General features: G+C 35.5%; 1 long non-coding RNA gene across 1 annotated transcript; it reads right to left on the reverse strand.

The window, feature by feature from the left end:
- Nucleotides 1-26,846: 26,846 nt before the first annotated feature.
- Nucleotides 26,847-60,578, reverse strand: LOC117979943 (uncharacterized). Its single transcript, XR_010111946.1, has 5 exons — nucleotides 60,442-60,578; nucleotides 60,072-60,318; nucleotides 57,405-57,563; nucleotides 51,645-51,788; nucleotides 26,847-30,471 (listed from the first exon to the last, which is right to left on the reverse strand). It is a non-coding gene; the product is annotated as an uncharacterized LOC117979943 (long non-coding RNA).
- Between the last annotated feature and the right edge of the window lie 4,974 nt (nucleotides 60,579-65,552).

A 65,552-nucleotide genomic window follows, 5' to 3' on the forward strand; every position in this document is an offset into this window, starting at 1 on the left:
GATTGCTTTGGCTATTTGAGCACTTTTTTTTTGGTTACATATGAATTTTAAAATAGTTTTTTTTCTAAATCTGTGAAAAAATGATATTGGTAGTTTTATAGGAATAGCATTGAATGTGTACATTGCTTTGGGCAGTATGGCCAATTTAACAATATTAATCCTTCCTATCCACGAGCATGGAATGTTGTCTTGATTTTTTTGTGTGATCTCTGATTTCTTTGAGTAGCATTTTGTAATTCTCATTGTAGAGATCTTTCACCTCTCTGGTTAGTTGTATCCCTAGGTATTTTGGTTATTTCTTTTCTCCTGTTAGCTTTGCAGTTGGTTTACTCTTGTTTTTCTAGTTCCTGTAGGTGTGATGTTAGATTACTAATTTGAGATCTAAGTTCTTGATGCAGTGCTACAAACTTTCCTCTTAACACTGCTGTAGCAGTGTCCCAGAGATTCTGGTATATTATATCTTTGTTTTCATTTGTTACAAATTTTTGTTCTTTCTGCCTTAATTTCATTTTTCACCCAAATGTCTTTCAGTAGCAGGTTGTTTAATTTCCATGTAATTGTATAGTTTTGAGCAATTTTCTTAACATTGATTTCTTTTTTTTATTGTGCTGTGGTCCAAGAATTTGGTTGGTATGATTTAAGTTATTTTAATTTGTTGAGGATTGCTTTATGGCTGAGCATATGGTTCATCTTAGAGTATGTGCTATGTGAAGATGAGAATAATGTATATTCTGTTGTTATTAGGTGGAATATTCTCTAGATGTCTGTTTGATGCATTTTGTCAACTGCTGAGATTAGCTCCTATCTTTGTTAGTTTCATGTCTTTGTGATCTGTCAAACACTTTCAGTGGGGTGTTGCAGTCCTCCACTATTATTGTGTGGCTGCCTAACTCTCTTTGTAGTTCTCTAAGAAGTTGTTTTGTAAATCTGGGTGCTTCCATGTTGGGTGCTTATATATTTAGGATAGTTAAGTCTTGTTATTGAATTGAATTCTTTACCATTATGTAATGCCCTTTTTTGTCCTTTTGGTCATTGTTGATTTACAGTGATTGGTCAGAAATAAGCAAAGCAATACCTGCTGTTTTGTTTTCTTTCTGCTTGACAGATCTTTCTCCATCCCTTTACTTTAAGTCTCTGCTTGTCATTGCATGTGAGATGGGTCTCTTGAAGACAGCAAACAATTAGGTCTTGCCACTGTGCCTTTTAAGTATGGTGTGAAGTCCATTTACATTCTCAGTCAGTATTGATATGTGAGATTTGATCCTGTCATTGTGTTGTTAGCTATTTGTTATGTATACTTAATTGCATAGTTGCTTTATAGTTTAATACATAGTTAAGTACATAAATGCACTTACTTTATTTATTTCTGCATTTATTTTGAGATGGAGTCTTGCTCTGTCTCCAGGCTGGAGTGTAGTGGCGTGATCTTGGCTCACTGCAACTTTTGCCTCCCCGGTTCAAGAGATTCTCCTGCCTCAGCCTCCCAAGTAGCTGGGACTACAGGCGGATGCCACCATGCCCAGCTAATTTTTTAATTCTTTTTAGTAGACACAGGGTTTCAGCATGTTGGCCAGGATGGTCTCCATCTCTTGACCTCATGATCTACCCACCTTGGCCTCCCAAAGTGCTGGGTTTACAGGTGTGAGCCACCACATCTGGCAAATTCACTAAATTTAAATGTGTTTTGTGGTAGCAGGTATTGTTCTTTTGTTTTCATATTTAGTACTCCCTTAAGGATCTCTTTCTAGGCACATCTGGTGGTAACAAATTCCTTTAGTATTTACCTGTCTGAGAAGGATTTTATTTCTCCTTTGCTTATGAAGGTTAGCCTGGCTGGATATAAAATTCTTAATTGGAATTTCTTTTTGTTAAGGTTGCCAAAAATAGATCCCCAATCTCTTCTGGCTTGTAAGGTTTCAGCTGAAAGTTCTGCTGTTAGCCTGATGGTCTTTCTTTTGTACATAACCTGCTCCTTCTCTCTAGCTGCCTTTAGGATGTTTTCTTTTGTGTTGACCTTGGAGAATCTGATAACTATGTGTTTTGGGGATGGTCTTCTTATATAGCTTTTCACAGGGGTTCTCTGAATTTCCTGAATTTGCATATCAATCTATCTAGCAAGATTAGGGAAACTTTTGTGAACAATATCCCCAAATATGTTTTCCAAGTTGCTTGCTTTCTCTCTTATATTTTCAGGAATTCTAAAGGGTAGTAGATTTAGTCTCTTGACACAATCCCGTATTTCTTGGAGGTTTGCCCATTTTTAAATTTTTTTTCTCCTTTTTTGTCTTTCTGTATGATTTGAAGAAGGAGTCTTCATGCTCTGAAATTCTTCAGTTTGGTCTATTCTGTTATCAATGCTTCCAATGGCATTATGAAATTCCTGTAGTAAATTTTTCATCTTTAGAAGTTCATTTTGGTGCTTTCTTTAAATGGCTATTTTGTCTTTCAATTTTGGATCAATATACTGCTTTCCTTAGATTGGGTTTCAACCTTCTGTATCTGATTGGGCTTCCTTGCCATCCAGATTATGCATTCTATGTCTTTCATTTCAGCCATTTCTATCTGGTTAGGATCTATTGCTGGGGAACCATTACAGTTGTTTTGAGATAAGAAGACACTCTGGCTTTTGAGGTAAGAAGACACTCTGGCTTTTAGAATTACCAGATACTTCTACTAGTTTTTCTCCTCTGTGTATGCTGATGTTCCTGTTATCTTTGAACTTTCTGTCTTCTGGATGGAGCTTTTTGCTTTTATTTTCTTCAATACCCTTGAGGGTTTGATTGTGGCATAAGTTGAGTTCAGTCAGTTGACATTTTTTTTCTAGATGCTTTCAGGGCCAAGCTCAACTCATCAGTCCTGGGTTATGTGCTGTACCCTAGGGTCCTGGGATGAGGCCCACAGTTTTGTTCTCTTGTCCTTTGAGGTCAAGCACCTGCTGCAGTGGAGAGGCCAAGGTATTGCCAGTATACTAGCAACAACACTCTGACAGGGGCTGCCAGCAAAAGCACTGCAGTGAGGAGGCTGGGGGTCCATAACACTTTGTGCACCAGTGGGGCAGTGGGTGTTTGCAGGCACACTTGCAGGGTGGCAGGGATTTACACACACATGCATGGTGGCGGGGGGGGTGGAGGAAGGTGGCAGGTAGGTGAAAGCTGTGGCCAGATGCAGGTAGGCCGAGGTTTGATATGGTTTGGCTGTGTCCCCACCCACATCTTATTTTGAATTCCAACATATTTTTGGAATGGCTGTTTTTACCCAATGCCTGTACCCCATTGTATCTAGGATGTAACTAACTTGCTTTTGATTTTACAGGCTTATAGGTGGAAGGGACTTGCCTTGTCTCAGATGAGATGTTGGACTGTGGACTTTTGAGTTAATGCTAAAATTAGTTAAGACTTTGGGGACAGTTGGGAAGGCATGATTGGTTCAGAAATGTGAGGACATGAGACTTGGGAGGGGCCAGGGGTGAAATAATATGGTTTGGCTCTGTCCCCATCCAAATCTCACCTTGAATCCCCACACGTTGTGGGAGGGACCCCATGGGATATAATTGAATCATGGGGGTAGTCTTTCCCATGCTGTTCCTGATAGTAAATAAGTCTCATGAGATTTGTCAGTATAATAAAGGGGAGTTTCCCTATCCAATCTCTCTTTTTGCCTAATACCATCCATGTAAGACTTGACTTACTCCTCATTGCTTTCCACCATGATTGTGAGGCTTCCCCAGCAAAGTGGAACTGTAAGTCTATTAAACCCGTTTTCCTGTATAAATTACCCAGGATCAAGTATGTCTTTATCAACAGTGTGAAAACAGACTAATACAAGTTTCATCTGAAAAAAGCACCCAATATTAAGGCAGGGTCTGCTAGAGAAAGAGATATAGTGGTGGCTCCTGGATAGCATTGTAGTAGGGCACCTGAGGCTGCCTTGCAAGAGGGTGCAACTAGGCAGAAACCCTGCCAGTAGACAGTGGGGTGTTCAGATTATACTAGCCCATTTCCTGAGGCCTCCCCAGCAATGTGGAACTAAGAGTCAATTAAACCTCTTTCCTTTATAAATTACTCAGTCTCAGGTATTTTATTAATAGCAGCGTGAGAACAGACAAATACGGGAGGACAATTTATAGTGTTACAGATCTAAAATCTATAACCTACATTTGTACTTCAGGGAAATGGAGAAAGAACAGCAATATGCAGCTAAAGTAATAAGAAGAAAATAAATAATAAAATATAGCACAAAAATCAATGAAATTTAAAACACAAAAACAATAGAGAAAAATTGAAACAACAGTACACTTTTTGAAATTATCAACAAAATTAAAAACATTCTAGTAAAGCTAACCAAGAAAAAAACAAAATTACTAATATCAAAAATGAAAGAAGAATCATCACTATATATCTCAGTGACATTAAAAAATAATAAGAAAATACTATGAACAACTTTGCGCCCATAAATTAGGTAACTTAAATAGAATGGACCAATTTCTTAGAAGAAACACTCTACTAAATTCACATAGGAGTAATAGATAACTTGAATATTTCTATATATAATAAAAATATAGAATCAATCATTCATTATCAGCATTCCCCTCCAGAGTGGTATACTTGTTGCAATTAATGACCTACATTAACAATATCACCCAAAGTTCATGGTATTACATTAGGTGTTGTACATTGGTGTTGTACATTCTTTGAGTTTTGACAAATATATAATGATATGTATTATAATATCATACAGTATAGTTTCACTGCCATAAAAATCTTGTATGCTTTGATGATTCATCTTTCCCTCCCCTTATCCCCTAGCAACTACTGATCCTTTTACCATATCTATGGTTTTTGCCTTTCCCAGAATGCCATATGGTTAGAATCAAATAGTATGTGACTTCTTTTACTTAGTAATACACAAGGGGTCTTCAAACAATTCATGGAAAGTGTGTATTATAAAAAAAAACTCTGCATGGATATCATTTTTTGGACCAAAATAAACTTGTACTAACTTGTAATAACATTGCTGAGCAGGACCTAATTTGAGGAAATACAAAGGATAAAACATCAGTTTGAAAAGAGCCCCTGTCAGAGCAACATAAATTTTGCTAATATTGAAGTAATAACAAACATCAAATTTGTGGTGAAGCCTGGGTGGAAGAGTGATAAAATCATTGGTGGTTTATGAAAAGTTTATTGAGACAATGCCCCAAATAAATCAGCAGTTTACAGATCAGTAACTTATTCTAAGAAGTGATGGAGCAACGTTGAAGTGGAAGATTGCAAACGTAGACTATTCACATCAATTTTCAAGGAAAAAATTAATCTTGTTCATGTTCTATTTGAAGAAAACTAACAATTTACAGCTCAAACAATAGCCAAAACCATAGGCATCTCCATCTGTTAAGCTTACAAAATTCTGACTGAAAAATTAAAGGTGAGGAAATTTTCTACTTGATCGCTGGCAAAACCATTGCACTGAAATCAGCTGCAGACAGGAGCAGAGCATTCAATGGAAATTTCAGACAAGTCAGATCAAGCTCCTGAAACATTTCTTCAGGACCTCAAAGAATAGCAATGAGAGATAAAACATGGCTTTACCAGTGTGATCTTGAAGACAAATCACAAGCAAAGCAATGGCTAACAACAGGTGGAAGTGGTCCAGACAAAGCAAAAATCGATTGGTCAAGAGCAAAGGTCATAGCAATAGTTTTTTGGGATGCTCAAAACATTTGGTTGTTGATTTCTGCAAGGTCCAAGAACAATAATATCTGCTTATTATGAGGGAGGGGCTTTGAGACAGACAAAGCTTTAACAGAACAACGCCTGGAAAACCTTCACCAGAGTCCTTTACCACAACAATGCTCCTCCTCATTCCTCTCATCAAACAAGAGCAATTTTGCAAGAGTTTTGATGGGAAATCTTTACGCATCCACTTTATGGTCCTGATTTGTCTCCTTCTGACTTTGTTTTGTTTCATAATCTGAAAATTTTCTAAAAGGCACCCTTTTATTTCCAGTTAATAATGCAAAAGAGACTACATTGACATGGTTAAATTCCCATGACCCTCAGTTCTTTAGGGATGAACTAAATGGCTGGTATCATTGCTTACAAAAGTATCTTGACCTTGATGAAGCTTACGTTGAGAAATAAATCTTACATTTTTATTTTTATCTTTTAATTCCATTTACTCCATGAACTTTTCGAAATCTCCTTTTACATTTTTTCTCCATTTCTTTTCATGGCCGAATAGCTAATTTCTTTTTAGTTTTAAGTAATATTCTTTTACATGAATGCATCACGCTTTATTTATTCATTCACCCACATGAGAACCTCTTGGCTGCTTTCAAGTTTCAGCAATTATTAATAAAGCTGCTATAAATACCTGTGTGCAGGTTTTTGTGTAGACATAAGCTTTCACCTCCTTCTGGTGAATACCAAGGGGCACTATTGCTGGATCACATGTTAAGAGTGTATTTTGCTTTGTAAGAAACAGCCAAACTGTCTTCCAAGGTGGCTGTACCATTTTACATTTCTACCAGCAATGAGTGAGAGTTCCAGTTGTTCTACATTCTTGCCAGCATTTGAATTTTGCCCATTATAATCAGTGTGTAGTGGCATTACATTGTTATTTTTATCTGTAATTCCCTGATGACATACGATGTGTAACATCTTTTCAGAGCTGATGAGTTTCTAAATATGGCATCTGATCCATGAAGTAAAATGGATGGACTTAATTAAAATTGAAAACTTCCACCATGCAAAACACACTGTTTAGAATAAAAATACAAACTGGGAGAAGATATTTCACAACACATATCTGAAAAAGATTTGCATCCACAATATGCAAAGAAATTATAAAAATCAAAAATAAGAAAAAAACTAAATTTTAAAATAAGCAAAATATCTGACTAGATACCTCACTAACAAGGATATACAAATGACAAATAAGCATACAGAAATGTTCAACATGATTCGTTGTTAGGAAATTGTAAATTAAAACAAGAATATGATACCGCTACACAACTATTAGAAAGGCTAAACCTTAAAAATTGACCATACTAACTGCCAATGAAGATATGAAGCTATAGGAACTCTCATTTATTGCTGCTGGGAATAAAAACTAGTAAAGCTACTTTGAAAGACAATTTGGTAGTTTCTTACAAAGCTACATATAGTCTTACCCTAAAATCCAGGAATCATACTCCATAGTATTTACCAAACTGATTTGAAAACTTATGCCCACACAAAACCTGCACACAAATGTTTACAGCAGTTTTATGCATAATTTCCCAAACATGGAAGTAACCAAAATGTCCTTCAATATGATAAGCAAAATCGATAAACAAACCTGTCTTACCTCCATATTCAGCAACTTTAAAAAATGAGCTATCAAGCCATGGCAAAACAGAGATGAATCTTAAGTACACATTGTTAAGTGAAATAAACCAGTCCGGAAAAGCCACAAAATGCATGATTCCAATTATGTGACATTCTGGAAAGGGCAATCTGTAGAGATGATAAATAGGTCAGTGGTTGCCAGGAGTTCAAGTTGGTGGGGCGTGGGGAGGTTGAATGTGTGAAGCACAGGAAGTGTTTGCACTGTACTCTAACTGGTAGAGTAGTTTTTCAGAGAGAATGGGTTAACAATTGAAATGACAATACATTTATACTGAAATTGAGCCAAGTATATAAATTGTGGATGTTAGGAGCCAGATTTCTCACTGTTGGGGGTAAGAGTTTACAGATAAGCAAGGATAGGAAGCTAGAATGTTCATGCGGTAATGGAATGTAGTGGAAGACATCAGTGGGGACTCATGTTGAGCTTAATATCATTACTTTTAATGACAAAACTCACATTTACTTTTGCACCAACCTATTAGATATAGGTCGTTGCATATAGAAATGTCTGTAGGTAGGTGGATATATTAGGCTGATATGCATGCATATATTCGTTTTTTCTGTCGGCTGAGAAGCCCTAGAAGCAACCACATCTTAGTAGCAATGAGCACACCTAATGACCAGAATAAAAGGAATCATAGCTTCTTGGAAACGGCTGATTGTAGGACTGTGGCAGGAAGATGTACAAGATGAACCAACAGCAACCGTAGTGCCAAAAACATAGAAAATGGTAATAATAATAATAATAAAACTACAATGCTGGTGGTATTTCAAAAGGATATGGCAGCCAATGAAAGATCTTTTAATGGCTGTAACTGGAATAATTTGAAGAACAAAAAGAAAATACCATTGGGTTATAACTCAAAATATTTTGAAAATACAAATATTTGTAATGATTGAATACACATTTGTATAAATAATTAAATGAGGAAAGAATCAACACATATCCTACATAGAATTCCAGGTAACTTATGCAGGTATTCCTCCCTCAAAAAAGGAGGATCCAGCTCCCACTTCTTGTCCAAACTGTGCACAGTGACTTCTTCCCAAAGAGCATGGCATAGAAAGGGAGGAAAAAAAACTTCCAGTGATAAATCTAAGACAGTACCCCAAGCTAGGTGATCGAGGTTAATATCAACAGTGATTACTTAAATTGGTAATATGTACTCTTGATATGAAGTCATGATGAGGGAAATTTGCCTTTTTGGTATTCCTTCTAAAACACAGTGACCCAGTCTAATTATGAGAAAAAAATAAAACAAATTTGAATTTGTTCATTCCACAAAATATCTGGAACATTCCACAAAATATCTGGTTAGCATTCCTCAAAACTGCCAAGGTCATAAAAGATAAGGGAAGTCTAAGAAACTCTCTCAACTGAGACAGCCTGAGAAGACATGACTGCTAAGAGTCATGTGGTATCCTGGATGGGATCTTGGAACAGAAAACGGGCATTGAGTAGATGAATAAAATATGGACTTTAGTTAATAAAAATGTATCAGTATTATCTCATTAATTATAACAGATGCACCATACTAATGTAACATGTAATTGATACTAAAGGGGAAATTGGAAATACAGTATATGAGAACTCTCTGTACTCTCTTGGCAATAATTCTGTTAATGTAATGCTGTTGTAAAGTTAAAAAGCTAATTTTCAGATTTATATACAGTCATATATGCACATATGTGTATACGTGTGTGTGTGTGTGTGTGTGTAGGTATGTGTGTGTATAATGTTCCCATGAGGTCCAGCCTCATGTCTTGCCAATTTCTCTTGGCACACAGCACACCGAACTTCTTCCAACAAAAACTTGTTAGCAAACTTCTAACGGCTCCTCCATTATCACATGTTCTGTTTTGCCTCTGTACTGCCTCTACTAAACCTTTCCTCCCACCTTCTTCTCTATGACTAATGCATCCTCATTCTTTTTGTCTTCTACCAGGAAATTCCAGAAGTCTACTCTAAACCCAGCTAAATAACGAGGCTTTCCTAAGTATTCTGACAGTATCCCACACTTTTGTCAAATAAAAAACTTCTTTAATATTTATACCCACAGTAGAGTGGGAGTTCCCTAAAAGGAGAAATGAGGTGGGACCCAAAGCAGTTTCTAGAAACACACCACTCCCATCTCACCATCCACATCTCCTTGCCATACTTCACTTCACCATTTCACACACACACACTCACACACTCACACACACATACCCCCTATCTGTAAAGCTTTTTTCACCTTTCCACTTTGTTAACTTGTTTATTGTTCAACCCTCAGCCAAGGGGTCACATTCTCCAAAAAGGTCTTCTTGAATTTATGGAGATTTTAAGTGATTCTTTAGCATCCTACTTCCTTGAACACGAAGTTATATTTGTGTTCATCTCTCCCACTAGTCTAAAAATGTCATTCATTTTTGTACCCCTATACTTTCAAAAAGGTCTGATACATAATAGAATGTCAAGAGATACTTAATGAACTGGCTTGAACTGAACTAGGCAGCAATTTTTCTCTGGAAGAAGCATACTAAAATTGGTGGTTCTATTTTTTTCCTAAAGGGAATGAATCCATTTGGAAACTGAGAGTCAAATTTCAAACAAAGTACCAGCAAATGCCTCGGGCAAACTAACTTTATTATTAATAGGACTCATAATCTACAACTAACTGTTCTTACTGCTGCTTTTAAAAGCCAAGTATTACTATTCTAAAACTAAAAATGAGAGATAGTTTCGATGAGTAATATTTTCGAGGTAATTCACGGAAATAATGTTGATATTCTTCTCCCTTGAAAATCTTAACATCTCTAAAACACAAAGTTATGTACAAAATAAAATAAATGCTAATTTGTAACATATTTTGTTATTTTGATTGTGGAAATGCATGGATATTTATTAATATTATTATTGTTATTATTATTATTATCTTACCTTTGTCTTCAAATATTGTAGAATGCCCTGGTCTATTTGTTCTTAGGACATTCCTTTACTCTCTTTTTTATTTGTTTCCAGAAAAAAAATGTGCCTTGTTCCAACATACTAAATAAAAATTTAAGATCCTACTAACTTCAGGCTTATGTAATGTTAATGCATTTCTATTTTATTTTCCAATATACTTTGGATTAAATATTAATTTTGGAAAAAAGTTACCAATGTAGCATAAAAATGTAGCTTTTTAAAAATAAAAGCATCAACAAAGACTAAAGAAAGCAGGATATTGTGCCAAAAAGAGACTTTAACAACTGTGTCGTGGTCACAGAAGCCTGCTGTTTAAAAATTTTTAGTTTGAAAACATTACTGGCAGGACCAGGAGTATGCAAAACATATTCTCTCATTAACAGAGCTGCTCCTTGGAGCATAAATGCCAAATGTTTCAAATTAAGGACAAAGAATACTTTAAGCCTTAGAATAATGTGATGTAGAACTGAAAGTATATAAAATTGTCTCCAACTAATATTTTCCTAAGCAAAAATATTTATGAAAATAAAAAACCAAATACTTGTTTTATACATAAGCATGATATACCTTGAGATCTTTTTTTCAGTATTTGCTTTTGAATAACTAATTTTTTCTAGAGAAGGAGAAAAAATTATCTTTTAAGTTAGTAGAGTGACCTTAGAATAATTTTCTCTCGAATCACTTATGCCCTCATTGGACATTAACTAAGTACCTGATGTGAACCAGGGATCGGGCTAGGTGATGCATACAGAGCATAGTCACTGACCTCAAAGTGCCCTAACTTTTATCGGGGATCAGACAACAAGGCAATCAGAACTCAACTACAGAGGCAAAACTGTGTAGCCAGTTCAGATATGCTCGATGATGGCGATCATTTACCACAAAGCTTTAACTAACAGTGTATATGTAGGATGTTAAGCATTTAGCATTTCCACCTAATATATGAAGTAGTACGTAGAAGGATTTGAGATATGCTTCCCTAAAGAAATTTGCAAAAGGCTTTTAAATTTGGTGCGTGTCTTGGCTGGCTCATTTATCAGGGTTGTCTTTCTCTTTGTCTTTGACTAGGCTATTCTACTACTCTATAGAGATAGAAATTTGTTTACAGTGCACTAATACTGATGTAAATAATTCCTGTTCATAAAACTGCAAATTATATCATTGAATGCAATGGCCCTGTAGACATTCAAGAGTTTTGCCAGTTTGCATCCATTTGTAAATGTGTTTTAGCATCTCTTATCTGACTATAAATGTGCTGCTTTTGATTTATCTTACAAACCATTTGTCACATCTCACTGCTTTTTTCATTAATTAATCAGTCAAATAAAATCTTTGACATGTGATCATTTTATATCTCTATGAGAGTCATAATTTTATGCTTTTTAAAAAAATTATTCCTTAACAGGTGGATAAAGAAACCTTAAATCAGAAGAGTATCTCTGAATATTGGTATTATTTATATTTCAAGGGAATGATTCAGAACCTACCCAGGGTTCATATGCTGTTATCATTGGTACTTTTTGTTATGTATTCCTTTGGAAACTGAAAGTGATGAGCTGAAACCATGAGTTCCAGGAGAAGTATGCCCCAGCAAAGAGAAAAATGTGAGACAAAAATCACATGGTAAATATTTAGAAAGACAGTCCATGGTTACTAGCAGCACTTATTTATTCTGACCAAAGTAATCAAGAAGCATATATACTCTGAAGCATGTGATGCCTCCTTTTATAGCCAACTGTAGAACACTGAGCCACATGTTCATAGCTCATGGAGTCACTTAAGGTATCTCCATTTGCTTTCAGAGCAATAACACTTTTTCAAATAAATTAAAAGCCTGACCGTTTAAATTGAATCACTTCATATCTTAAAAAGCAATCTTAAATGGAAGAAAATACAGGCTTTACATGTTTCTTGATGTAAATGAAATATACCAATTTACCAACTTGTCTGCAATATGGTTCAAAATAGTTATAGATAAGTGTATACATAGAGATATATGTAAAAGGAACTTAGAATGAAAGTTCCAGAACACATAAGAGTCAGCAATATCCATGCTGGATGTGGTGCCTCATGCCAGTAATCCCAGCACTTTGGGAGGCCAAAGTGGGCAGATCACCTGAGGTCAGGAGTTCGAGACCAGCCAGGCCAACATGGTGAAAACCTGTCTCTACTAAAAATGCAAACATTAGCCGGGCGTGGTGGCATATGCCTGTAATCCCAGCTACTAGGGTGGCTGAGGCAGGAAAATCGTTTGAACCCAGGAGGCAGAGGTTGCAGTGAGCAGAGATCATGCCACTGCACTCCAGCCTGGACAACAGAGTAAGACTTCATCTCAAAAAAAGAAAAATAATCAATATCAAAGGTGGTATAGAAGTTAAAAAGTACATTGTCAATAATAGATTAAAAAGCTTTTAAATTCCGTGCCACAATAAGAATATAAAAGCGTCAGATGATCATAGAGAAAAACAAAACAAAACAGGAGTGTTGAGGAACAGTCATTGGAGAGAGCTGTGCAGGGAGATATATATCCCCAACTGGGATGTGTCAGTTGTGCTACTTTCTAACTCCATGTAAACAGAGAGACCTTAAGGATACCACTTAGATGCTTAATATGCATCCCCACAGGGAAACACAGCGGACTTGTGTCTGCCACCTACCTGGAAGATCACAGGCAAGGTACAGGATTATTGTCCATGTATATAGCAAAGCAAAAAAGAAACTTCTAAATTTGTGGCTGTTCACATTTTCAAAGTTTCTCTCAAAGTGGATAAAAGAATACCATCACCATTCCTATGGATAAAATGTTGGAGAAAAAGAGAATCAACATTAACTTGTCTTAGGTTCTGCTGTCAAAAAGGGTCACCTGGAAGGTGCAGCAGGCCTCATAAGAGAGAAGATAAAGGGACAGGCATTTGTAGTAATAAAATATGTCATCCTGAATGACCTGCAAAAATAACCTGAGCTTGACCGGGCGCAGTGGCTCATGCCTGTAATCCCAGCACTTTGGGAGGCCAAGGCAGGCAGATCACGAGTTCAGGAGATCGAGACCATCCTGGCCAACATAATGAAACCCCGTCTCTACTAAAAATACAAAAATTAGCTGGGCATGGTGGAGCATGCCTGTTATCTCAGCTACTCACAAGGCTGAGGCAGGAGAATCAACTGAACACAGGAGGCAGAAGTTGCAGTGAGCCGAGATTGAGCCACTGCACTCCAGCCTGGCGACATAGCGAGACTCCATCTCAAAAGAAAAATTAAAATAATAATAATAACCTGAGTGTATGGGATAAAAAGGTTAGAGAGAGATGACAAAACCCAGGCAACCTTTGTAATCTTATTACTAAAAAAAGAATAGAAATACACACACACACACACACACACACACGTAATTGCAAAGGAACTGGATAATTCTAACATGTAAAAGCACATGTTAAATTCTGAATAAATAAATACAATAGTAAATGAAGGGTTTTACCTTTAAGACAAAGGGAATACAATGGTAGGGCACATAGGAAGGCTTGAGACTGAGAAATTATGGAGAGAAGGGCAAAATGAACACAGAATAGAGATAATAATGCAATAAGCATTTCCCAGAGAGAGAATATGGCCAAGCTAGGCCAAGAAGGAGAACATGCATTGATTGGGTATCATATCTGCAACTGCATACTTCAGTAGTTTGCTGTGATTAACTCTGTTAGTGTACTTTGCGTTCAACTGCTGATACTGGTGGCTGAAAATATAAATATGCCGAAAAACAAACTCACATATGATTTTCTGAAACTTCTTGTTATATTGATATCATTCCACTATTTACCAATCATGTACTATCTAATATGTTACAGTAACATTCTTTTTAGCAGAAGAGACTATCTCAACAGAGTAATTGAGGCTGTGACAGGAACAAGCAACCAGTGGTAGCAGAGAGTATTTGCCATTGTCAGTGTAACTAAAGGAGAGGTGAGCAAGAGTGGAGGGATTCCTGTTGGTGAGGAGTTCAAAGAACACAACAGTTCTCAAGAGTGTTTAAACTCCCGGCCCTAGATAATACAAGGTCTATTCACAAAAATAGCAGTATTATAAAAACTTTCCTTCCCTTCTTGAATTTCTTCTTCCTGTTCCCAGTTCACCTTGAGGGAGGGAGAGAGTGATATTTAGATGAGAGAAAATTATATTTGTAAAGTGAGAGAGAAAAAAGGTTAAATATCAAGGTGGGGAAAGAGAGAAGTAGCCATTTGTGTGTCCCTCCTGACTTTGATGCTTCCGTGTCCCCACCAAACAAGCTAGAGAAGGGAGGGATACTTAATTGTCAGCTATATGGCTTTGTATGATGATGGAGTGAGCCTGAAAACCACAGGATTGCCAGACAAAGGAAGATTCAGCACCATCCAATTAATTTAATGTATAATAGATAATGAAACTTGGGGTGCTTCATGCTGCAAGCCATTAGCCCTGAAGCATATACCTCAAAGATTAGTGTTGATAACAATCAAGCTGTCCAATTATCTGAATGGCATTTTGTTTTTGTTTTTTTGGTCCTTTTGTTTGTTTGTTTTGAGACGGAGTCTCGCTCTGTCTCTCAGTCTGGAGTGCAGGGGTGCCATCTTGGCTCACCGCAACCTCCATCCCCCTGGGTTCAATTTATTCTCCTGCCTCAGCCACCCGAGTGGCTGGGATTACAGGCATGCGCTACTAGGCTGGGCTAATTTTTGTATTTTTAGTAGAGATGGGGTTTCACCATGTTGGCCAGGCTGGTCTCAAACTCCTGACAGGTGATCTGCCCACCTTGGCCTCCCAAAGTGCTGGGATTACAGGCATGAGCCACCACACCAGGCCACAGATACTCGAGGTTTACTTTAGGAAAAACAAAAACTAGATTTGATGTCTTTTTAAAAAGTTGGGACTATAGAGTCTAAAGCTGTTGCAGTGCCTTGGCCTCCCAAAGTGCTGGGATTACAGGTGTGAGCCACTGCGCCTGTCCCTGAGTAGCATTTTGTTAACAGACATAGAATAAACACATACACACACACACACACACTTTATTCTGTAAATTTCGTTTTCAGGAGACTATCCCTGTACTGTCCTACTTCATTCTTCAGATATATAGGCAAAGACTAAATTATAAAAATGCATTGTTATATTATTATAGAAGAAAGATGGATACATCCAATACTATAAACAGGAAAAATATGTTAGATTTCATATGCCACTTATCTAAATGTACTAGTCAGGACAGTTTCTTTTGTAAGGCATGAAAACCTAACTCATTGAACAAAGGAGGTGGTGGGGGACTCCATCAACTCATAATAGGAAGTTCATAATTATACTAGTTTCAGGCATTGACTGAACCAGAGAATCAGAAGATATCTTCCAAAGTCTTACTGGTCTTATTCCCTCAGCACTGTTATTTTCTGTGCGGATTTTTTTCTTTGGCAAATAGGATTACATCAATCTTATAACTACTCATTCCAAGGGAATAGTGGTACCTATCTTTCAGTGGTTTCACCAAAACACCACAGAAGCATTCATCCATACTAGTTGTTTTGGTTTTATTTGCTTTCTCTTAAACTACTGCAGCCAGGAATGTACTGTTCTGACTGGCCATGGCTTAGTCATGTGCCCAGACTTATGGCATTGGGTCTGAACTACTCGGAACAAATTCATCATAAAGAAAGAAAATATCTATTACCAAAAGAAGGAAAGAGGAGAAATTCAAAGTGGCCAAACAGATAATTTTAGTCATCACAATGGCTATTAAAATAATGTCTTCAGAGTCATTTAACTGAGATTAGAAAATTGGGATAGATTTAAATGAATAGATGAGATATTGTATTGTGCACGTCTATAAATAACATATTTATCTTTATTGATAGGAAAATCGATGGGTAAATAAATATATACATAAATGGATAGACCATGGATGTTGACTTTTAAAAGGATATAGAGATATACTAAGATGATAGAATTCTCTAAAATATTAACAGATATTCTGTCTGGTGGTGAAATTATGAATAATCTATTTCCTTCTTTGTCCTTTTTGTCTCCATATTTAAGATATTGAATACACACATATATCAGAAAGTAATCTTAATTTTATAATCAGAAATAATCTTAAAATAAGTAAAAACTGCATTAAATCTGTCAAAATAATTTTCTGTCTCACGATGTTTACTATCTCAGTGAAAATGAAGTTTATTCTAGTGAAATCTAATGAAAGGCAACATTTGTTTATCAAAATGCTTGTAATCATAACCTCTTTTCTTCTTTTCTTCCCTGCACTTTCATTACTCTGCTTTCCCCCTCTCATAAATTCACAGGAAGTCATCACTAAAAGGGGCCTTTGGGGTATCTAGTCCCAGACCTTTATTTTGGAAATAATGGAACTCTAGTGCAGAAAAATGTGGGGACTTGCCATCAGTCAAAACAAACAAAAACAAAAACAAAAACAGAGTGGCAAAGTAAAACTATGTTCCTGGTCTGCCTGCTCTGAATCAGGTAACCCATTCATCAAATCTTTTTCTTATTCATTATTTCAACATGCATTAATTGTATCTAACATTTTCAGAATACTGTGCTAATTTACTGTTAATATATACAAGGGCATATTTTGTCTGGTAGAGAATTATATATGTTCATATACAATATAAATATAACATCAGGTAAAAATTACTAAGTGTCTTAAGAGGAAATTTCTTTTTCTAGAAAGATGAGGATAAATCAGACCATGCAAACTGAAAACACAGTAGACTTCATAAAGCATATCTCTACATAAAAAGTACAATATGTTTTCCTTCAGATGTGTATTATGCAATATGTTCCTTAATGTGTATGTTCAACGTGGGTTACAAATATTTATTAGCTATTTTCAAGCATACCTCAACTAGGAATCTTCCAGTCAATCTCCCAATTAGTGTTTCAGGGACACCAAACACAATTGGCCATGTGGTAGGAGTTCCCTTTTCAGTAATTAGAGAATATATTATTAATCATTTTATTCCATCAAAGAATTTAAACCAAGAAGGCTTAAAAGCCACAAGGACGGCTCCGTATCTCCTAGGAGTCAAAAGATGTGACATATCAGTATATATATATTGTGAAACCTGAAAGATTTTGGTAACAAGATTATATATTAGTGCTACAAAAAGCAACAGAGAGAGATAGACGGTGAAGTAGATTGGCATTCTTCTAAACTGTATATGTGGCTGCAAGTTAATCTTGAGTTTCCATAAACCTTTAATGATATAATTTTACATCTTCATGCTATAAGAAATTCCTCACAAAATTCTATTTTATTAAAAATATACTGGTTTAATTAACATAAGAATGTGTATTGATGGAGTGAAAAATATACTTGTAATAATGTTTTTATACTTAAGGAAAGTTCAATAATTCATATTGAAGAAGAGGGTACATTATGGAAATTCGATGGTGGGTTACATTTTAATTCTGAAGTAGAAATATTTAAATCTAAAAATAAATTAAACTCTTAGTAAACTCTTTGCCAAGAAATTATTTGTAGTATTTAAATAACTACTTATTTCCAAGTAATAATTTTTATTAAGTAGGGGACTCATCTGAATGTTAAAAAATTTATGTCCAGGAATAGTCACTGTTTTAAGAGTGCTTTTCACACTCCCCCTCCTACCTCCAATCCTACAGTTTTTTACACTTATTTGGCTTATATTCACATTTGACTTTCTGGCATTTCAGAAAACCTCTCTCCCACTGGCTCTGAAAATGTAATTTTTAAATGTGTAGTGTTTGTTCACAGTTGGCTACTTTATCATTTTGTGCTTTATAGCTAATGATGCATTTCCTTTTCGCTTACTGTGGCAAAAAGAGAAAATCCAATCCATGCATACCGTTCTGTGAAATCTAATGTGTACAGCAGTCCTTCTGGCAATCTGAATCAGTGATGATTAATAGATATCTAATGATTTTCTTAGTTTTCTGTAATTCCTTAACTCTTATTAATTGTTGAATTTTAATAACTAACATTGTAATGTGAATGAAAGAAAGAAGGAAAGAAAGGAAGGAGGAAGGGAGGGAAGGAAAGGGAAGGAAGGAAGGAAGTGGAGAGGGGAGGGGAAGGGAGGGAGGAAGGAAAGGAAGGAAGGAAGGGGGGAAGGGAGGGAGGCAGGAAGGAAGGAAGGGGAAGGAAGAAAGGAAAACTAAGTTCTCTGGAACCATTATAAAAACAGCAAAAGAGAGGAGAAGGAAGAGTAAGGGAAGGGATAGAGTGGAAAGAAGAGAATGAGGAAAGCTGAGAAGGAAGAAGAGAAGGAGTAGAGGGAAGAAAAGAAAAACCTGATTAATTATATAACTGAAATACTATGGGGTATCAAGTCAGAAGGAATCAACTCTGTTAATACATGTCCTTGTGCTTTATTGAAAGCCAAAATTTACACAAACTAGCTCTTCACAGTCCAAGTTTGCCAGATATTTGGCAGCATCCCTATACACAAGTTGCTTTTGTTATAAATGTTGTGATCACATATACTGAATAATAAATGCACACATTTGCATTACTTAAGCAAAATAATATACTCAAGTCTCCAAAGTATCATATTCAACAAGCATTCTGATGGTAAATCCATTATTTTGATCATAATAAGAGCAAGACCTTTTCTCAATGTTGATCATCTGTGATGTCCGAGCACACTGCTTAATCAACTAGTGCCTTAGTATTCTCATCTGTAAAATAGCAATAATTACTATTATCTCTAATAATTACTATTACCTCCTTATTAGAATTGTGAGACATGAAAAGTTGTATCTTGCAAATAGTAAATGTTCACTAATAAGTGCTAGCTATTATTATCTATTACACACAGCCTTCTGAATGGCTTATTTTGAAACTTTGAGGAAGATAGCTTTTGGGGGTTTCCCCAGAAGCAAACCCTGAATTTTAGTGCAAGGATTTTATTTGGGAGGTGATCTCAGAACACACAGGTAGATTGCAGAGTTGAGACAGAGAAGAAAAGGGTGACAAAACAGGGTTGTAAATGAGCAGGTATCCCAGAGGGGCAGTAGGGACTTAATCCAACTGAGGACCTCGAAGTAATACTAGAATATTCCTCAGACTTTTCCCACCCAAGGATTAAGACAGTGGGTTACTTTTCCAATGACTGCCACCTGTCATTACTCTGGAAGAATAACTCTCCAGCGTTCTCATCCTGCCTTGCACAAGGGACATACCTGCTCTTGTTCCAGGAAAAAGCCTTAAGTCAGGGAGCAGCAGAAGTCTATAATATGAAGGCAAGGTTGTGTACAGGAGCAATGGAGAGCCAAGAAAATACAAGCAGATCCCTGAAGGGGACAGTTACACATACACAAGTTTTTCAAAATTCTGCTTCTAAAATATTCTTTTCACAAATATGTAATGAGCTTCTACTGTTCTCAAATTAACAGACCAATTGGAACTAAAAGATAAATCAGGCATGGCTTTGCCACTCAATGAACTAACAGCCCATTTGAAAAGTTGAGGGAATAAACAATGCTACCTTGATTCTCAGGCATCCTTCTGCCTCCTTCTCCATTAATTTCTTTTTTTCAAATATGAAAAAGTGATGCATATTTAAAACCTCACTCTTGATGAGTAGAATAAATTCTTGGTCTTCCTTTCCCAAATTTCTGGCATGTATTAGGGAAGATAAAATTTTCCTGGTGTTCATTTGAGAGTAGCTATGTGGCTTTGGGCTAGGTATTTAACTTCTTCAAAAGTCAATTATCCTTATCTGTAAAATGAGATGAAGACATCTGTAATATAGTGTGCCTTGAGCATTAATTATGCATCTAATGTGCTTGGCACTGTGCCTACCATAAATTTAGGACTCAGCAAATGGCCATTTGTTAGCAAGTTGAAATTTTTCAAATGCCCACAACCCATTGCTGTGGAGTGTTTGGAGTTATAAGAAGAGAGCAAGGGTTTATGGAGCGAGACATTGAATTTTACTAGAGTAGAGGAGAGATTACTGACTCAAGAGACAGACTCAGGTGTTTACCACTTTTCTTCACTCCTACAGCTGTGCCAAATATTTGAATTATTTCACCTTCTCTGATACCCCCTTACCTCATTGAGAAAACTAGGATAACAATGCCTGCTTAACCAACTACAGTAGGAAAGTGTGAGATATTAAATAGAAATCCATAAGAGCCATGTGGAAAAAAATCAGCCAATATAATTAGAAAGAAAAAATGTTAATTTTAAATGATCAGAGGAAAAAATGTTTTCTCACATTAGCTATGATATTTCGGTGGAAACAAATCAGACAAAGGCAACCTAATTTTATTAATATTTTTGCAATGTTATTAGACAAAGTGTACATTCTAGATAAGCCATTAAATATATCCATTAGTTTATAACAACAAAAATATCATTTTAGGATATTTTGTCTTACAGTTCCTAAGCTCTTTTGTCATAGAAGTGACCTTAGACTCTGAACTGAATTCTCAAACAATTCGATAGAATGGAAGAAACATTTCAGGTAGTGGATTTGCTCCCTGGGGGCTACCACCTAATGCTAATGACAGTTATGGTAGTTTTGTTGGAGCCATAATGACATAAAACATCCCTTCAGACAGCTCTCAGCTGCTGTCACTTTCATTTTCATTCTTATTAATTCATCAAGATTAAAAGGTCGTTGGAATAAGATGGGTAGTGAATGAGTCATATTTGATGTAAAGTTACGGAGTAGAGTAAGCCATTCTCTTCAGGTTCCTTAGTCCAATCAAGCTGCTATAACAAAATGCTATAGACTGGATGGTTTATAAACAGAAATTTATTTCTCACAGTTCTAGAGGTTGGGAAATCCAAAATAAAGTGTCAGCATATTCAATATTTGGTGAGGGTCCATTTCCTGGTTCATAAACGTTGCCTTCTTGCTGTGTTCTCACATGGCAGAAGGGGCACGGCAGCTCCGGAAGGCCTCCTTCATAAGGGTACTAACCTCATTCCTGAGAGTCTCATCCTTATGACCTAATCATCTTTCAAATGCCCCACCTCCTAATACCATCATCTTCGTGATTAAGTTTCAACATATGAATTTTAGAGGAACACAAACATTCAGATTATAACAGCAGAGAAACTCAAGTTTCCTGTTGGTTTCTTTTTAGAACTCTCCTAAACTCAACATATACTACCAAAATAAACTGTGATTTATTGTCACTCAGTTTTATTGGTCTGGAGGTTAAACATGTGGTTGACTCTATACAAACAAGTGACACAGTCTTCTGAACAGCAGTGTAAAGAAAAAATAATTGACTAGGAGTCAGGAAGGATGAGTTCTAAACCTGCGTACCTGTTATTATTCAGTCTTTCACTTGTAAATAGCAATAAAAAATACCTGCTTTGACTACCCTATGGGGAAGTCAGCAGAACCAAAAGGCTACATATACTAAGAGGAAACCATCTGATATGGTTTGGCTGTGTCCTCACCCAAATCTCATCTTGAATTGTAGTTCCCATAATCCTCATATGTCACGGGAGGTGCCCAGTGGGAGGTAATTGAATAGTGGGAGCAGTTACCTCCATGCTGTTCTCATGATAGTGAGTGAGTTCTCACAAGAACTGATGATTTTATAATGGGTTTTTCCTGCCTCTTTGTTTGGCACTTCTCCTTGCTGTTGCTATGTGAAGAAGGATGGGTTGTTTCCCCTTCTGCCATGATTGTAAGTTTCCTGAGGCCTCCCCAGACCTGTGGACCTGTGAGTCAATTAAACCTCTTTCCTTTATTAATTACCCAGTCTCAGGTATATCCTAATAGCAGTGTGAAAATGGATTAATACACCATCTCTGTATTTATGCTCAAGTTTATAAATACAGTCCCCTCATACACTTTCCAATTAATTGCTCGTGTACTCACCTGGCCAGTCATAGAAGTCCAAAAGTTTTTGGTAGTGTTATAAAGCCTAAATGTCATGTGCTGTTCTGACATCTTTGAGTCTCACTGTGACTTCTTCTGCTCTGGCCAGATAAGATTCCCACCCGAACAGCCAGTTTCTTTATCAGATGGACAAACTACAGTCCATCCAGTCTTAACCTACCCAGTTTTACTTCCCTATCACCACAAGAAATCATTGAAATCAATCACATCCTCCCATAGAAACCAGGGGATATCTCATTCTTGTGTAACTACCAAACCTGCCCCCATAGTAGCTGTTTTTTTATACTGTTTCCAAGTGTAATCCCCATGGGGTTCTTCGTGGTGTGAGGTGTCCTCCTTTCCTGGGCTATGAGTATATTTGACTAATAAATGGTTGTCTATCTCATCTGTCTGGGGCCAGATATTCAATTTTCAGCCATATTGTACTAAGATTAGGGGAATCCCTCCTTCACCAATAGGATAGACAGCAGGTGATCAAAATACCCGCTGAGGGCTCCCTTGCAAAAATTACCAGAAGCCATGAAGACTGAATCCAAAAATAGAGCAGAGAAAGCATTCAAATCTGATCAGTTAACTACTGCCCTTGCTTCTTCTTGACTCACATTAATACTGAAGTTGAGGAACAAGTGTAAGACCAATGCTTAGTATCTGGAGTGATGCCTTTCTCCTCTGTCTCCCAGCTGATATTTTGTAGTGGTCTCCACACTGGGGACCAAAATCACAATTCTGTCTACTCATATTTACCCTCTCATTCATTGTCTCCCAGCATCTCCAAAGTTGGCTATATCTTGAAAGGATATTTGGTTTCAGTAACAGATTATGCCAAAAGCAAACATCTTACACAACATCTTAGTCCTTTTTGTGAGTCTAGATTTCTAGTCCTCGAGGTCATTTAATTTCCAGGACTAATTACTCCCTCTACTACTGGCCATAATCTAAACCGCTTTGTTTTACACCTAACTAATTCTCTAACTTATATGCCTGGAGTACTGAAGTTGAGATATTGCTTCCTACCCCCACTCCAGAATGCCCTGAGATCCTTATGAAAATTGAGTTGCTCTCCATCTAGTTGCTAAGTCAATATCTCAACTAAGAAATTTTAGCTAACCCATTCCATTTTTAGGCAAGCTCTAGCTCAAAGGGGGCCTATTTGCCTTACATTTACGTAGTTAAAAGTGTACAGCATCTCACTTCTACCAAGGGTATATGAGAATTTACTGAATAGACTAAAACAATAACAGAAACATAGATTTATTCTGCTACAGATAACAGGAAGGACTATTGTATTTTAATAAAAAACACTTTTAACCATGCTCTAGAGCAGCATAGTCCAAACTAAATAGAATATGAGCCACAGATTAATTTTAAAATTTTAAATTAAAGTAGCCACATTTTCCAAAATGAAAAGAGTAAGCAGATGTAATTAATTTTGATAATACGTCATATTTAACCCAACTTATATAAAACATGATTGTTTCAGTATGTAATCCATAGTTAAACTTTTTGTTTTGATAGGAAGTATTCAAAATTCAGTGTTTACAGTTAGAGCATATCTTAATTAGGATTATCCTTATTTTAAGTGCTCAGTAGGCATACGAGGCTAGTGGCTGCCATATTGCACAGTGCAGTTATAGTGAGAAAATGCCAGAATTCTCATCCCAGCTTCATTTTCTGTTGGCAGTGTAACCATGAGCAAATTACCAGAAATCTCTATACTTAGTTTCCCTACATGTAAAGAAAAGATGATGACAATTGTTTCTATATCAAATGGTTGTTACTGGGGTTAAATTAGCTAGTATTTAACAATATGGAACAAGTTAGCTCCAATTAGCTAGTATTTAACAATAGGGCCAGGTGCAGTGGTTCACACCTGTAATCCTAGCACTTTGGGAGGCTGAGGTGGTCAGATTACCTGAGGTCAGGAGTTTGATACCAGCCTGACCAACATGGTGAAACCCCATCTCTACCAAAAATACAAAAATTAGGTGGGCGTGGTGGCGGGCGCCTGTAGTCCCAGCTACTCAGGAGGCTGAGGCAGGAGAATGGTGTGAATCCAGGAGGCGGAGCTTGCAGTGAGACGAGATCACACCACTGCACTCCAGCCTGGGCAACAGAGCAAGACTTCACCTCAAAATAAAATAAAATAAAATAAAATATAAAAAAAAGAATATGGGAACAGTACCAGGCATATTAAAACTTAATAAATAATGAATGCTATTAATGAGTACAGAGCCAGAGCCAGAACAAGTGTCTCTCTCTTTTTTTTTCTCTCTCTCTCTCCCTAGTCCTGTTTTCTTTCCATTATTATGTACTGACCACATATGACTGCTTTTCTTTTAGCATTGGGAAAATTGTGGACCACAGAAGCACTTTACTTTCAATGAGTTAAGTTTTCCAACTAATCAGATTTTAAGTGAAAACTTAATCAGGTTTCTCTGACTTGTTTCCTTTTATTTCCTTATCGCCTCTCTGACTTTCTCATATTACCTCTCTTTTCCAACACACTTTGTTCCCTTCCTCAGTTCTTCTCTGTCATTGGTCAAGTTACTTGATGTCTCTGGAACTCAGTTTGCTCATCTGTAAAATGTGGATCAGGCAACTTTCCTCTTGGGATTTCTGTGATATTTAGTGATGCAACACAGTAAGGTACCTATACAGTGTCAACCATTAGTGTAAGATATTTGCAGTAAGTTTATATCTCTGTCTCCAAAATTATAGTCTCTTCTTTCCCTGTAACCACTTTGCCATACAATTATTATAAGTGCTTACATATAAACAGGGATAATAGAAACAATTTCAAGTAAAGTGTTTTTTTGCGCTACAATCTGTTATTTTATTGCATATACTTATGCACAGAAGTGTAGACTCTCACACACACGAACATGCACATGGGACAGACACACACAACTGAATAGATTGTCAAGGAATCTTTGATTTGAAAATTGAAGGTACTCTAAGGATTATCAAATCAAGGCTTCTCCCTTCTTCTGCATATTAGGCTGAGAGAATTATAAGGAGGTTGGCCATTTCCAAGGTTACGCTGCCATTACCGATAGGATTAAAAACAGAAAACTGAAATGATGCCAGTCTATTTTTCTGTTGCATTCACAGACTCTTACATGGACCCAAGGAAGAGAAATGTAAGAATCTTGCTTTTCAGTTTGTACCAATTATGTGATTTTATTAAGAAGTTAGCTTCTAATAAACATTTTTTTTTCATTTTTTTAATTTCAAGTATTATTATAGACTCAATAAAAAAGAAGTATATGAAGTAACAAATATGAAAAGCTGAAATTTTACAGATAAAAAAGAATGTTAATTTGGTATATATTAAGTAATCATCTTTAAAAAAATCTTAGTTGCTGACCTTTATTCAATATCTGAAAATTGAAATAAAACAATTAAATATGTGGTGGTTGTGATTTTCAAAGGTACTAGGAATTATCTAACTAGCTAGTAACATTTTCCCATAATATCAGTTTACTATTTTGTGTATTCCAGTAGAAACAATGAAAAAATTTAGAAGGAATCGCCATTAAAGACTAGAGTGCAAACTGTGACCAAAGCAATACAATTTTTCTCTTTTTAAAACTAATACTTTCAATCACTAGACAACTAATGATATACACAAACACACACAATACTTTCTCTTGAGAAATCTGCACAATAAATTTTGTAAGCACAAGAAACAATGCATCTTCAAAATAGTTATATCTGTGTATTGTTATTAAAATATATAAAAATAATTTATGATTAAGTTAGATGATTCTGTGGTAATGGCTATGAGTTATTATTGCTTGTATAAATTTATTTGTTACTTGATCCTGATTCTATTTAGGGTGACATGAACTTTGTATTCAAACATTTTATTTGGGAATTTTAATTAAAATGGAAGTATTTATGCTTAATTAAAACAAATTAACATTGCAGAAGATGTTTAATCTTAGTAAATAATATTAATAAATTAGGGCAAAATATATACATTTTGTGAACAATTTATAGCAATGTAAAACATTTTTAAAGACTAATAATGTTAAATTAGTCTTAATGACACTCTTACATTTAGAAATTGCTACAGTAAACTATTATTAAAACAGCCAGATATTTGTCATACACATGCATACACACACACACCAAAAAAACACAATAAAAGCAGTAAATGAAATACATTGTATTATTATTCCAGAAGTTTTGGTTTAACAGGAAGCATTTTCTATATCTTTAATCATGTAATTTAAAAGTGCTAATTCTTACCCAAAATGTATAATTATCTGAATGAAAATAAATATATAATGTCAAGTTGTGAGTAGGTCAACATACAGTTACATAGAAATTATGGAGTGGAAAGTTACAATAACTCAGATAAAAAAGTTTACTAAACTCAACAGTAGATTTGAGGTGACAGAAGAAAGAATCAGCAAACTTTAAGGTAGATCAATAGGGATAAACAATCAGATCAGTGGGTAAAAATAAGGAAAAATGAATAGAGCCTCAGAGAGCACAGTGTGCCATTAAACACACCAACAGGAATGTCATGAGATTGCCTAAAGGAAAGGAGAAAGGGAGAGAAAAAACGTGAAGAAATAATGGCTGAAAATTCTTACAAATTGATTAAAAACACATCTGCAAACCCAATAAACTATATGTAGAATAAATGAAAAAAGAGCCACAACTAAAATTATCATAGCCAAGATACTGAAAGCCAAAGATAAAGAGAAAATATTGTATCCTGTAAGACAAAAATGATTCATCACTTAAATGGAACTCCAGTAAGATTAACAGTTGACTTCTCATTAGAAACAGTGAAGAACAGAAACAAGAAATGAAACTGTCTTTTACAAAATGAAAATGAAACAAAATTAATCCCAGATATGCCAAAGCTGGAACAATATGTTGCTATCATACCTGCCTTAAAATAAATGCTAAAGGAAGTTCTTCAGGCTAAAAGCTAGTGACATCAGGCTGTAGTTTCAAATCTACATTTGAAAAACCAAAGAAGTAAAGGGAAGTATGAAGGCAATTATTAAAATATATATATATATATATATTATTACAGCATATTTTCTCTGTTCTTATCCTCATTTTAAAAGCAATTGCATGTCCCTGGAAGCACTCAGATATCAGGGCAAGTGACACCACCCACCACCACTGGTAGCCAAGCAAACAATTCTTGCTCCAGCTTTGGACCCAGTGGTCCTACTTTTTCTGAAATCACCCATCAAGCTTAGACTCCTGTTATCCTGGGAAGCACCTGGACAGCAGAGCAGGTGATCCCACCAACCTCCACCACTGCTCGCCAGGCGAGCCTCACTTGCTAGAGCTTCCAGCCCAGGAGTCTCACTTCTGCCTGAATTTTCTAAGGGGCACCACCTGTTGTTACTGTGGAGACACCCAGATGGCAGGGCAGGCAACACCATCCACCTACACCTGCCTCTCATAGCCAGAAGGGCCACACACACTACAGTTTCCAGCCCAGTGATTCCACTTCTGCCTGAACTCTGTGGACAGGTAAAACCAAGTGTTTCCCCAGAAAGCACTCAGACAGCAGATTAGGTCTAATCCAGCAAGAATACAGCCTGTCTCCCAACTGTGACTCCAGACTGAGGAAGCCCCAGGGACAAGAACACCTGTCAAAGAAACATGCACATGAAGAAAGTCATTGAAATAGGCTCCTTCAAGACCCATGAGCAAACTAGAATCAAAGCCAGTCAACTGAACTCACCTTTATATCACAATCAAACCCCCAAAGGCATCAAAGAAGATAAAAATAAAGGAACTCATCCAAAGGATAGCAGCTTCAAAGATCGAAGGAACATTGGTCCACACAGATGAGGAAAAAAAAAAAAAAAAACAGTGGAAGAACTCTAGCAACACAAATAGCCAGTGTCTTCTTACCTCCAAATGACCACACCAGTTCCCCAGCAATGGTTCTCAACAAGGGTGCAGTGGCTAAAATGTCAGAAATAGAATTCAAAATATAAATAGGCATAAAAATTGTCAACATCTAGGAGAAATTTGAAACCCAATCCAAGAAATCTAAGGAATACAATAAAAAGTTATAAAAGAGAAAATATAAAATGGCCATTTTAAGAAAGAACCCAACTGAAATGATAGAGCTGAAAAACTCACTTCAAGAATTTTATAATGCCATTGCAAGTAATAACAGCACAATAAACCAATCTGAGGAAAGAATCTCAGAGCTTAAAAACTCGTTCTCCAAAATAACTCAGTCAGAAAAAAATAAAGAAAAAATAATGAAGGGGAAAGAACAAAACTTCTGAGAAATATGGAACCATGTAACAAAACCAAATCTATGCCTCGATAACATCCCTGAAAGAAAGGGAGAGAAAGCAAGCAATTTGGGAAACATATTTGAGGATATCACACATGAAAATTTCTCCACCTTTGCTAGAGAGGCCAACATTCAAATCCAGGAAATGCAGAGAACAGCTGCAAGTTACTACACAGGACGATCATCCCTAAGATACATAGTCAACAGGTACTCTAAACTCGAAATAAAAAATGTTAAAAGTAGCTAGAAGGAAGGGGCAGGTCACCTTCCAAGAGAACCCCATCAGGCTAACAACAGAACTTTCAGCAGAAATCCTAAAGCCAGAAGAGTTTGGGGGATTACATTCAACATTCATAAAGAAAATAAATTCCAACCGAGAATTTCAGATCCAGCCAAACTAAGCTTCATAAGCAAAAGAGAAATAAGATTCTTTTCAGACAAGCAAATGCTAAGAAAACTTGTTACCACCAGATGTGTTTTACAAGAGGTTCTTATGGAGGTGCTAAATATGGAAAAGAAAGGCTGTTACTGGTCACCACAAAAGTACAGTTAAGTACAGAGACCATTGGCTCTATAAATAAACCACATCATAAAATCTGCATAATAACCAGCTAACAACAGGATAATAGGATTAAACCAGCACATATCAATATTAACTTTGAATGCAAATGGACTAAATGCCCCAATTAAAAGTTGAATGTAAAAGCAAGACACAACTGTATGCTGAATACAAGAGAACCATATCACATGCAATGACTTCCATAGTCTAAAATAAAGAGATGAAGAATGATCTACCAAGCAAATGAAAAACAGAAAAAAAGCAGAGATTGCTATTATAATTTCAGACAAAAAAAGACTTTAAACCAACAATGATGAAAAAAGGGGCATTACATAATGAGAAAGCTTCAATTCAACAAGAGGACCTAACTATTCTAAATATATACATACCCCAAATAGGAGCACTTAATAGAAGAACTGATCAAGTAGAAGAAAAAATTAGTGAGCTTGAAGACAGGCTATTTGACAATACATAGTCAGAAGACAAAGAGAAAAAAACAAATACAAAGCAAAGAAACATGCCTATGGATCTAGAAAATAGCCTTAAAAGGGCAAATCCAAGAGTAATTAGCCTTAAACAGGACAGAGAGAAAGAGATAGGCTTAGAAAGTTTATTCAAAGGAATAACAGAGAGTTTTCCAAACCTAGAGAAAGACATCAATGTCCAAGTACAAAGGTTCTAGAGTACCAAGCAGATTTAATCCAAAAAAGACTACCTCAAGGCATTTAACTGTCAAACTCCCAAAGATCCAGGATAAAGAAAGGATTCTAAAAGCAGCAACAGAGAATAAATGACATGCAATGGAGCTCCAATATGTCTGGCAGCAGACTTTTCAGTGGAAACATTATCAGCCAGAAAAGAGTGGCAAGACATATTTAAATTGCTGAAGGAAATGAACAAAAAAAAGTTTACCATAGAATAGTATATTAACTGAAAATCCTGCAAACATGAAGGAGAAATAAGACACCTCAGACATACAAAAGCTAAGGGATGACATCAACACCAGATCTGTCCTACAAGAAATTTTAAAAGAAGCACTTCAATCAGAAAGAAAAGGACATTAATGAGCAATAATGAGTAGACATTTCTCAAAAGAAGACATACAAATGGCAAACAGACATATGAAAAGGCTGGACATAGTGGCTCATGCGTGTAATCTCAGCACTTTGGCAGGCCAAGGCAGGTGAATCATTTGATTTTAGGGTTTGGAAACCAGCCTAAGCAACATGGTAAAACCCCATTTCTACAAAAAACACAAAAGTTACCTGGGTGTGGTGGCATACACCTGTGGTCCCAGCTACTAGGAAGGCTGAGGTGGGAGGACCCCTTGAGCCTGAGAGGTAGTGGTTGCAGTGAACCATGATTTTGCCATCACACTCCAGACCGGGCAACAGAGCCAGACCCTGTCTCAAACAAAAAAAAAAAAAAAAAAAAAAGAAAAGAAAAGAAAAAAAGAAAACGTGATCAACATAATTGATCATCAGACACATGCAAATGAAAACTACAAGGAGATATCATTTCCCCCCTGTTTAAATGGCTTATAACCAAAAAGACAGGCAATAACAAATGCTGGTGAGGATGTGGAGAAGAAGGAACTTTCATAAACTGTTGGTGGGAACGTAAATTACTACAGCACTGTGGAGAACAGTTTGTAGGTTACTCAATAAACTAAAAATTGAGCTACCATATGATCCAGCAATTCCACTGCTGCGTATATACCCAAAAGAAAGGAAATCAATATATCAAAGAGATATCTGCACTCCTATATTCATTGCATCACTTTTGGAAGCAACTTACATGTCCATGAACAGATGAATGGATAAAGAAAACGTGGTACATACACACAATAGAGTACTAGTCAGCCATTAAAAAAAAGAATGAGATCCCATCATTTGGAAAAACAAGGATAGAACTGGAGATCATTATGTAACCTGAAATAAGCCAGGCACAGGACAAACATCACATGTTCTCACTTACTTGTGGGATCTAAAATTTTGAGACAATTTAACTCATGGACACATAGAGTAGAAAAATGGTTTTCAGAGGCTGGGAAGGCTATTGGGGAGCTAGTGTGGTGGGGGGATTGGATATTTGATGGGTACAAACTATGATAAAAGAATGATTAAGACCTACTATTTGGTAGCACATAGGGTGACTATAGGCTTTAATTACTAACTAAAGAAGTATAATTGGATTGTTTGTAACACAAACGATAAATGCTTGGTAGGATGGATAAAAACAAACAAACAGGAGTACTAGATTTATAAAGCAAATTCTTAGAGACCTATGAAGAGAGTTAGATAACCACATAATAATTTTGGAGGACTTCAGTATGTCACTGACCATGTTAGATAGATCATCAAAGCAGAAAACTTTGACCAAATGGACCTAGCAGACATCTACATAACTCTCCACTGAAAAACAACAAAATATACATTCTTCTAGACTGCACATAACACATACTCTAAAATTGACAACACAATTGGCCATAAAACAATCCTCAGCAAATTAAAAAATCTGAAATCATAACAAACACACTCTTGGACCTGAGTACAATAAAAATAAAAATTAATATGAGAAAATCACTCCAAATCATACAATTACATAACAGCTAAACAACCTGCTCCTAAATGACTTTTGAGTAAACAATGAAATTTAGGCAGAAATGAAGACATTATTTGAAACTAATGAGAATAAAAATACAACATAGCAGAGTCTCTTTGACACAGCTAAAGCAGTATTAAGAGGAAAGTTTATAGTGCTAAATGACCACATCAAAAAGATAGAAAGATCTGAAATGAACAACCCAACATCACACCTGGAGGAGCTGTAGTAACAAGAACCAACTAACCCAAAGCTAGTAGAAGACCAGAAACAACCAAAATCAGAACTGAAGTGAATGAAATTGAGGCAGAGAAAACCATACAAAAAAATCAATGAATCCAGGAGTTGATTTTTTTTAAAAGAATCAATAGATTGATAGACAACTAACTAGACTAATTAAGAGAGAGAGAGAGAGAGAATATCCAAATGAACAAAATCAGAAATGCCAAAGGGGATGTTACCACAGACCCCACATAAAAAAAAACACCTCCCAGACGCTAAAAAACACACCTCTGTGTACACAAATTATTAAAATTAGAACAAATGAACAAATTTCTGGAAGTATACAACCTCCCAAGACTAAACCAGAATTAAAATGAATCCCAGAATGGAACAATAACAAGTTCCAAAACTGAATCAGTAAATAAAAAACCTACCAACTGAAAAAAATCCCAGGACCAGATAGATTCATAGCCAAATTCTACCAGATATGTAAAAAGAACTGATACTATACCTGCTGAAAGAATATGAAAAAATTAAGGAGGGACTCCTCCCTAATTCATTCTATGAGGCCAGCATCATCCTGATACAAAAACCTGGCGGAAACACAACAACAACAAAAACTTGCAGCCAATATCCTCTAGGAATATAGATGCAAAAATCCTCATAAAATACTAGAATAATGAATCCAGCAGCACATGAAAAAGCTAATCCACCATGATCAAGTAGGCTTTATCCCTAGGATACAAGATTGCTTCAAAATATGTAAATCAAAAATTGTGACTCACCACTAAAAACAAACATAAGATGATCATCTCAACAGATGCAGAAAAGGCTTTTGATAAAACTCAACATCCTTTCATGTTGAAAACCCTCAACACACTAGGCATTGAAAGAAAATACCTCAAAATACTAAGAGCCATCTGTGACAAACCCACAGCCAACATCATACTGAACAGGCAAAAGCTGCAAGCGTTCTCCTTGAGAACCAGAACAAGACAAGAACGCCTACTCTCACCACTCTTATTCAACATAGTGCTGGATATGCTAGCCAGAGCAATCAGGCAAGAGAAAGAAATAAAAGGCACCCAAATAGGAAGACAGAAGTCAAAAGATCTTTGTTTGTAGGCAATATGATTTTGTACATAGAAAACCCCATAGTCCCCACCCAGAGGATTCTAGATCTGATAAGCAACTTCAGTAAAGTTTCAGGATACAAAATCATTGTAAAAAATGAGTAGCATTTCTGTACACCAACAAAGTTCAAGCTGGGAGCCAAATCAAGAATGTAATCCCATTCACAATAGCCACAAAAAGAATTAAATGCCTAGGAATACAGCTAACCAGAATGAAGAAAAATCTCTACAATGAGAATTACAAAACACTGCTAAAGGAAATCAGAGATGAAACAAACAAACGCAAAAAAAAAATTCTATCCTCATGGTTAGGAAGAATCAATATTAATAAAATGGCCATACTTCCCAAAGCAATTTATAGACAAATGCTATTCCTGTCAAACTACCAATAACATTCTTCAAAGAATTAATTAGGAAAACCTGTTTTAAAATTGATATGGGACAAAAAAAGAGCTCAAGTAACCAAGATAATTAAAAGCAAAAAGATCAAAGCTGGTGGTATCATTTTACCCAACTTCAAACTATGCTACAAGAATACAGTAACTAAAACAGTATGGTACTGGTACAAAAACAGACACATAGACCAAAGAAACATAACAAAGAACCCAGAAATTAAGCCACACACATACAACCACCTGATTTTCAACAAATTCAAGAAAAATCAGCAACGAGGAAAGACTCCATATTTAAGAAATGGTGCTAGCCACATACAGAAGTGGCTAGCCATATACAGAAGATTGAACCTGGACCCCTTTCATACAGCATATACAAAAACTAACTCAACATGGATTAAAGACTTAAGGGTAAAACCTCAAACTATAAAAACCCTTGAAAATAACATAGGAAATACCAATCTGGACATAGGCCCTGGCAGTGATTTTCTGACAAAGATGCCAAAAGCAATTGCAGCAAAACAAAATAGACAAGTGGGACCTAATTAAACGAAAGAACTTCTAAACAGCAAAAGAAACTATCAATAGAATTAACAGACAGTCTACAGAATCTGAGAAAATATTTGCAAGCTGTGCATCTAACAAAGGACTAATACATGGAATCTATAAATAAATCAACAAGCAAAAACAAACAACTGCATTAAAAAGTGGGAAAAATACATGAACAAACACTTTTCAAAAGAAGACATACATATGACCAATAGGAATATGAGAGAATGCTTCACATCACTAATCATTAGAGAAATGCAAGTCAAAATCACAATGAGATACCATCTCACACCAGTTAGAACGGCTATTCATAAGAAGCCAAAAAATAGCAAATGCTGGTGTGGTTGCAAAGAAAAAGGAAAGCTTATACACTCCTCTTAGGAATGCAAATTATTTAAGTCCTTGTAGGAAGAAGTGTGGGGATTTCTCAAAGAACTTTAAGTACCATTTCAACCTAGCAATCCCATTACTGGATGTATACCTGGAAAATTATAAATTGTTCTGCCTAACAACACATGCACACACATGCTTGTTGTAGCACTGCTCACAACAGTAAAGTCATGGAATCCACCTAAATACCCATCAGTCACAGACTGGATAAAGAAAATGTGGCACATATATACCATGGAATACCATGCAGGCATAAAAAAGAATGAGATCATGTCCTTTGCATCAATATGGATTGAGCTGGAGGCCATAATCAAAAACAAACCAACCCCAAAACAGAAAAGCAAATACCACATATTCTCACTTGTAAGTGGGAGCTAAACATTGAGTACACATAGATACAAAAAAGGAAACAACAGACACCAGGGTCTACTCGAGGGTGAAGGGTTGGACGAAGGAGATTGAAAAACTACCTATTCGTTACTATCCTTATTGCCTGGGTGATGAAACAATCTACACCAGCCGCCCGTGACACATAATTTACATATTTATCAAAACTGCGCATGTATCCCTGAATCTTATATAAAACTTAAATGAAAGTAAGTGCATAGAACAATATGAATGTATTTGTATTGTTGCTTTTATACAAAAATGAAATGTATTTACCAATAACAGTCAAGGGTAATGGGTGGGAACAAAGTTGTAATGAAGTAGGAAATTAGAACAAAATGGTCACTTGGAATACATAGGAAGAAAGAAAATTGGTATTTTCTTCCAAAATTGGTAACTTAGAAGGTAAATATTAAAAAATTCTATAAATATATATTTGCTCTCCTTTCTGTTCTCAGCTTTTTACAGGGCATAAAAGGACTATATACAAAGCAGTAATTACAACAGTTTTGACTGGGCTTGTAATGTATGTAACAAAATATAGATAACAACGATAGCACAAAAAACGGGAAGGGAATGAAAGTATTTTAGAGAAAGTTTCTATCATCCATTGGAATAATGTTATTTTTAAATCTGAAGTTAATTTTGGTCACTTGCGATGTATATTTTAAGCCCTAGAAAAAACCACAAGAAACATAGTTGAAAAATATAGTAAAAACCTTAAACTGGTTTTTATTACACTAGAAAATACTTAATAATAAAGAAGTCACTAGAGGAATAGAAAAACAAAGTGACATGAGGCATATAGAATACAAAAAGCTAAATGGCAGAGGTCAATGCACACATTTCAATTGTAACATTACATGTGAATAAATTGAAAAACCCAATTAAAAGTTAAAAATTATCTTATTGGCTAAAATAATAAGATCCAGCTATGTTATGTTCACAGGAGACTTACTTTAGATTTAATGATGTAGAAGGTTGAAAGCACTTAACAAAAAGCACCACAATACATGAAGTAAAAATTGACAGAGTTTAAGGAAGAAGGACAGTTCAAAATTAATAAAGACTTAAGCAGCTCCCCCACATTTTTTTTATTTTAAACAGAGTCTTGCTCTGACCCCCAGGCTGGAGTGCAATGGCGTGATCTTGGCTCACTGCAACCTCCACCCTCACTGCATTCAAGCAGTTCTTGTGCCTCAGCCTCCCTAGTAGCTGAGATTAAAGGTGCCCACCACCACGCCTGGCTAATTTTTGTATATTTCGTAGGGACAGGGTTTCACCATGTTGGCCAGGCCAGTCTCAAACTCCTGACCTCAAGTCCCAAAGTGCCCACCTCGACCTCCCAAAGTGCTGGGATTTACAGGTGTGAGCCACCACACCCAGCCTACCCCACTTTCAACAATAGATAGAGAAGTTAGGCAAAGAAAAAAGAAATGGAATATGTGGAAAACACTGTAAACTATGTATCCTTAGCAGATACATATCTATGGAATATTTCACCCAGGAACAGCAAAATAAGCATTCATCTTAAAGGCATATAGAACATTCTTGGGATAAACACTATTTAAGGACATAAAACAAGCCTCAATAATTTTGAATAGGTTGAAATTGTACGGAGTATATTCTGCTACTACAAATTAAAGTGAGTTGAAATTATATAAAGTATTTTATGTAAGCACAAAGGAATTAGCTTATAAATCAATAGCAAAAGAAAGTTGGAAAGTTTACAAATACGTAGAAGTTAAACAATACACTGTTCTTAAATAAACAATGTGTCAAAGTATAAATCACAAGTTAAATTCAAAGATACCTTGAAATGAATGAAAACACAAACACAATATACAAAAACGTGGAAAGCAGCTACAGTGGTACAGAAAAAATTATAGCTGTATATGCCTATAATAAAATAAAATATGTACTTGAATTCAAGAACCTAACTTTTTACCTAAAGAAATAGAAAAAGAAGAGCAAGTTAAATCTAAACATAAGTAGATAAAAATAGTAAAGATTAGAAAGAAAATAAATACCGTGGAGAAGAGAAAATTAATTTTTAAATAATAAAAATCAAAATTGGATTCTTTGAAAAAGTTGTAAAAAGTGACATTTAACTAGATTAGATATAAAGAGAATACTATGAAAAACTATATGCCAACAAATTAGCCTAGATAAAATTTCTAAAAATTCGAGAAACACAAATTACCAGAAACTGTTTCAAAAAGGTAATAGAAAATCTGACTAGATCTCTGACGAGATTGAGTTAGTAAACAAAAATGTCCCAGGCAGAAAAGTTGAGATCAAAGTGGCTTCACTGGTCAATTTTATCAAATATTTAAAGAATTAACAATGATTTTCACACACTTTTCCAAAAAATAGTAGAGGAGAGATTACTTCCAAACTCATTCTATGGAGCCAGTTTTATCTTGATACTGAAACCAGACAAAGACATCAAAAGAAAACAACAGACCGATACAATTTTACTGCAAAAATCCTCAGTAAAATACTCAATAAGCCAAATCCAGCAACTCTTAAAAATAATTTTATGACATGGCCAAATGTATTCTATCCCAGGAATGCAAGATTGCTTTCACATACAAAAGTCAATCAGTGTTATGCCCCATATTAATAAAATAAATGAGAAAAACCATATGATCATCTACATAAATGCTGCAAAAAACATTTGACAAAAATTTAACACTCTGTCATGATAAAAAACACTCAATAAATTAGGAATTGCTCTATAAAATCTGATAGATAAAATCATATTTAATGATGAAAGACTGCAAGCTTTCCCTCTGATATCAGGAACAAGAACACAAGGTCCACTCTCATCACTTATTCAACATTGTACTTCAAATGCTAGCCAGGACAATTAGAAAAGAAAAATAAATAAAGGCATTAAGATTTGAAAGGAAGAATAAAACTACATCAATAGATGGCATAATGTGTGTAGAAAATGTGAAGACATTTTTAAACTATTAGAATAGACATGGTTAGCATAATTGTAGGTTGTGAAACAACACACACAAAAAAGTTTCTATATGCTGGCAATAAGGAGTATAAAAATGAAATTAAGAAAATTTAAAAATTAAGAAAAAATTTATGTAGTGTATAATAAAAAAGAACATAACAGGAATAAATTTAGCAAAATAAATGCAAGACTTATACACAGAAAACTAGAAAACATTTTTGAAATACATTTTAAAAGACCTAAACAAATGAAAAGATATTCCATATTTATAAATTGGGAGGCAATTTTTAAATGGCAATAATCTCCAAATTCATCTGCAGATTCAATACGATCCCATCAAATTACCAACTACCATTTATTTTTGCAGAAATTGATGAAGTAATCCTAAAACTCATAGGAAAAATGCAAAGAACATAGTGCAGCGAAAATAAATTTGAAAAAGAAGAATAAAGTTGAAGAATTCACATTTCCTGATCTCAAAACTTATTACACAACTATAATATTAATACAATGTGGTATTTGTGTAAAAATATAATTTTAAATCAACCGAATAGATTTGAGAGTATAGAAATAAACCCATACATTAATGGGCAATATATTTTCTTCAAGAGTGCCAAGACAATTAAATAAGGAAAGAAGTGTTTTCAACCAATGATGTTAAGACAACTGAATATCTACATGCAATGAGTTGAATCCCTCTCTTACAGCATAAAAATATAAAAATATGAACTCAAAATGGATGACAGAATTACCTTTAAAAGCTAAAGCTATAAAAGTCTTAGACAAAAACATTCATATGCGTGAATGTTCATTATGCTGGATTAGGCATGAGTTTCTTTGCAATGACACCAAAAACACAAGAAACAAAAGAAAAAAATAATACTTTGACTATATCAAACCTAAAAAAATATTGTGCTACAAATGATGCCACATAAAAAAGTTAAAACTCTTTTAATAAAAAGTTAAAAGACCACCCACAGAATGAAAACAAACTTTTTTACTAATAATATACATAATAAGAGACAAAGAACTGTTACAAATCAATAATAAAAATACGAATAACCCAATTTTTTAAATGGACAAAAGAAATAAATAGAAACGTTTCCAGAGAAGAAATCTAAATGGCCAATGAGCACATTAGGCAAATACACATCCAAAGCACAATGAGATGCAATTTCACTTCCACTAAGAGATTTCACTTCCGCTAGGAGACAAGATACAATAACACACACAACAGCACAAATAGACATGCAATAACAAATATTGATGAGGGTGTGGATAAACTGAAACCTTTATACATTGCTGATGGGAATGTTAAATGGTGCAACCTCTTTGGAAAACAGTTTGGCACTTCCTCCAAAGGTTAGACATAGAATCATTATATGACCCAATAATTCTACTTTTAAGTACATATGCAAGAAAAATAAAAACATATTTCTACACAAAACCTTATACATAAATGTTCATAGTAACATTATTTATAAATGCCAAAAGTAGAAACAACTCAAATATCCATCAACTGATGAACGAATAAACAAAATATTATTTGGCAATAAAAATAAAGTACTGATACACGCAACAACACTGATGAAACTTGAAAACATTGTGCTAAGTGAAACAAGCCGTTCACAAAAGACCATTTATTGTATGTTTCCTCTTATATTAAACGTCCAGGATACACAAAGCTATAGAAGCAAAATTTAAATTAGTGCTTGCCAATGGCTGGGGAGTGGGCAGGAGAGATGGTGATGGGTGTGATAGCAAATGGGTATGAAGTTCATTTCATGGATGATGAAAATATTTTAATTTTTTTTTTTTTTTTTTTTTTTTGAGACGGAATCTCGCTCTGTCGCCCAGGCTGGAGTGCAGTGGTGCGATCTCGGCTCACTGCAAGCTCCGCTTCCCGGGTTCACGCCGTTCTCCTGCCTCAGCCTCAGCTGGGACTACAGGCGCCTGCCACCACCCGTGGCTAATTTTTTGTATTTTTTTTCTTTAGTAGAGATGGGATTTCACCGTGTTAGCCAGGATGGTCTCGGCCGGGCGTGGTGGCTCACGCCTGTAATCCCAGCACTTTGGGAGACCAAGGCGGGCGGATCACGAGGTCAGGAAAAATATTTTAAACTGTCTATATAGTAAAAGCTAGTGAATTTTATGGTACGTGAATAGTATCTCAACAAGCGCATTTGAAAAGTGGAATAAAATGTAATGTCATCAGAAAAAATAATGCCTCAGAGAACACAAGATTTTTGTTTTCATAGGTGAAGTCTTTTACCTAAGTAACAACAACAACAAAAAAAACCCAGAAACCAATAGCATATGTACTTTTTAGAAAAGGATATAATTTATTGTTCTGACACCATAAAAGAAATAAATATAATTTCACAAGAGAAACTGCCTTCCACTTTTATAAAATTTCGATAATTTTTTTTTTTTTTTTTTTTTTGAGACAGAGTTTCACTCTTGTCGCCCACATTGGAGTGTAATGGCCGGATCTTGGCTCACTGCAACCTCCGCCTCCCGGGTTCAAGCCATTCTCCGGTCTCAGCCTCCCGAGTAGCTGGGATTACAGGTGCCTGCCACCACTCCCGGCTAATTTTTTTGTATTGTTAGTAGAGATGGGGTTTCACCATGTTGGCCAGGCTGGTCTCGAACTCCTGACCTCAGTCTATCTGCCCGCCTCAGGCTCCCAAAGTGCTGGGATTACAGGCGTGAGCCACTGTGCCGAGCCTATAAATTCTTTAAGACTAAAAAAACTTTAAGAGGTTAGTCTAATGAAAGGGAAAATATTCTCAAGATACTTGATTTTAGAGCATAAAATGGAATCAAAGAAATCCTAAACCCTTTTTAAGCATTTGAATCTGTGGAGACTTACCCCAAAGCACAGCAATCTTCTCATTATATTATGTATAGCTGTTACAGGTGATATATTTTTATTTTAAAAAATGCCTTGAAAAGTCAATATGATTTTTTTCCTTTTATCGTGTGACGAACCACTTTAGTTGCAGGTTGTGGAAAATAATTTATCTCTATATTGCTTCAAAGTCCACACATTTATACAGGGTGTTATTTAGCACACACATTCAGAAATAATCCTTGTTAAAGCAGCATTTATTAGGACTATTTCAAATCTATATGTCTGCATGCATATTTGCATTAATTTGAAGAGCGACCATAGTTTCAGCAGAAGGGAACACTCCAATAGTTAAGAAAAACTGCTCTATACTATTGTTTTACTTTTATATTTTTCCTGCAATTTTTAACTTAATCTATCACAAGTCACTTAAAATTCTACCTCATGTTCTCCTAAGAGACAAAAAGAGAGTTGACTTAATTAAAGTTATGAACTTGCCTCTGATAGCTTATATATTTAATTCTTCTTCAGTCTCTCTAGGTAACAAACTTTTAATCTGTCTAGGTAACAACTTTTCCATTTACCACAGTTATACTTTGTTGTCAACTTCTGCATGTATTCAAATGTGTACTGGATTTCCTGGTGTCATTACAGATATCTCATATCTCACATATAGTCTGATGACGTGTATCATCATGTCCTACGTGTACATTGGAGCATCTCTCTTTGATCCTATTACGTCACTTGGCTTTCTTTGTCACCAGAAATCATGTGGTAAACATTTTATTCTTTTCCTAATGTGAATTTTTATCAACTGTTTACTATTTTCAGCCAGGTAAAAGCAAACAAATATTATTTTGATACATAAAATGTGCTTATAATAGTTTAGACAAAAGACTTGCATTTCTCAGTCTAACTTTGTGCCTAATGTATGTTAAGAGCCCACCTCTCAACAGCCACATACTTGATATATATCAAGTCTCAATCGTATAATTGACATGGAAACAAAGCCTGAAATATGAGATAATAGAGGTAAAAAAGTTAATGAAAAACTTTGGGAGGTCGAGTCAGGCAGATCACTTGAGGTCAGGAGTTCAAGACCAGCCTGGCCAACATGGTGAAACCCTGTCTCTACTAAAAATACAAAAATTAGCCAGGTGTGGTGGTGCATGCCTGTAATCCCAGCTACTCAGACTGAGGTAGGAGAATCACTTCAACCTGGCAGGTAGAGTTTGCAGTGAACTGAGATAGCATCATTGCACTCCAGCCAGCGCCACAGAGCAAGACTCCACCTCAAAAAAAGAAAAAAAAAAAAAGTTAATGACATAACCACTCATCTGATAACCCCAAAAAGAATCAAGGAAGTTATTTTCAAACTCTTCCTCTTTCTCATTCTTTATATCCTTTATATACAATCTTTCTTATAGTATTATAAATTCTATCACCTAAATGTAAATCCAGAGTTCATATTCACATTCACTACTTTCATTCATATCTTCATAATTTCTCAAGACCATTGACATTATTTCTTAGATGCTCACTCAAAAGGTTGCCTGATATCTCTGCCATAAACTTATAACTTTGCTTTGAATGATCTTTTTTTTTCCTTTTTTTTTGTAAGACAGCTTCTTGTTCTGTCACCCAGGCTGGAGTACAGTAGCATGATCTCAGCTCACTGCAATCTCTACCTCCCTGGTTCAAGTGATTCTCATGCCTCAGCATCCCAAGTATCAAGTAGCTGGGAATACAGGCATGTGCCACCACACCCAGCTAATATTTGTACTTTTTAGTAGAGGCAGGGTTTTGCCATGTTGGCCAGCCTGGTCTTGAACTCCTGGCCTCAAGTGATCCACCTGCCTCAGCTTCCCAAAATGCTGGGCTTATAGGTGTAAGCCATCACACCATGCTGCTTTGAATAATCTTTTTAAAAATACAATTTAAAAAATAAGTTCAGCAATTCCACCGCTAGAAATGTATTATACAGAAATTGTTTACAATCCACAATATTGTAAATGAATTGGAACTGACATATGAATGAACCTGATAATGTATGCTATTGAACAAATAGATGTTTTTAAAGCTTCTGCGTTGTGTTTCTAAGGGTATAGGCCCAATTTAAGAGAACAATGGATTTTAATTATAAAATATAAGACACATAAGTAGTCTAATTGAGAAGAGATTGATGTTTAGCATAACAGAAACATACTTCACATGACAGAGTAACAGGAATTTGAGGGTGACCACTGGTTACCCCTACATTAAGAGTGAGTGTCATGGACATCAGTTAAAGCTCTCTGATAGGAAGAGAAGATTTCCTAATGATACAGCAGTAGATCTCATGGTAAGAACAGATACACAGCCCTTATAGATTTCTTGTTTTGAGGAATGTCTGGTTTCGTTTTTGAAACTATAATTATTAACATTTCATTTTGAACTTGTTTCCTTTTCAGTGTTGAAATTATTCATTTTTAACTCAAAATATGTACTTTAAGTGTGTTGTACACAACAGCCTTGGATGTGTGGTGCTTTGGGGAAGGAAATTATAAAGATGTCTGTGCATTAAGCAACGCAGGGCAAAGAAAAGACAGTACTCAAAGAAGCAAAAACTAAGAGTGCAGAATCAAAATGGAGCCAATATCAAGAATTTGGAGCCAGAGCTAACAGCAAAACATCCCCTACATACTGGGGAATCCTAGGCAATGTTTGGAAATATTTACTCAACTTTTGATAGTATAAGAGCTATGGAGCTTAGGTCATTTTATTTGGCTATATTAAATCACTCCAGTAGGCAGGAAAACTTAGAAACATTTTGGCAGATTTTTAATTGAACTATTGATAGTTTTATACCTATAAAGTGGGAATTCTGAGATGAAGTAGAGGTGAGGATAGAGGACTAGAGATAATTTTTTCTAAATTTATGTATTTCAACGTGATTTAACTTTTTACCACAAGCCTGCATTAGGCCATTCTTTGTGTCGATTGTAGGAATACCTGAGACTGGTAATTTCTAAAGAAAGGAGGTTTAATTTGCTCGTGGTTCTGCAGGATATACAAGCATGACACTGGCATCTGCTCAGCTTCTGGGGAGGCCTCAGGAAACTCACAATTATGGCCTAAGGTGAAGGGGAAGCATGCGTCTCACATGGCAAGAGCAAGAACAAGAGAGAGTGGAGGTGGTGACACGTAAACAACCAGGCCTCGAGAGAACTCACTCACTATCATAAAGATAGTGCCAAGCTATGAGAGATCCCCCCAACCCGTTTGACCCAAACACCTCCCACCAGATCCTATCTCCAACACTGAGATTACAATTTAACATGAGATTTCATGGAGACAGATATTCAAACTATATCAAAGACTATTTCAAAAACCAATAAGCCTTTGAACATTTCATCTCCAGTATGAAGTGTTCCCCAATTCTACCACATGGAGAATTAATCACTTTCTTCTCTGAGATCTTCTCAAAGGCAGGGGCCGTGCCTAGCATAGTACTTGACACATGAGTCACTTAATATATGTTTGTTGAACAATCATTTAGTTTAACATCGTTATTTCACAGGTTAGATAGATGGGAGACAAAACATTAAATTTATCTACAGCAGTTTCTCGAACTCTGGTCCCTGAGCCAGAAGCACCAGCATCTCCTGAGATGTTGTTAGAAATGCAGTTTTGGGCCCCACTTCAGACCTAGAAGTTCAGAAACTCTGGATGCCACAGAGGTCTGTGCTTTATCAAGCTCTCTTGAGACTTGATGCACACTCAAGTTTGAGAACCATCGCTCAAAGGTAACATAGGTAGTATGGAATAAACAAAAATAGATATTTGAAGTGAAGGTTTATATTGAATTATAATGTATGACATACAAAAATGGATTCAGTGCCTAGAATAAATATTTCTAAGTTGATTTTTCACTGCAGAACCAACAAATTCATTTTTATATTTGTCTCACTTAATGTTACTGCTCTGGCTGCAGACACTCTGCCTGTATCATAATGCTAAACCATGAAATGGAACGATCAACCTTGAAATACGGAGTTTATTCATAAGCAAATGAGCCACCTCATTTTCATGAGTAAATCGCTTTCAGTTACACATTTATGATCTTAAGTAAATCCAGTTACATGTTAATTATATTAGAATGAAAACGGAGCTAAAGATGCTATAATAATTACATGAAAACTATTATTTTATTTTCTATGCTTTATGCTTTGGAACATTGAAAAGAGGGTCCTTTTCTATCATGATGATGCCCACTGTAAAGAGAATACTACGTTGTAGTTATTGTGGGGGCCTGTCAAACACAATTGCTTACATATTTACAACCTGAAATTGTTTGTCTATATGATCTCAACATATATCTTTCTGCTTAAGGGGAAAATTATTCTATTAAGAAAAACTAGCTAGAACCACATCACTAGGAGAGAAGTCATTGGTGACAGTGGTATGTAAGAAAAGAGCAGGTAAAATCATATTAGTTGATGCTGTGGTTGCAAATAGTTCTAATAAGTGGATCTGTGTTTCTACCAGCTATGTCCCTGAAACAAAGATAAAATGGTCGTGAATGTGACTTTAGAATACACACAGTGTGTAAGCAGGTCTTAGGCATATTACCCTACTTTTTATTCCTTGACAAATATTGTTTAAGAACATATTTACTGCTTGTATTATGTTTGATTCAATTATTTTATACTAAATTAGTATATATGAAGCACAGGAGAAAGGAAGAAATAGTGTTAAAATATTTCTAATTCTGTCTCTCTCTATATAAAACAAAACTGATATTTAATTTTAAAAATCACTTATAATAGACATTCTGAGCTTCTTCTCCAAACAAGGGTCAAATTTCCATCTTCAAGATATGAACTTTGACTTTCACTAAGGGAGACCACAGTCTTCAAGTATGACCTATAACTTTGCATCTCTGTATTTGTCATTCTAATTGAATCATACATCTGCTCTATCAAAGCAAATATGTCACTTCAATCCTTCCTTTTAGCTGTACTAAAAGATTAATAAGAAATGGATTATCCATATCTCTTAATGAAGGAATAAAGCAATATAAAAATAATCGTGCAACCTTGCATTAAAACATTGCTTTCAGATTCAAAAGTAAAAGCTAGTGGAATTTTTTTTCTTTGTTGCTTGGCTAGAGTTTGCCTTGTTATATTGGTTTTGATTTTTACTCCAGTCCAATTCTCTTCCAATAAACAAATTTGCCTTGTTTCCAGATCGCAAACTCAATTTTTCTATTTAGCCAAACTAATAATATTTTGTTCAGTATCATGTCTTCACCTTGATTTTTTAACTTTGGGACATATGTACATTAGTATCTGTTATAATTTACATAAATGATTTAATTTTCTTACTCTAGTCTCACATTTATTGTCATGACAATATGCAGAAAAAAAGTGATTTTTTATTGTGCCTTACTTTTAAGAAATTATTGTTGATATTGTGCAAAAAGCTTTCACCTTTGTTGGATTTCTCTCTGATTTTATCTAGAAGTCTCTCTGGAGAATAGCTATAAACTCTTGCCCTGCCCTGACAGGCCTCCAGGGAATTTGGTCATGGATGTTTACAAGGTGTCTTTCACAAAATATTTTTTGACCCGACAGACAGCCTGATGCCTGAGTGTTTGACCGGTGACCAGGTGTCCCTCTCACAGGAAACTTGTTTATACTGGCAGATGCCCCTGTTGCTCTTGTCTGACCTGTGTCTAGTTTATTTCTGCCAAGATATCCTCTTGACTGGGAGAAAAGTTAGGTTTGGATGTGTCAGCTAAGTGAGACCCAGAGGAGGCAACACAATAAAAACAGATGAAACTACAGGAGCAGTTTATTACTCACAGGTCCACGGGAGAAGATGGAGACTGATAAGGGCCAATGGGAAGTTCACAGGGACAATATGCTCAATCAGCAAGGTGGGGAACCAGAAAGAGATGGATATATGGGTGGAGGACTTTACTGTGATCCAGGGTATTACCCAAGCAGCTCTCCCAAGGGGAGTTCTAATAAGTAGCTTTAGAGGTAGCAGGCATGTACTCTAAGTGGTCACACTGTGACTGAAACGTGGTTACATATCTTCCCAGTCCATGAAGGTTGTGGGGGTTGATGGAATCAGTCAAGAAGGTTGTACCTGTATGTCCCAGAGAGAGGTGGTCACCAGGAGGTGGTTATATAAGCCAGATATCTGGATTGACAACACTGAGGACTTGGGAGGAGATGCAAGACTAGAAACTGTGTCAAGAGTGAATAAACTCTGTTTCTAATATAAGAAAGTTAAACCTATATTCAAAATGGATGCCAGGAAAACATAAAATTATAGAACATCACAACCCTGAAATAGGAAGAATTGCATACCATTTTCTTACATTAAGATTCATTTATAAAATGAGATGATGTTAACTACTCTGTAGAACTGAAATATGTGGACTCATTTAGGCCAAGAGCTGCCATATAGGAGAAACCCACAAAATAGTGATAGAGCCTGAAATTTACAGAACATACTAAATGTAGCCAAAGATTTAATCAGGGGATGTAAATTATATTCCACTCATATGTATAGAAATCAACAATGTTTATTCCAGCAATACACAAAAATTTTGGTACATTTTCATATATGTGACTGAGAGATTTCAACAATTCTATCCATAAACCCAACTGATCATTTAAAAGAGACACAGTGAGATCCTATTACACAAATTATATAATATCAAGATAGCTAACGTTTTATAATTTAGGGATTATAGTTATTCATTAAACATATATTTAGTGAGCACCAGCAATATGCTGGGCAATGAATGACAGACAAGGTCTCTGCTATGAGAAAGCATATGTTGTAACAGTAGGAGATAAGCAATAAACAGGAATGTATATATCAGGTAGTTCATATGTGGATTGACAAAAAAAAAAAATTCAACAGGCTGATGTAATGGAAAGGGATTGAAAGTCTACTTTAGATTGAACGATCAAAAAGCGATTTGCTGAAAAAGTAACATTCAAACTGAAAATTGAATATCAAAAGTAGCAAACTAGGTAAAGAATCTTAAGGCAGGTTATTACAGGCAGGGAGAACAGCTCCTTCAAAGGAACTCAGAACATTAGAGGACTACAAAGAGGCCCATTGTAGCAAACAGAGTTTGTCTAAAGGAGGGAGCTTTACAATGAGGACTAAGTGGAAGGCGAACTGAGGGCAGGTGACTGTGCAGAAAGCTTTGCAGGCCAGGATAAGGAACATGAATTCTATTCTATGTGGAAAAAAAGATGCCATTTAGGGTTTTAGGTAATGAATGACATGACTTACTGTAATCATTTTCATCTGTTTTAACAGTCAAAGGTGCTTGAAGCATGTATCTTTTCTTCCCCCCTGAGGTACCACTATCGGATCAGCTATTACAAGTATGCAAAGATCCGTCGGGCGCGGTGGCTCATGCTTGTAATCCCAGCACTTCCGGAGGCTGAAGTGGGCGGATCAACGGAGGTCAGGAGTTTGAGACCAGCCTGGCCAACAAGTGAAACACTGTCTCTACTAAAACTACAAAAAATTAGCCAGGTAAGGTAGTGGGCACCTGTAATCCCAGCTACTTGGGACGCAGAGGCGGGAGAATCGCTTGAACCTGGGGGGCGGTGAGCCTAGATTGCACCAGTGCACTCCAGCCTGGGCGACAGAGTGAGACTCCGTCTCAAAAAAAAAAAAAAAAAGAAAAAGTATCCAAAGATCTTCCAAATGTTCCAAATGTTCTCAAACGTTATGTCAAGACACTGAAATACTTCACTAAATGCCTCCTATGGGGATTGAAAAATATGCTGTTTGCAATGGGCATTTTCTTTCTAATGTTTGTTTACTCTGGTATACTTAAGTCTAGGCTTCTTAAATGTTTTTCTTGGAATGAGTTTTCACACCAAGTTGATTTTTATTGAAAGTGTTGTGCTCAGCAAAACACTAATGAAATCCATAGCATATTAATATTAAACAGAATTAGAGTTTTGTGATTTTGTGCTATTGTAAACACTAACAATAAAGGCTATTGAAGAAAAAATAAGATTATGGTTAACAGAAGAGTATGTACTTCAAAGAATTAGGAATTATATTTATTCATTAAACACACATTTAGTGAGCACCAACAATCCTGGGCAATGAATGACATAGACAAGGTCTCTTCTATGAGAAAGCATGTTATGTGCTTTGGATTTTGAGTAGGTAAAGTAACAGAATACGTAATCCTTGAATTCACATGTTATCTTCTACTCACTGTTAGATATTTCAATCAGGAAAAAAATGAAAAAAAAATTAGCAAAGCAAATAACTTCAATAGATTGTTTTATTGTTGTCATTAAATATTTAATAATTAATCTAAAATGGTGAAAAACTTCCAGAAGAAGCATAGTGGATGGGAAATGTCAGATAATATTTTAGACTCACAGCTAAGCTGGTAAATAAATAAAAAGAAGGTGCAGAAATCTTGTTAGATTGGCATAGTGCACAACCGCCTGACTTCTGAGAGAGGGAGAAAGCAATGTCATTCATCTTGCATAATATTCCCTCTCTGGTAAGATTAGTTGATAACACAAGAGAATTTTCCCTAGCTTTACCTGACAAAAACTTGATACATCTTCTAGCAAGAGCAATTTTTCTACCATATTCAGCAATAGTAGTTTCTGAAGGGCTCTCTTATCTCATTTCTTATTCATCAATCTCCAAAAGACATGTTAGAAATAGCAAAATGTAAATCTCTTTATAACAAAATTAATCCAATTTTTTTACTTGTCTTTCATGTGACACTGACTCATTGTCAGCTGAACATATGTAACAAATGCTTGTCATTTCTGAGTACTCAAAGAGCATGATCTAAAAAAAAGATAATTTCTTTTGACAAATGTATGTCAACACAAGGAACTACCTTTTTTGCTTATGATTCACTTGTCATGTCATCTTTTAAAATTAATACTTATCCACAGTTTATGGAGGAAGACTATGATAGTCACTTTATATAATTATGGTTCTGAGGAAGCATATTTCCTTGAGTTTCTCAGTTTAGCATTTTGTCAAAATGGATAAGAAAAAACACATAACTCTATAGTCTCATATTTTTTCTTAAAATATTCCTATTAAAATACAAATTATATTTCATGTGATATTAACCCTAAATTTGGCACAGCGAAATTTAATTGAAGAGAAACACTTGATAAAAAATCAATTTCCCTAATAAATTATGTTTGATTTACCTTATCCTTGTATATTATTGCCATTTGACATTTATAATTTTATTTCTAAGAAATGTATAGAAAAATCTTTAGCTGTACAGCAACAATTTGTATGTTCTGAAGAAATAAAATTTTGTGAAAAGAAAATCCAAATATCATTAAGTTTTCTTCCTTTATTGTATTTCCAAGCAGTTTAAAATGTTTTGTATGAATAATTCTTAGAATCCAAACTAACATGTAATCAAAAAGTGTATTTCACTGGTTGTATGATAAAGCCTATAAAATTGAATTGCATTGTTTCCCAATATACCTTAAACTTCGTCTCAACAACAGAACATTTATATTTTAATTATTACTTTTTTATTAGTTACATACCATGGTACATTATAAATTATGAAGAGGCTTATAATTTTCACTGTAAGTGACATAGTTATTAAATACTAAGTCATATTGTTCCAAAAGCAAATTCAGGTGGCTTTATAAGAAATGTACAATACACCTAAATAGAATAAATTGAGTAAGGTAAGAAAAGTAAGCAAATACAAGATAAAACATGAAAATCCACCCACAAATGAGGCTAGTCAAAATTTTATATTATACAATTCTATACATTTGCCATAAACTGACCACAATTTTGCCTCTAAGCTGTTTAACAGAAAACTCAGGGAAGAAAATCTAGTAAATCATGTCTTTCACATAGCCCTTAAGACAAACACCAAATACAGTAAAGTGACAGTATTTCTAATATTAGTATCAGAAAAAAAGTTGTGTCCTAAGGGTTCTCAAAAAGAAGATGCTGTGTAATGGAGTGAATATCTTCAAAGGTTTAGGATCTCTTTTTTCTTAAAAAGTCTCTCAGGGTAGACCAGTGGCATTACAAGCAAGTGCAATTTCTACAAAAGTTCCTATAGAGAAACCATTTGATGCAACCAGCTTCTCGGCAACACTTCCTTCCAATTGTTGATTCTCTTTGATAATCTTTCAAGAAATAGAGTGTGCCAGGGAGTTTGTTTCCATATTGAATTATGGGCTCTTAAAATGTAGCTCTATGTTAGCATTTAAAGGCAAAGCCTTAAGTGACAGATGAGAAGGGAGAAGGGTTAGGGGACCCAAGGACCACAACATGGACATGTTCTGAAGAGAGGACTATTCCAGCTCCTCTGAGAGAGGTCAGATGAATAGCTTATACAGGGCTAGGGCTACCTGAAAAATAATTTTGAACCTACTATAGCAGAAAAACGGACAGCTAAGGAAGAAGTTTTCACTGTCTTGATTTTTAAGAAATAGTGTCTTAAACGTTTGGTGAGTTCTTATTGTATTATACATTATCGCTGTCATAAACACTTGAGGAGCACTGACTCATGAGTTGATAGCATTCTTATGCAATTACGCAGATAGGAAATGAGGTTAAGACATTAGCCTAAGATCGTGTGGTTAGTGTGTAGTAGAACTAATAATTGAAGCAAGGATTCCTGGCCCCAAAGTCCACACTCTTCATTGCTATCAGTAAATCACAGGGTGTTACAATAGACTGTTCTTTGTAACAATTTGAGTATATTATGGCATTGATTTAACTTTTAAAAGAGACTTCCAAGATTATTTGCCTTTGCAACAGAAAATAAAATAAAATTTGGAATTATTTTTATATATTAAAAAAATCTGCTCTATATGAGAGTAGGCTATCTTTAAATTTAAAAAAATATTGTTGGCATTCATGCTAAGCAAACAACTATTTTGCAAATTCAAGAGGAAGTGACCTTTTATATAACATATACAAGCAAATTATATTAACTGATGGGTTACATATATATGTATAAAATTTTCATTAAAATTGAAAAAGATAACAAATAAAATTTTTAAAAGAGAGAAAGTACCCAGGTGAGGTGGTGTGAACCTGTAGTCCCAGCTACTTGGGAGGCTGAGGTGGATGAGTAGCTTGAGTCTAAGAATTCAAGGCTGCAGTGAACTGTGATCAGGCCATTGCACCTCAGCCTGGGTGACAGAAGGAGTCCTTCTCTCTAAAAAAGGAAAAAAAGAGAGAGAGTTACATAAAACTAAAATTAGCACTATAGCTGTATCAATTTGAATAAAATATCTAAACATGATGGAACCATGTCAAAGTAAAATGTATTTAGCTTGATACTTGTAAAGGGTTGAATTGTGGCCCCCGAAATATATTCTAGATTCCACCTAGAACCTGTGAATATGACTTTATTTGGGAAGAGTCTTTGTAGATGCAATTAAGTAAAGTAACTTGAAATTATACTAAATTATCCAGGTGGGCCTTTAATCAAAACACAAGTTTCCTTAAAAACAGAGAAGACATCCATTGATAAGAAGGATGAGAAAAACAAATGAAACAGAGACGACAGAGAGAGAAGGAAGAAGAAAGTTCATGTAAAATGGAGGCAGAGATTGAAGCTATGTCATCTCAAGCCAAAAATTGTTTGAAGCTACCAGAAATTGGAAGAGGCAAGCAAAGATATTTCCTATATTCTCTGGAGAAAGCAAAGACTTGCTGAACCTTTAATTAGGACTTCTTACCCCGCGAAGCATGAGAGAATCAGTTTCAGCACTTTTTAAGCCATCAAATTCGAAGATGTTTGTTACAGGAGCCCTAGGCTAATTCAGTGGCTATCTACATAGATATTTCAATATGCCCATAAATGAGTAATTTCAACTGACATTGAATCTCAATGATATTAAATGTTATTAATCATAAATATACTATGCTTTCATTTCTTTTTTGTTTTGTTTTGTTTTTCAGAGACAGTCTTGCTCTGTCAGCCAGGTTAGAGTAAAGTGGCATGATCAAAGTTCCTGGATGCAAAATCAGTGTACAAAAATCAGTAGCAGTTCTATATTCCAATAACTTTCAAGTTGAGAGCCAAATCAAGAATGCAATCTCTTTCATAATTGCCACAGAGAGAATGAAATGCCTAGAAATACAGATAACCAAAGAGGTAAAGGATCTCTACATGCAGAATTACAAAACACTGAAGAAAGTAATAAAAGACAACACAAATAAATTGAAAAATGACCCAAGCTTATGGGTTGGAAGAATCAACATCACTAAAATACCCATACTGCCCAAAACAATTTACAGATTTAATGCTATTTCTATCAAATTACTAATGTCATGTTTTCACAAATTAGAAAAAATCTATTCTAAAATTTGTATGGAATCAAAAAGAGCCCAAATAGCCAAAGTAATCCTAAGCAAAAAATAAATCTGGAGGCATCACATTACCTGACTTCAGCCTATACTATATGGTTACACCAATCAAAACATCATGGTACTAGTACAAAAACACACATATAGACCAAAAGAAAAGAATAGAGAACCCAGAAATAAAGCCACATACCTATAACCATCTGATTTTCAACAAACTTGACAAAAATAAGCAATGGGGAAATGACTTCTTATTCAGTAAATGCTCCTGGGATAGCTAGCATGTCTATAAGCAGAAGTATTACACTGGATTCCTACATACCACCATACAGAAAAAATTAACCTAAGATAGATTAAAGACTTAAATGTAAAACCTCAAACTATAAAAATCCTAGAAGAAACCCTAGGAAGCACCCTTCTCAGTATCAGCCTTGGCAGAAAATTTATGGACAAATCCTCAAACAAAAATTTATACAACAAAAACAAAAATTGGCTAATGACAGGATGTAATTAAAGAGTTTCTGCATAGCAAGAGAAACTATCAATGGAATAAACAGATAACCTAAAGAATGAGAGAAAATATTTGCAAACTATGCACCCAACAAAGGTCTATTATCCAGAATCTATAAGAAACTTTAACAAATCAACAAGTAAAATACAAATAACCTTATTCAAAATTGGGCAAAGGACAAGAGCAGACACTTCTCAAAAGAAAAGATACATACAACCAACAAGCATATGAAAAAATATTAATTGTCATTAATCATCAGAGAAATACAAATCAATACCACAGTGAGATACCATCTCAAACCAACAAGAATGGCTTTTGTTAAAAAGTCAAGAAATAACATATGTTGGTGAGGCTCTGGAAAAAAAGAAACACATACACTGCTGCTGAGAATGTAAACTAGTTCAGTCACTGTGGAGAGCAGTTTGGAGATTTCTCCAAGCCCTATGAATTGAACTACCATTTGACTCAGCAATCTCATTACTGAGTATATACTCAAAGGAAAATAAATTGTTCTACCAAAAAGAACAATACGTTCATCACAGCATTATTCACAATAACAAATACGTAGAATCTACCCAGGTGTCCATGAACAGTAGATTGTATTTTTAAAATGTGGTACATATGCACCATGGAATACTATGCAGCGATAAAAAAGAATGATTTCATGTCTTTTGCACCAACATATAGGCAAACTAACACAGAAACAGATAACCAAATCATACTTGTTATTACATGTGGGAGATAAACATTGGGTATACATGGTCTTGTCATAAAAATTGGGACAACAGACACTGGGCAATACAAGAGGGGGGATAAAGGGAGAGGGTAAGGATTGGATACTATGTTCACTACCTGGGTGACAGATTCACTCCAAACCTCAACATCACACAATATACCTTTGTATCAGATTTGCATATTTATCCCCTGATTATAAAATAAAAGTTGACAAAAAGGAAGTTACAGAGTCCATTAAGTCTATTTAAAGCATCAAAACTTTCTAAAGGAATATCTTAACAGTTGGTACCTTCTTATTTCACTGAGAACCTCAATGCTGTTCTGATAGAAGCCAGGAGATGAAAAAGGAACTCTTCCCAGATGGAGAAGGCAATTCTATATAGGAAAGTCCCTCTCTCTTGTTGAAGTAAAACTCAGAAGCTCCTTGTTTTTTTTGGGGGGTGTAGGGGGTGGAATCATGAATGGAAAATTTCTAAATGTTCAAGGTTATTTCAAACTAAATTTCTCTTTTTCCTTGAGATTTGTTTTTCTCTTCTGTTAATTTTTTGTTGCTAACATCACATAAGTCCTCAGTTGTATACTGTACTCAAAAGTTCTTTTCATCCTTTGATTCAAAGGCAAACAGTAATTTCCTCCTTTGGTGAAAGGCACAGCTGAAATCAGGGAGTATTTTCAGAGAAAACATTATAAATAAATAAATATATGTTGTCATGTGTTAAATATTATATGTTATATAACATGCTATATATTGTATTTTATATATTGTATATGATATATAACTGATATAGGTGAGCATTTTTAGAAAAAATATAAATAAATATACATCACATATTACATATATATACTATTTGAAATCATTGAAAAGAAATAAAGAAAGGCTAGAAAGAAATGAGCTTGCTAATTCTATACAACGGTCTAGTCCTACTATGAATTAGCATGCTTTCCAGAGTCATCCTGACCAACCCCCTATGACCAGTAAGGAGCCATCTACTGCCTATTTGTACATTTTATGGATGTGTCAAGTGCCTCATTTCCCAGTCCAAGTTTTACCTCCATATGTGAAATGACACTGATTCACATACAAGCACCAGCCTCTTAGGCACTGGATACATTTGTGCTTATCAAAGACAACAATTCTCTCACCCAGTTGCCATCCTGCTGCTCCCTCATCAGATTCATGAGGGACCTAAGTCTTTTTTCAAACCAAATGACCTAATGAATCCTCTTGCCTTTCCCACAAATTCAACCCCTTACATAGATTAATGGCCTTCCCCCTCGCCTCTAAGAATAATCATTAATCCTTTTCCCCAAATATTTCCAGCTCTCTGACTTGCGGGATATGGTAAGATAGCATTTCCTGGCCGGCTTTTGTGGGCGGAGCAGTTTGACTAGTTCTGCCAAATGAATTGTGTTGTATATCTTGGTGCCTTGTGTCAAACATGTTTTACAAAATATTGCCCAAGTATTTTATCAAACTTTTGTATAATTCATAATGAACTAAAGGTCAGACAAATACAGACATTTCCTTATAAGACTTGAAGAACATTTAATGGTAGTTGAGGTTTTAAGGTCAATTGTGTCTTGTGTCTTTTGTTTTGTGTCTGATCAAAAGTGTCTTGATCCAGCAATGTCCAAGAAAGAGTGGCTCAAAGTGAAGACTGCTCAGAAAAGAACCCCTACCAAACCTACGATGGACTTGTCTTGTGAGTGAGAAATAACTCTACTCTTTTATGCTACTGAGATTTTTAGTTTTGTTACTGAAGCATCATTTCGCTCATCCACTGTAAAACCTCAACCACCATTACACGTTTTTCAAGTCTTATAAGGGAACGTCTATATTTGTCTGACCTTTAATTCATGATGAATTATACAAATGTTTGATAAAACACTTAGGACAATATTTTGTAAAATATGTTTTATAAAATAAAATAGACTTTTAAAAATAAAATTGCATGTAGATTTAAATTCTGATTAGTATATTAAGGCCCTGTAAATTCTACAGTAGACAAAGTCTGCCTGAAAGTCTAGCTCACATCTTCAGTTTCCCAGCCTTATTTTATCATCAAACTCTTTTTCCAGAGAATCTTAGAAACACGCACAGAGCACACTGATGGTTTAGAGATAGTGACTGTGATGATTAGTCACTTCTGGCAGGAAGGGAACGCAATGGCTTGAGAAGAACACATAACACCTACAAATGCACCCTCATTCTCCTCCTTATATTGATAATTCTACATATAGGCATTTATATTTTCATTATTCTTTAAATCATACATATAATTACATGCCCCTTTTGAATATGAAGTATATATCACAGTTTTAAAAGGTTGTAAACACAGCATATTAGTGGAATTAGGGAAAGTGAAACACAAGAGAGCTATATTGCTGTCTTCACAGGGAAAAAGATATGGATATCAGCTTTAGAATAGTTCCTTATCAAGTTAATGGTGGTGAAAATACTTTCAAAATTATTAATGATAATGATGCATTATTATTTCACAATTTAAAGCAGGGATGTGTTAGATTTATCAATTATTCTAAAATATCTAAAGCATTGTGGAATGATCATAAAGGAAATGGCCTCAACATTTCTTTCATGGTATGCCATTATTAAATAATTTCCAATGAACTATTAATTTGAAACTTTTAGAATGTGTAAATTAAAATGTCTACGATTCTTCATAATATGTCAGTTGTGATTTCTAGGCTCTTTAGAAAATGTTATGGTTTTCATTTGGAAACTCTCTACATGTAAAATTTTGCTTCAGCAAAAAGTGTTAGTCTCATGACTTTAAAACATTTTATTCTTGTCAGGTACAACTTGGACCTTAGGTCAATAAATTACACTTGCTTTGCTAGAAAACATGCCATTTCTTCCTTGATTAACATGTTTTCTTAAAGACTCCAACCAGCCACCTGTCTTCTTTGATATCTTTATAATACTGATTATTTTTCAACTTTACTTAGTGTTGAATGTGCTTTTGCTTTATCAATATGTATGTAAGTGGGTCTGTATAGTTCAATGTAAAAGTGACAGATATATTTTCTGCATAGCTTCTCCTGCACATTTGTATAACTTTATAAAATCTACAGCAAAATCACTTACAATCCACATCAAGTTTCTCATCCATCCATGTTCTTCAAAATGTAAAGCTCCTAAGAGATCAGAAGAACTCTTTTAAAGGGCGGTGTAGCCTCTTAACTGTATTCATTTACCTTTCCAAAGGGCATACTTCTTCATGCTGTACCTCTGGTTCCCTCCGAGTAGAAAGGAGATTCCAGGGTTACAGAGCAGAGTGCACACCAGCTAATTCATGTTACTGATGGTCAGAACTCCTGTGGGGATGTGTTTCTCATTCTGACCTCGGCTCTTTCCTGTGGAAGACATACATTTTTCAAGAACTCATGGTATCAAGCTCTGTAAAATCATCATGAGAAGGTGGCATTGTCTTGCCTGCTTTACCAAACTTTATGTAGGTAACATGCATTAAAATATATACAAATAAAATTATAGTCTAAAGTTTTGTAAATATAATGCCTTTTGAAGCAACAAAATATAGACTGTTCTTGTAAAGACTTAACAAAGGTAGAGTATGTTACATATTGAATATATTTGTAGCCTAATGAAGTTTTATTATCCATGAAGGTTATTCTTGTTGCATTATCAACATTAGGTTTTAAGGAAGACAAAACATTCTCCTTTAAAAAGTGTGGCCCTTGTCTATGACCAGTGAAAAAAGGTAGGAAGACCAGAAAAAGACCAAGGAACTCATCAAAATTTAGAATTTTATACGGTGGCTTCTATAGCTCTGTGTACATGACTGCCGTTTAACTAAATGATGTAATACCCTTTCTGGAATAAGCTCACAAAAGAATAGGAGGATAATAAATGGTTACTGCTAGTATAAATGTCTCTCCCTAGAAGAATCCACTAAAAAGGGTGAGGAATTAGTTGAGTGATGATGTGGTTTCAACATTTTTACCATGCCTAAATGACACTTGAAATAACAGAATAGAAAGGAAGAGACCATGAGCATGGAAAGAAAAGAGAGAATTATGGATACAGGGTGTTTGGGCACGTGAGATTTTACATTACAGGAAAGAAAGTAGCGTATATGGATTTAGATCAAGATAGGTTAGTATATTTGCTGATGGGAGCAAGTGGAATTTAAGGAAACTATGACAGATCATAGCAGGAAATGACCTCATATGAAGGAGAGTTAACATACATTAGAGAATAATAACCTACCCAGAGATTTAATATAATACAATTATTTTAAGGCAATAATTGGTGGACAACACCAATTCTGATAACAGGTAGTTATAGGAAAAACATATATATGACAGAATCCACACTGAATCATCAAAGACAGAGACTCTTAATGAGTGAAAGAGAGAGCAGTTACATCAAAAACATTAAATAAATAAGTTAGAACATATTTCTCATCAAGAACAGTAGGAACTCAACCTGTTGAATAAAATTAAGTAGCAACTGGCTGAGCATGGTGGCTCATGCCTGTAATCCTTTGGGAGGCTGAGGCAGGCAGATCGCTTGAGCCCAGGAATTCAAAGCCAGCCTGGGCAACATGGTGAAACCCCATCTCCACCAAAACTACAAAAAATGAGCTGAGCATGGTGGTGAGCGCCTGTAGTGCCAGCTACTTGGGGGACTGAGGTGGAAGGATCTTGAGCCGAGGGAGGTTGAAGCTGCAGTGAGCTGACATTGTACAACTACACTCAAGCCTAGGTGACAAAGTGAGACCCTATGTCAAGAAAGAAAGAAAGAAAGAAAGAAAGAAAGAAAGAAAGAAAGAAAGAAAGAAAGAAAGAGAAGGAAGGAAAGAAAGAGAGAAAGAAAGAAAGAAAGAAAGAGAAAGAAAGAAAATGTAAGTAGCAACCACTGCCACCACCTCTTCTAGTCAATATTTTATTCATAGTGCCACAAAACAAGGAAAAGAAATTGGGGTAATGAAAAGAAGAGCCACAGTTGTCCTTAATTACAATTTACATCACTATCTGTATAAAATTCATCCAATTCTATAAATTATCAAAGCAAATAAACAAATTCAGCAAATTGTTATTATAATACCAAAATCAGAAATGCAATAGCTTTTCTATACGTCAGCAAGAACCAGGTAACAAATGTTATTTAAATAAAATACCTAATTCTCTATCTGTTATACACTGAATGTTTGTGTTTCCCCATAATTCATATGTTGAAGTCCTAAGCCCCAACTTCCCAAAGTGATGATACTTGGAGGCAGAGCCCTTAGGAATAATTAAGTTTATATCAGGTCATGTGCATGGGGCCCCATGATGGAATTAGTATCTTTGTAAGAAGAGGAAGAGAGACTCATCTCTCTCCCTGTGTGAAAGATTTCTTTGAAAAAAAAGGTTTTCCTATTATAACATATAGGCCATAGTGCACTAGGAAAATTGCTCTGTTTCATGCCACTCCAGGCTTTTAATGTACGCAGATGTGGTATGTGCACCTGTTAAAGTTTTGAGTATGAAAAAAGTGTTAGGGGAAACACAGAGATCTTAACATAAAGACATGATGTTACTGAGTCACAAATCAATGTTTAAAACAGCTTACTTCCAGATTTCTTGTTATGTAAGAAAAGTTATTCCCTCTTATTTAAGAAACTATTATTTGGATACTATATTTATTTCATTCTATTGATTTATATCTGAAATCATTCCTCTGATATAAAAGATATTCAAAATGCTTACATAAATGATGAATAACATGTTCATAGGTAGTAAGATCCTGAACAGTATAGCAAAGTTAAATGTCTAACAACATCAAGTTTATTGAGTAATTTTACGTTGCATAACAAGCATCCCTAAACTCAATGCTTTAAACAACTATCACTTGCTCACAGTACTGAGGATGAGCAATTTGGGCTATGCGCAGATAAGAAGTTCTGTTCTTCTTTGGGATCATTCAGGCAGTTGTGTTTATCTGATGGTTTGACTGGGGCTCAGTGATCCAAGGTAACCTTATTCAGATGTCTGGCAGTTGGCTGTGACATCCATTTTCTTCTTCACAAGTTATATCTTTCTCCAGCAAGGTAGGCTGGGATTCTTCACATATGGTATATGGGTTCCAAATAGGAGAAGACAAAATCTGCAAGGCAATTCATGGAATAGGCTATGGAACTCACAGAATGTGATTTCCACCACATTCTACTGGTCAAAGTTTGTTATTAGCAAAGCAAGCCAAATTCAATAGATGGAAAATAGATTCTACCTCTTGAAGTGAGAAGCTACAATATGCTCTGGCCATGTTTTCAGTCTCTATCCAAGTAATGGCAAGAATATGTGAAAATATTTAGAGATTATTGATAGTGTTGTAAAATGTTTGATAAATCCCAAGAAGCGTTTGGCAATATACCTCAGGAATAAATATGCACATATCCTCCAAACCAGCAATTCCGCTTCCATGGAAGAACTCTAAAAAAACATTGCATATGTGTAAAGGAAAGCAAGTTTAAGGAGAAAATCACAGCATTGTCTGTAAATGGAAAAACGAGAAATCAATTTAAAGTCTGCCAAGTAGATACACACATTAGAGTACATGCATAAGCCAAAAACTATATAGTAGTTAGTTGAGATGAATGAACTGCAGGCATATGTCCATAAGTATTAATTTTGGAAATTAAAACCTCTAATGAACAAACAAGTTACAAAAGAATATGTATAGTATAATAGGACTTATTTAAACTTAAAAAGCCATATAATACTATATATTATTATGGGCGTATATGTACATTTGAATATGAAAAAATATACTGGGAAAAATGCACATAAGCTTCAGGATAATGTTTACCTCTGTGAATAGAAGAGTATGAAAGCAGTAGAGATTTCCACTGTGTTTAACGTGTTGCTTCTTAATATATATCTAAAGCATTTTGCACAAATGTTATTATTCATAAAATCTATTTGATATGTACATTGATGTCTGTTATATTATCCTTTATAGCTCTTGCGTGCTTGAAATCTTTCAGAGTTAAGAGAATTTTAAGTGAAATATAATCCAGATTGTGTTTGCATAGAATATCTTAAGAAATTTATAAAACTAATTAGTACCAATGGGTATCTTTGAGGAAGGGAATCAGAGAGTTAAAGGGTACATCAGGTAAAAAAGACTTTGCACTTTATACTTTTTGATACTCTTTGAATTTTTATACCATGATCATGCGTTACGTTAAAAATATATTATTTCTCCATAATGAACATGCCTCGCTTGAAAATGTGAGATAAATCACACAACCTCTTGGCCATTCTTCAATTTGAATGACTTGGATGATCCTCATTATATATTCTTTGAGAGACCTCTGTCTGTCACCCTTATTCAATGAAAAACTTTCAGGTGGAGCCTCATTCCATTTATGGTACACTTTTTTTGACCTTCCTGGGGCTGCTAGAAATTTTCTATTCTCATAAGTCTGACAAGGCCACATTCATTCTGCCCTTTCACTCTCATTGTCATTTAAAGGTCAGATTGTGTCAAATCCATGCTCATTTGTTTTACCATATGCTATTTGAAATTGCACAAGCCTGAAAATCCTGAAGCCCAGCACATAAAGAGACAGTTGAAAACTTAAATGTATATATATACACATAATTTTCATGAAACTCATATTCGAATATATATATATTCAATTTGATGTCAAGATAAAAATGAAAAATGGATATTTATTTCTTATTAAATAATTAATGTTGACACATTTTAAATGAGATAGACTCATTCACTTATGTATTTAATAAATGTAGAGAGCCTCCTGTATGCCAATCACTGTTCTTGGCATTAAGGAGACAGCACTGAACAAAAAACTAAGTTCTTTCCTTCATGCATCTTACATACTGTGGGGAAGAGACAGAAAACAATTAAACCATTCTGTATGTCAGGTCATGATGAGAAACAGAGAAAAACACACCAGGATAAGGAGAATAAGAGAGAAAGGGAGATGGGAGGAGTTACTCTTTTACAAAAAATGGTGATCAGAGACTGTGCACTTTATGCACCAACATTTAAGCAAAGACCTAAGAAAGTGGTAAAAAAAAAAAAAAAAAAAAGGTTTCTGTGGAATCTTCCAGGCAGAAGAAACAGAATGTGCATGGTCTTGGGGAGAAATGTGTTTCCTATACCCCTGGGACAGTAAATCTCATGACTGCAGTGTGGTGAGAGAAGGAAGAATGTAGCAAGATGTCAGAGAGTGGTAAGGGTTCATACCAAAACCTTGTGAGACACTTTGTAGAGACCTTTGTGTGTATACTTTGGCTACTATGCTGAGGGGATTTCTGAGCAGTGAAACAGAGTGAAAAGAAGAAAGGGTGGAAGCAGGAAGACTGGTGAAGAGGCAAGAGATGACAGTGACTGGAAATAATAAGATATTTGGGGGTAGAGGAAGAAATAATAACAAAAATCATGTATGATTATTTGAATTCTTCTATTATAATATCTATGATAAAGTCCATTTTGATTGTACATAAATTGTGTTGAATGTATTTACTGTACTTTTATGACATATGAAATGTATACAATTTCAAGTTTATAATAAAATTATTTCGTTTTTCAGTGTGTGACTTAAAGTATACAAAGTTTAAAATGTTTTAAGTCTAAATTATTGTGGCCATGAAGTGTGTCATGTCAGGGCCTTCACCACTTATTTGTCCCTATGTTAGAGAAGACCCAAAAGTTATTGGGGAGCACCATGACTGAGGTCATGAGTTTCAAGAGTTGGAATGGTCTACGCTGAATTGGGTGTTCGTTAGGGTTCTCAATATTCTATGAGAAATTGTCAACCCAACCCACTTGATCCGATATTTGGTATTTGTTACAAAGCACCTGGCTCTGCACTTGACCAACAGCAATGTAGAACTGTTGCAACCACCATACTTCACAGAATATGAGAGACAACTCACTCAATATCTCAAAAAAAAAAAAAACTCAGCTGAAAAGTAAAATGTATGTTTATTAGAACTGCCTAAAAATCATGAAGTTAATACATACCTCCAGACCTACATTATAAATGAGAGCACCACCACATAATGATCTGATCTGAGGTATTTAGCAAATAAATTGTGTGAACACTTATATTCATGCAAATATGAGTAAGACTGATTATTTTCTCCCATCGTCAACTTTTCCCACCTTCCATCTAAATAGAACATTAGCTGAGCATATACTTCCTAAAATAAAGGCCATATTTATCAATCTCCTGTGCAGCTAAATGTGGCTAAGTGATCACATATAAACAGAAGTGAGATGAGCAACTTTTAGCATGTACTCTGGAAAATAATTGGTAGGATTTCTGTTTTTCTCTTTCCACCTTCCTGTTGTCTTGAAGGTAGATAGGGTTGAATCTTTTTGAACAATGTGGATGAGGTCAACGTCCTAGGGAGGGCCAAGCTAAAGAAAAATGGCATATAGGCAGAGGAGAGCAGCTTGGAATTTGGGGTAAGAGAAATACATTCTGTCTTTTAGGAAACCATTTGGCGATTTCTGATAACAGCTGTTGAATTTATGTCCTAACTAATATAGAAAGATTTAATATACTTTGCATATATATTTAAAATACATCTTTTAAAAATTGTCATAAAAGAAAGTTATCTTTATCACAATACTGTTCACTTGTTTTCATCTTTAATTATGCTTGGTTCAGTAGTAGAATAAGTAGTGAAGTTACAAGGAAGACCACAATCACTCAAGGGATGCTGTTCCTGCACAGCGGCATTTTGCTGATGTATCATATACTGTTAATGGTTGGATATCACACATTATTATTCCGTTGAAATAAACCCTTTTAATGTATTAAGGCTCAGTTTTTTCAATGTACTAGGAGCTCAAAGTTACATGGCAAACAAAGCAGGCATAGTTCAAATCTCACAGAGCTTTTGGTTTAACAAAGACAATAGAAAACTTACAAACAATTTTAGGAATTGTGATACATGCTATGATGGAAGATTGACCTGGAACAATATCAGATACAATTTTCCTCATCTTATACTGTAGATGTGTCTTTGTGTGTATGTATATGTATATACATAAGGGTGGACCCAGGGAAAGGCTTCCTGGGTCCTACACAACAAGAATGACGTGTAGGTGTTAGGTGAAAAGAAGAAAGAAGACAGTCAAAGGTATATCAAAGGGCCAATACAAAAGGTATGAGATGAGATAGTATATGAAGAACTGAATTATAGAGTGTGAAGGTAGGAGTGGTGAGAAATAGGTTATAAAGAGGGAGGGAAAAGGTGTCACTGGGTGTTATAAGATATAGGAACAAGTTATAGTTTCTCCTTAAGTCCCATGACAAACTTAGTAGGAGAGAGTAGTCTCTCCTTATGCAAGAGAGCTATGTTCCAAGACCCTCAGTGGATGTCTGAAACCTCAGACACTGCTGAACCCTATATATACTATGGTTTTTTCCCTATAAATACATACCCATAACAGAGTTGAATTTATAATTTAGGCATAGTAAGAGATGAATAACAATATCTATATGCCAGCATCACTATTCTTGTATTTGAAGGCCATTGCTAGGTAAAATAAGGGTGGCTTAAACACAAACACTGTTCCTGTAATCCCAGCACTTTGGGAGGCCGAGGTGGGCGGATCATGAGGTCAGGAGATCGAGACCATCCTGGCTAACACGGTGAAACCCCATCTCTACTAAAAATACAAAAAATTAGCCGGGCGAGGTGGCGGGCACCTGTAGTCCCAGCTACTCAAAAGGCCGAGGCAGGAGAATGGCGTGAACCCGGGAGGCGGAGCCTGCAGTGAGCCGAGATCGCGCCACTGCACTCCAACCTGGGCGACAGCGAGACTCCGTCTCAAAAAAAAAAAAACACACACACACACACACAAACACTGTTATTATAATACCACGACAATCAGACAGGGTGCGGCAGCTCATGCCTGTAAGCCCAGCAATTTGGGAGGCCAAGGCGGGCAGATCAGCTGCTGTCAGGAGTTCAAAACCAGCCTGGTGAACATGGTGAAACCCCGCCTCTACTAAAAATACAAAAATTAGCCAGGTGTGTTGGTGGATGGCTGTAATCCCAGCTACTCAGGAGGCTGAGGCAGGAGAATTGCTTGAACTCGGGAGGCAGAGGTTGCAGTGAGCTGAGATTGTGCCATTGCACTCCATCCTGGATGAAAAGAGCAAAACAAGGCCCCCACCCCTGCCTAAAAAAAGTAAATCAAGCCGATAACTGAGATGGCTACTAAGCAACTAATGGGCAGGTTAGCACATGTAGCACAGAAACACTGGGTAAGGGAATAATTCACGTTGAGAAGCAGAATGGGTGCTGGGATGGGAGGGATGGAGTGGATGGCATGAGATTTCATCACCCTAC

Source organism: Pan paniscus, chromosome 3 (genome assembly GCF_029289425.2).
Source record: "Pan paniscus chromosome 3, NHGRI_mPanPan1-v2.0_pri, whole genome shotgun sequence".
In the NCBI taxonomy this organism is placed as follows: domain Eukaryota; kingdom Metazoa; phylum Chordata; class Mammalia; order Primates; family Hominidae; genus Pan; species Pan paniscus.